Source organism: Leuresthes tenuis, unplaced genomic scaffold, assembly GCF_036924035.1.
Source record: "Leuresthes tenuis unplaced genomic scaffold, fLeuTen1.0.hap1 SCAF_24, whole genome shotgun sequence".
Lineage (NCBI taxonomy): Eukaryota > Metazoa > Chordata > Actinopteri > Atheriniformes > Atherinopsidae > Leuresthes > Leuresthes tenuis.
In genome coordinates this window covers 8143490-8214376 of record NW_027325378.1, presented here as the reverse complement: position 1 = coordinate 8214376, position 70887 = coordinate 8143490, and the positions used below count along the sequence as shown (strand labels likewise).

General features: G+C 38.3%; 1 protein-coding gene across 1 annotated transcript; it reads right to left on the bottom strand.

Annotated features, from left to right (window-relative positions):
- Positions 1-24022: 24022 nt before the first annotated feature.
- LOC140285017 (CD276 antigen-like) lies at positions 24023-70601 on the bottom strand. The gene is made up of 7 exons (XM_072379072.1): positions 70477-70601; positions 43154-43459; positions 42655-42921; positions 34792-35109; positions 34349-34615; positions 24301-24591; positions 24023-24153 (listed from the first exon to the last, which is right to left on the bottom strand). The coding sequence occupies exons 1-7, from the start codon at positions 70541-70543 to the stop codon at positions 24023-24025; spliced, it is 1647 nt and encodes a 548-aa protein (XP_072235173.1). The 5' UTR covers positions 70544-70601.
- Between the last annotated feature and the right edge of the window lie 286 nt (positions 70602-70887).

Below are 70887 nucleotides of genomic sequence, written 5' to 3'. Positions count from 1 at the left end.
AGGACTGAACAGAGGTTTACTATGGCAACCTCATTAATGTGTAAATATGTGACGGCAGAGTATGCAGCCAAGCTCTCTGACTTGTTCTACTCAGCCACAGGCATCAGACTCAGATATGTTATTAGATTATCTAAAGACCCGGCAATTCAATCAGTTTCCCGGCACATTTGCAATGTAATGCAATGCAGATGTGCACACCGCCCCCTACCGAACAAGATGGGTAGCTCGGTCAGCAGGGAGCTGAAGAAGAGCTGACTTCACTCTGCTGCGCTGCTCAGATTGATTTTTTTGTTTTTGAATCATGGCCAGTACTTTGCGGGCAGACCATGAAAACGAATAAGCAAAAATGCGCAGTCTTGAAGAAGAAAATGCAAATACATATTGAATGATCGATTACTAGTTTTATTTATGAGTCCAATAATGCAGCCACATTCTTAAAATGAAAAAGCATTTCTGCAAATGCATTTTAATTTAAATTATGGTCACGATTCGCTTCCATATAACCGCAGTCTCTAACTGTAGTTGCTTTACTACCTACATCGTCTCTTGTTGAATACAGTCTTGTCTGATTGAGATTCCCTTTCGGTTTACAGCAGTGTAAACAAAAACTGGACTTTTTTCTAAGGCTTTGTTTCAGCTAAGTTCCGTTATCTAACAGCCGCTCCTTTGTATCGCTTATTTCCTTCTCATCATAAACCGCTTGTAGTGCGGACGCAGAGATCCCAAACAAGGGAATGCATTAAAAAAAAACTAACTCTAATCTAAATTCTAGTCTTTGATCTTTATGGTATTTAGTCTCGTAGCCTGGAAAAAGCCAAATTCACGGGCACAATCCAGTCTAAGACAAACAACGGAAGTGATAGTTTTCCACGTTTTTTTTTTTTTTACCGGAGTTTTAAGTTAAGAGGAAAAAAGACACGTATAAAGTATGATTTTATTTAAGAATTAAATATAATACATCTGTGAAACAGTCCTGTGATTGATTGGCAACACGTTGTATCCCATGGCTGTCAGAATGGGCTCCAGCCCCCAAGACCCCATTTTTGCATCAACTGAACATATGACAGACATTTTTTTACATGTCACACTTTAAAACACTGTGTTCGTCATTTGCTGAACAATCTGCTTTAAATTAATCGGACAAATGGACCTTTACTCTAAGATTAAGTATTTCTTCATATTTCACAGTCACACACAGGATTTCACAATATCCTTGAAACCTTCATTTATTCAGAGCCATGTGACCTTGGACCTCTTCTTTGGACTTCTCAGAACTTTGCTAAAGAAAACTGTGAATTAATTAATTTCTTCTCAGCATTCAAAGCATGTTGTTGTGTAGAAAGTCTTTGGTGTCTTTCTGCATGTGAAGTCTTCTTGTCCTTCATTTATCTTCTCATATTATGACTGAACAGCTCAGGGAATAATTAACAGAGAGGATGTTTGCTTTAGAGAGCTTCACAGGAGCAAACATTTGGATCTACTCTGCTGCACATCAGTCCATCCAAGTGCCATTATTTTCTTATTCTAGTCTTTCTGACAGGAAAGCTGTTTGTGTGGATCACATTTAATGCCACGATGTGATCTCTGTCCTTCTTTGACTGAAGCAAACTGCTGTTGGTCAAAACATTCCTGCAAACAAAATGGAAATAAATTTAACTCAAATTAAACTAACAAACAAAGTTCACTTAATTCTCACTCACAGCTTAATATAAACTATGGCGTTTTTCATATAGTTGTCAAACTGCATATAATGCAGTTTAAAGGAAACGTACACAGGAGTGATGCACACACTGTGAAATAGACTTAAGTTATGACACAGGTCACACCATCCCTCCAGTAGTTTAACTTTTGATCTGAAGACAAACATTCTGGGTGTTTCAGTAGGGACGAATTGACTAAAAACATAAAGACAGGGTTATTGTGCTGTAAATGTAATACTATGATAGTTTAAAGGAGTGTGTAGTCTGGGGAGAGATCCTTAAACATGTGCAGGAAATATAAGAATATTTATACAGAATATCTGGTTGGTTATAATCTACAGTTTATGTTGCAATATTCAAGAAAGGTTTCTTGTTTGTAAATGATATAAATGATGAAAATCTACAGATGATAAAGCAAGATGAAGGATGATGGTGAGGAGAGGTTGAGGTAAAAACAAGTTTTATCTTGGGAAGAAAAACTGCAAATCCTAAAATGTATTCTTCATATTTAATGTTGATTTATTTTGTTTTTCCTATTTTAGAGTGGAGAGGAAGGGTTGATTTTATGGTCATTTTGTGTCTCTTTGATGCTTTATGTTTGATTGATTGATAAAAAAATATATATGCTCACAGCCTCTGATACAAGTCTGAATCTCTCATCCCTGACTTATATCTTCATGTTTTAATATTCTTTATGACATACTAAGCTGGAAGTCCAAACACAAAACACGTATTATTATCTTAACAATCTCAGAACTTAAAGCCAAATTAATTTAATCTAAAAATAAATATCTTTAAAAAATGGACTGAATGTTCCTGCCAATATCTTCCTTTAACATGTTAACTTCTGCTCTGTAGTTCATAAAGCACAGCAAAGCTTTATAATACTAAAGATTTACTTACAGGACATTTGGGTTTCACAGTTTCTTGCCTCTGAGTAGACTCTCTCCCGTCGACCTGAGAAATGACCCAAAGCACAAAAGCATCAGTACAAACAGCTGACACAAGCTTCATTTAATGTGAAGACAGAAGTGTTTTTACATTTTTTCTTTTTGTAGATGAAAATATAGATGGCTGCTACTGCTGCTGCTGCTCCAACACAAACACCCACAGAGACTTCAATGCCTTCTGAAGAGAAAATAAGTCAGTAAACTTAAGTATCCATGGTTACAACATGGTGATATTTTAATGTTTGGATTGCACACACAATCTGTAACTTAAAGAATAGAATAATAGTTCCTAATTTCATGTTATCTTACCTTTATCTTTCTTTATTCCAAGGAAGATGTTTGTTAAATATGTCTCCTCAGAGTTACTGAGCTCACATGTGTATTTTCCCTGCTGAAGTGAAGTTAAGTCCTGTAGTGTGAGGCTGCCTGACTCTGAAACATTCTTCACACGCTGCCTCCACTCCTCTGACACTGTGGAGGTAACATCAGGACCAGCTTTGGTCAGGATGATCTGAGTGTGGTTGAACCTCCAGATGAGACTCATTATTGAGGTGTTTGAGACAGAACAGGAGATTGTTGTGTATCCACTGGAACTGCTAATCAAACCTGAATTATTATAGCACAAGAGACAAAAATATTTACATTTTTGTAAGATTTCTTTGTGAGAAAAACCTTTCTAGATTTATTTGATGAACATTCTTCTGGGTTTGTTGTTTTTCATGTTCAGCTTCCTGTCAAATGATGAAATCATCTCATGATTTATGAATTGTTAGTTTGAGATTTAACCGATTTAAATAGATTATTATTAGCCAGAAAATTTGTCATTAAGATGATATCCAGTCTTAAAAAATTATAAACTGTTATTGTGTCAGCACATCCAGGGATTTATTTATTTTTTTTTTAAAAAAGGAGTCCTGTTTTAGGGGTGGAAAACTTACTGAAATGCCTCCATGAAGTTCTCTTCTTGTTTCTGTGATTGCTGACGGTGCAGCTGTAGGTCAGATCAGTGTCACTGTCTGAAAGTATCAGAGAGCTGCTGATGTTGTAAAGCTGCTGTTCAGTCTGTTGGACTGTGGTTGTGTTCTGAAGCTTCATGTTGGATGGAGGGCTGGTGGACCAGGTGAGCTCAGGTTCAGGGTAGATCCAGTTAGAGCTGCAGGTGATCCTGTTTCCTACCTGATCAATGCCGACTTTTTTAACTGGAGCTGCAAAATAAGAAGAGTTTATAATCTGAGTTAAACATATTTTCATCTGTCAGTTAAACAGCTTTTTGCCACATTTAGATACAGATAACACACATAAAGGAGAATAAACAAGTCCCACTCCAGAAGTTAATGTCTTAAAACTAATCTGTGTTCCTGGAAATGAAGTTTGAAGTTGAAGAGAAAGACCTCTCATGACCTGAACACTGTGTGGTGCATCACTGTAACTTCTCCTGCTAAATGAGGACCTATGAGTAAGCTAATCTCAATACTCTGTCCGCCAGTTATATAATAAGCAAGCATTGCAAATAACTCACTGAGTATGACACTTATTGGCTTTTCACATCAGCTTATACTAAGCTCATCTTCAGCATGATGCTTGTGGCTCTACCTGAGCAAAGTGTGGCAGATATTCATCTGGAAAACACCAGCAGGCATATGGTAAGTTTATTTTCCAAAAATGCTGCTTGGAAGTGGCTGAAAAGCTCAGGTGTAAATCAGAGTTGCCAGAGGGTGATGCAGCTGAATTTGTGAAAGTAACAGATTCTTTTAAGGGGACAAATGAGCTCAGGACCGACTACTTAAGATAAAGTCAGAGATGATGATGAGTGTGTCCATTACTTTGGAATGCAAGGCTGTCAATAAAAATGTCAAATCCCTGGTCACACAATTTTTTTCAGCTGCCATTTGAAGAGGGTTAAACCAGATCTTTTAAAAAAGCTAAACAGAAGCTCCCAAGTCCTCGCTGAGCGCCTCGCTATTGAAATGAGAGGGTCGCCTCGCTGCTGCTGGAAGTCGCAGGAGGAAAGATTCAAACTGTAGTTCATGCATATGGACAAAGCTGCTGAAACCAGCACACTGTTCAGACTGCAGTGAAAGAGCAGATCTCATTCAAACTTAGATAAGGCAAACAAATAAAAGATGCAGGATTGCAATAAATATACTGTTGTTTGATCAAATTCCCTCACACTGATGAGACGTGAACTGGTTCCTCTCTGATCATTCATATTTCTACCTGAATAAATGGTTGGAACTGTCAGGCTTCATAATGAACTAGGTGGCAACACTCAGTTGGTTTTTTAATTAATTTGCACAGCTGATCTCTGTCCTCAAAATAAAGACTGCAGACCTGTGACCTTTCTGGTGTTTTCATGAGATAAAGCAATGTTTCCAACAAATCTGAATCTACCTCTGTCACAATCTGAATCTACTTCTGTCACAGTTTAACTTCTTTGGCAACAAGAACAAAACTCACAAAGTAACTTCTTCCCTTTTCGTTGACTTCTCATTTCATAGGTTTCCTCATCACATGCAAATTAGCTGCACAACTCTGACCAGTTATCAGTACTGGTTCCTACAGTGTTTTACATGGAGACTGTTGATTATGTCTATTTTAATCCTGATACATCTAATAACATAAAGGAAAAAACTCATGGACATGTTAACATTGTTAAAACTGGGATTTCAGCAAAGGGGGCTTCATAATAAGATGACCTGCTCATCACACAGTTTGAGTTTCTCATACCATTCACTTTAACTTTGATAAAAGAGTCTTTGTTTCCTCTGACTGTGCTGCAGTGACATTTGTATCTGGCTTCATCCTGAACTTCCACTCCTGTCAGCTGCAGTGAGGCGTTTCCTCTGGAGATCTGATCCTTGAACAGTGACGTCCTGCCTTTGAAGCGCTGGCTCTGGTGTCCCGGTTGGTCCTGGTTGTGGTAGAATGAGTGGGCATGAGGGTATTCCACTGTCATCTGAATCCAGTGGATGACAACATTCGCACCACCCTGACAGCTGCATGGTAAGACACAACTCTCACTGAAAACACACGACACCTCAGTATCTGAAACAAAAAGACACCCAGGAGAGATGGCAGAAATCTTTACTTTTTCAGTGCTGACCCAGCAGTTTATTCCCCTACGATGTACAAATAACATCATGACACATTCAAACACACCTCACAGCAGCATCAGCCTCTGGTATTAACTAGCAGCCTGTTAAAAACGACCACTGCCTCCTCTCTAAGTTCCACCATGTAACAGGATAGTCTGAATCTCCCAAAAGCCTCAGAAAAATCTACAAAATATTTTAACTAACACTTGTTATACAAGTGGGACACAATTAGAAACCATTTAATCCACTCCACTTAAATCCGTTATCTAAACTCGCGATCCCATATTTATTATCCCCCTTTTTTTTAAATAAGAGACCCTGGAAATAAAGTTACTGCCAGGAACCGTGGGGACTTAGGACACAGATGCAGGGTCTCTTGGGTTCAGAAGGTTTATTGTAATAAACACAGAGCAATGCAGGGCGATCTCCCGGCAGCGCAAAAGAAAGTGCTATGAAAACCTAAGCGCCCTCAGGAACTAAGGCAGAGGAGGAGCGCAGCTATGACATTTACAAACACGCTGGGAGGAAAACAGAAATGCTATGAACAATAAAACAAACAAAGTCACGCTCTCCTAATGAAGCGGATATGAACACAGGTCGCACTCTTAAAACAGAGGCACTATGAAACTTCAACGAAAACTCGAAACTCTCTTTTAACGGAGGCAACTATGAAATGTTACAAAAAAAAAAAAAAAAACCGGAGGAAAAACAAAGCTATGAAACTTACCGTAGAGAATAAATAAACTAAGGCTATGGACGAGAATAATTTACAAACAAAATAGCACTGCAGGAGAATCGCTCACTGCAGGCTCGTGGAATCTGTGGCACATGGAAGACGACAAAGGGCTGGTAATGATGCTCGAACGGAGACAACATACTGGCACAAGACAAGGGAAACGCAGACTATTTGAACACATGAGGGCGCACGGGGAACAGGTGGAAACACTTGGGAATCAGGGAAGACAATGAGACGCTTGACACGGGAGGAAGGGCAAGGTACCTGAAACGAGAGGAGAAGATTTTTCAAAGTAAAACAGGAAATGACGAGACAAGACATGAAACAGAACGTAAATCGTGACAGTTACCCTGGAAAAGGAGACAACAGATGTAAGGAACTTGCACAATATCACACATATATATTCAGATATAAGTCTTTCAATGACTCAGTTACAGAGATAGTTTATAAAGTACTTCTAATCGGCGGAACCAAACCGGCGTTATAATGTGTGCTACTTTCACAGGACATCCAGCATGGCTTATCAATTTCCTGACGCAATCAACCACAACCACACTGTTCTTGAGTCATTACTTTTGCAAGTTCTCACAATGTTGAGTTGCATCTTTTGGGTGACACAAGACATATGTAGTTATAAGCAATGAAGAGCTTGACTTCCCCCAGCTCATCACAGTCTGTCAGTGTACACAGACCATAGAAGAAAAACCCAAATCACTAACTGTAAAACTTTAAGGATGGCATGGTGTGATCATTTACTGTCATAAAACTCAGTGATCTAACGAAAGAAGTGTGAAACAGCACAACCCTGACACCTGCGCAAAGAATAACACTTTAAAGCAACTAAGAACACACGCAAACACAAACATGGTGTCACAATGCATGCTGGGAAGGCTCTGTGCAGCTACTCCCCCAACATGCTGCTTTATTAATAAATGTAAAGTGCTTTTTATGAGAGTTATAAAGACCTTTATTACACTAAACCATGTTTAACCTGATGATTTGAAGTTTAAAATGCAGCAAAAGTCTAAACAAAAAGCTTCTTTTACACGTTCAGTAAAAAGTTTGGACACCTTAAGTACCTGCTGATACTTTAAACATTAAATAAAATGAATAAATAATAACTGCAAAACCTTATGGAACCAAAACCATAAAGAAAGCACATATGTGATCCACTTCTTCCCTGTTGGTTTTCGTATTGGTTCAGTGAGCTCTTTGAAATTGAAAAATGGGTTTACAAAGTCTGATGAACAGCTCCTCCACATCACACCGAAAAGCTCTTTAAAAAGAGAACTAGAACAGCCCCTGCTCTACATCACAACCACAAGTTTTCCCACAAAGCTGCAGTAACAGATCAAATGGTCCTGATATGATAGTTGTTATTTCATATCTCTTTAGGTTTAATTTTCTCTTTTTAACATCCTATAAAACAAATAATTTTTACAGCCAACACCAACTTATCTTTAAAGAGAGACACCATTTTTATGAAACAGGGAAAATGTTTCTTTATAAACAGAATACATTTGAAGTTAGTAGAAGGATCATAGAGTCAAATATTAAAATGATCTTGTTATATTCAACAGTTTCTCTTTCTGAGGAAAGACTGAGTAAATATTTGCTTAGTGATGTGGCTGCAGCTGTTGGTCCAAACTCACCTGCTCTGACACGAATGATCATCCAGGGAAAACTGATCAAAAATACAGTATTGCAGATCCCGGTCATCCTCCTGTGACATTTCATGTGATGGTTCTGGGAAGAAGAAACAGGACAGCTACTGGTACCGCTGTTTGAAAGCAGCGAAGTGTTGCAGATGGTGAAAGAGGCGTGGTAAAAAGAGGAAGTTAGATCTTCAGATGAGCAAACAATATGCTATTCACTGGGGCGGATACAGATATCCAAATAATATGTATAACTGTGTTTAACTGTAAAGTCAAGATTCGATATAATCAAGAAATTAAATATGACTCTTTTTATTAAAATGTTCAGGGTTTGTTGGTTTCAGTATGTTCGTGGGTTTTAATGTTATAGTTTGTCGTTTGCCTTTTAGTGTTTGGTTTCCCATTAAATTTAGTTGTCATCTGGTTATGATTGCTGTGGTTTTTGTCCAGTGCTCTGGTTCAGGTATTCTTAGTTCCTTGGTTTAGTTTCTGTTCTGTGTTTCGGTTCAGCACCTGTTTGATTTCAGTTTTTTCTTTATTCTTCGCGTGTTCGGTTTTGGTCTCCAGAACTCTTTCTGGATTCTGTTGTAAGAGTTTGTGCTCTTTTTGTGTGACGTTTAGTTTCTAGCTTTTGTTTCCCAGGTCCTCAGTTCTGTATCTTCATACACTGACCAAAAATATAAACTCACTTTTGTTTTTGCTCCCATTTTTCATCAGCTGAACTCAAAGATCTGAAGCATTACAAAAAAACATAAAACATAACATACGCCTGCCCATACCATAACCCCACCGCCACCATGGCCCACTCGATCCACAACATTGAGATCAGGAAACCGCTCACCCACACACACACCGTCTGCCATCTGCCCTGACTAGTGAAAACCGGGATTCATCCGTGAAAAGAAGACCTCTCCAAACGCCATCAACTGTGAGCATTTGTCCACTCAAGTTGCTTACACTGACGAACTGCAGTCAGGTCAAGACCCCGAGCATATGACGAGCAGATGAGCTTCCCTGAGATGGTTTCTAAAAGTTAGTGCAGATATTCTTTGGTTCTGCAAACCGATTGTTTCAGCAGCTGTCCGGGTGACTGGTCTCAGACGAGCTTGGAGGTGAACATACTGGATGTGGAGGTCCTGGTCTGGTGTGGTTACATGTAGGGTTGCCACCTTTCAGAAATTAAAATAAGCTCCTCCGGGCCATGACCACTGCTGCAGGTAGTTTTATTTTCTGCAAGTGTTTTTAGTAAAGGGGTAAGAAAGCAATTTGTCATACTTAAATCTTGAAATCAAGTGAAGTCAGGTCATCCAAACAGTTAAACCGCACTAATGAAATAATTTATATAATGATCACTGAACACTGCATTCTTAAAAATATGACACATAAGACTGTACAAACATTTTTAATCAAGGAAATCTAGCCTATGTATGTTAAAAAAATAAACCTTTTCTCTCAACAATATTTATTTATTATCTGTTAATCCGTTAGTGTGGTTTGTTCTTTAAATGGCCATATATAATATTCATATTGGCTAATACTGTATATTAATAATCAATTTGACTTTAAAAATTCAACATCCTAAACAATGAATCAAACCACAACAGTCTTCTGCAGTAGGCTATGCTCATGCATGTACTGACATCTTCTGTAAAAGTACAACCAGATCAGAAATTTAATGAGTCTTAACATCATGTCCCATACCTAACAGTCTGGTTAGGAAGAACTGTGACACGGGCGCTTATGTCTTCTATGATCTGACTTGTCTGCAGTGTTGCTTCCTGATGCATGCTGTCTTCTGCCAGGCAGCCCACCGCGCGCCACTGAAAACACGCACCTGCATATTTTCCTTGTGATGGGCTCCACTCCCCCCACTCATTTCTGTACTTCTGTAAGCGTTTTCGCTTAAGGGGAAACGCTGTTGAGTCGGGTGTAGCGGACATTTTTAAGAGGCGCGGGTGTTGTTAGTAGCTCTGGTGACAGCATCACCCGCAGATAGCCAGGAACAGAGGACCGGAAGTCCTGCGCAAATCCCGGCCATACATAAAGATCCTGCCACGACAATTTGGCTGGCCTTAGTTTTCCCCGTATTGGTTCAATACTCAACGCGACATTTAATTGCCAAATAAAAGACGATTCCGTATTTTACGGGACTGGTGGCGACTCTAGTTACACGTGGTCTGCAGTTGTGAGGCTGGTTGGATGTACTGCCAAATTCTCTGAAACGCCTTTTAGAGACGGCTTTCGGTAGAGAAATGAACATTCACTGCACGCGCAACAGCTCTGGTGAACATTCCTGCAGCCAGCATGATATTTGCGCGCTCCCTCTAAACTTGCGATATCTGTGGCATTGTGCTGTGTGATAAAACTGCACATTTCAGTTTGGCCTTTTATTGCGGCCAGCCTTAGGCACACCTGTGCAATGATCATGCTGTCTAATCAGCGTCTTGATATGCCTTACCTGTTAGGTGGGATACATTATTTCGGCAAAGGAAAAGTTGAGACAGATTCGGGAACAATATTTGATAGCAATAGATCTATTACTATGTCGAAAATGTTTTAGATTTTTTATTTAATCTCTTGAAAAATGGGAGCAAAAACAAAAGTGTTGCATTTATATTTTTATATTTATATTCATGCTCATGTATTTATTATATGAATGAATAGTATTTAATTTCTAGTTACTTTCAGTCTGTCACGGCCCAGTTGAAGACAGATGCAGGGTCGTTTTCAAAGTAAGAGTGTTTATTAGCAATAAACAAGTCGAGGATCTCCAGACAGAGCAAAGCAAGGGGCTGTGAAATTCCTGAAGCACTCTCCTCAATAACTATATATGAGGATAGTGTAGCTATGAAAATGATCAAAAACAAACTCTCTCCGCTCCAGGAAGAAAACAGAACAGGCTATACACGATTACAAAATAAACTCCCACGCTCTCCTACTGAGGCGGACCTAAAGTTCTCTTATTGTTGTCATCGCCTCTTGATGTCCTCAGTTGTCTTTGTCTCCATGCACATTTGTTTCCTGTTAATCACTCACCAGTTTGTTGTTGTCACCCCCATAGTTATCCTTGCTTGATTCTTCCTCATGCTTACTTATTTTGTTTGTTTGGAGTGAGGAGCGAGGAGTTTTTTAGTTACTGGATTTCCTGCTCTGCAGCATCTGTAGTTTGGTTTAAAGATAAAACATTTTCTTTCAGTTCAACGTCCATCTAAGATTAAGAAAATGATAGTACAATTCTGAAGATGTTCATCTCTAAGTCAACAAAATAAACAACATTTTCTTTCTCCACAATAGAACCCCAGACCATCAAAATACATCTGCTGGTGGTTTAACATATTTTGTTTATATTTTAATGTATTTTGTATTTGCATGAGAAGTTTCCTCTGTCATTGGTACAATTTCTGAAAAACATGAATCCCCCCCCAATGAAAATACTCTAAATTGAACAATGTATTTTCAGACTTCACATTCTTCACATTTTAGATTCACATCTCAGAAGATATGATTGAAATGGTGGAAAAAATAATGTTTGACAAATATATTTCTGACTCCACATTCCATCTCTGGTCTCCTCCACTACAATGCAAATGAATGTGTAGTTTCTTACACAGGGGCTGATGACATCAGCAGGCTTTAAAAAAACGCGCCCCCCCCCCCCCCCCCCCTCCCCCCACTCAATCTTTCTCTCAGCTCTGGAAAGTGGGGGCAGGGTTGCCAACCGTCCCTTGAAAAACAGAATCGACCCCTATGTAGAAACAAAAACATCCGTCCCATATTGAGCTGAAAAGGGACACACTTTGTTCCGTATTACTGTGAGTGTCAAAAAATAGTCAGTAAAATACAAGTACTTTTTGAAAGATATGGCGAGCCTCTATGAAGTTGTGATTTATGGTGGCATACAGGCCAAAAAAAAAAAATCACTTTTGTGCCCCCCCCAATCCTGACAACGGATCTACACCCCTGATCTAAACAATTCCTGGTAGAATGTGCGAATGCTAAGCGCTTTAAAGAGGAATAAAGTGAGAGTCTTCTTGGCAGCTTTCTGTGGGGGAAAAATGTTCTTGGCTGAACTGACCTCCAGATTAATTTAAAACAGCTTTTAGCTTTTGTTCAAATTGTTTAAGCTTTTATCTAAAAAAAAAAAGACTATAAAGTTTGTTCTGTTATGACATTTTCAGATAAATAAATTACATATTCATGCATGAGTATGTTACTTTTGGGTTTATATTAGTCTTTTCAGTGAACCAAATTTCAAACATAGTCATCTAATAAAGTCACAGGCCCAGAGCTGAGTCTACATCTGACTGAATCAGAGGGATGTTGGAGGCTCGTTGGTTGGAGTCAGACGGGACATCATCAGTCGGTGTTTCATGAGTATCCTGAACATCTCTGCTTCTGTTGCAAAATGTACAAAAACTTACAATAAAATCCAAATAAAGAGTTCAATTCCATACTAGTTATTTTTTCACAGTAAAATTATTCACTGAGTCAAACAGAAGTTATTAACTTAAGTGTGTTTAATGTTTTCATATAATGTGAACTCAGACGGATCTTCACACCTGATCTCTCTTTATTTGAGGTGGATGAAGGAGTGCAGATTAATTAGAAAACAACAAGACTGACTTACTCTGTTTCATCTCTGGCTGACATTCTGTTTTCTGGTTGATCTGTGAAAAGTTCAGATGACAACATCATTAACACAAAGAACATTCACAGAATTTATTTAAAGATTGATGCAGATGGTCATTTTACCTTCAATCTTTTTACGGCACTTCACCAGGATGAATATTACTACAGCCAAAATGGCTCCAATCATTGAGGCTATGATGACTGCAACATTGTGACTCCCTGGATGCTTCATGAAGGTTTCTTCATCTTTTTCTACATCAATAAGATCACAGTTATTACAGATAACTGATATCTTCTTGCAAACACTTCCTGAGGTTCTAACTTGTTATTTTACCTGGACTCATCCTCAGAAAGATGTCAGCTATCATCGTCTCCTCAGAGTTACTGAGCTCACATGTGTATTTTCCCTGCTGAAGTGAAGTTAAGTCCTGTAGTGTGAGGCTGCCTGACTCTGAAACATTCTTCACATGCTGGCTCCACTCCTCTGACACTGTGGAGGTAACATCAGGACCAGCTTTGGTCAGGATGATCTGATTATGGTTGAATATCCAGATGAGGCTTGTTAGAGAAGTGTTTGAGGCAGAGCAGGGGATTGTTGTTTCAGAGGAGCTGCCAATAACTGAAGCTGAAATAACACAGAATCAGACACACACACACAGAGTTACAGTGAAGTTTACAATTACAGCTCCTGAGAAACTAAAAGTACCCTCGATATTGGAAATTATAAATGATCAGCAGCTAAAGGCCACCTGTGTTACTTTTATTTAATGTATACAGATGTTCCAAAAGGTAGCAGTATTCTGGTCTCACTCTGATCCACAGTCAAAGACTATTAATAAATCTTAATATTTTTAGAAATGGACACAGTCTTAGTGAGCACAAAGACAGCAGCCTTTCACAGATGTTCTTGGTCAGTGAATGTACAGCTTGAATATTCAATCACTGACATTCTCCCATGCAGTGAAACTCACAATGTATTTAATCTCTTTCCTGCTCTTATAATAATTCTTTCACTCAAACTGCCGTTGCAGCTCTGTTGGTGTCTTGCTGAAAAGTAAGTGAGTACAAGCAGATGCCAGCATGAAATGTCCCTGAGTCTCAGGCTCAGTGAGTGAGAGTTCTCTGCACTGATTATTATCTTACTACCATTTGGTCTTGACAGAATGAATGTATCACTGCTAGTTTTACAGAATTGAACTACTGGTGGGCGAAGGATACATCAGCAAATTCAGAAATCTCCATTCACTGAATGAAGAAGAAGATTGGGAGTCATAACCCAAATTATGTTTGAGGACAACGGATACATTTTTTAGGAGATGAATAACTGCTAATTAATTCTAGTCATCTTGTAAGTTACCTTAAAGTCTACTTTAGTCTACCTTGATGTATTCTTAAGTTGTAAGTCGCTTTTGATAAAATGGTCGTCAAAATTAATGAAATGTCATGCACCATATATGCTCTAATCAGTAAAATGTCTGGTGTTTGGGAAGCTGACCTTCAGAGTTGTTAGAGAAGCGTTTCCACTGCTGTACTTCATGTTCCTCGTCAGTCCGTTGAGCAACTTCTTATTGTGATAAATAGTTTTATTCTTAAACTTAACATCTTCCTAAGTGGCATTTACTATTTATTCTTTGTTATATGCATTAACTTATAGTGGCCTAAGATGTGAAACAAATCAGGAGGAAGACAAAATAACTAATGCTAAAGTTTTGGCAATGAAACTAAGATAGAATATCACTGTGACCTTTATGTGACATGTCACAGTTTGTGAATCTGTGTACTTTTATTCACTGCAAAGTGCTGAGAGAGTGTACTGACATGAACTTGTTTTACTGGTTTAGATGCAAATGATACTGACCCAACTTCCTGAAAGTAGCTCTCCTGCTGTTTGTTCTGGTGCTGACGGTGCAGCTGTAGATCAGATCAGAATCACTGTCTGAAAGTATCAGAGAGCTGCTGATGTTGTAAAGCTGCTGTTCAGTCTGCTGGACTGTGGCTGTGTTCTGAAGCTTCATGTTGGATGGAGGGCTGGTGGACCAGGTGAGCTCAGGTTCAGGGTAGATCCAGTTAGAGCTGCAGGTGATCCTGTTTCCTACCTGATCAATGTTGACTTTACAAACAGGAGCTGAAAAAAAGTATGTAGTTAAAGTTACTTTCAAATAGATGAAGGATGAGTACCTGCTCTCATGTGCATTAAAATGTAGTTTACTGAAGATAAAAGTTTATCTTCTTCAAGTAAGGCAAAGCCATAGCCTCCCTTAACCAGTTTTCCAATCAAAACCATCAAACCAGTAATTTATTCATACACTTAAATACCGTCCATTATAGCTTCCTATACTATAAAAGGAAAACATGACTTACATGAGACTTAACACATCAGAGCAAATTTAATTCGTAAGCATTTAATTTAACAAGCAAAAAAATTATCATCCAAAGAGCTTTCAACCTGAAGTTGCATGTTTGAAACCCAGATATAACAACAGTTTATTTTATTTCTACAACATGTTCAGTTAATAACATGACAGCACTTTTCTAAAACACTTTTGCCACATCCTGGCTGGGTTTAGATAATAACGTTACTTGATCATGGTTAGAAAACAATTGCGGTTATAGTTAAAATACATTTATCGTACAACACCACCATCACTTTAATGGACAGCAATTTGCTGGTTGCCTCAATGATGCGTCAGCACAAAAACACACCATGACAAGACTTTCTCACTGCCTACTGCTTCATGATTGCTGGTGATAAGTCCCCACCTCCGCTGTGTCATCAAGTCTCACAATAAGATTGTCCTTGCAGTGAGATCTGCTGTGAGACATGTAGAGTGTGTACAGCAGTGAGCTTAGTACGCAGCCTTGGGGAATGCCAGTGTTGAGGATGACGGGTTTGAATGTCGTGTTATTGATTGGTCAACTCAGTCTGTGGTCAACTGGAAAAAGCTCAGGATCCAAAAGAGATGGAAATGATCTAAATACTGACTGAGAAGCTGCTCACTCGTCAAAAAACCTAGTTGTGCATCATATTGTCACGATTTACGTTCTGTTTCATGTCTTGTCTCGTCATTTTCCTTTTATTTTTATTTTGACAAATCACAAAAATCACTTTCCCATCTCGTTTCAGGTATCTTGCCCTTCCTCCTGCCAAGTGTCCCTCATATGTTCAAATAGTCTGCGTTTCATAGCCATCTCCGATTAGCGGAGCTTTGCATTCTGTTAAAATTTTGATGTTTCATAGTTCCTCCTCTAGTGGAGTGTTTTCGTTTTTTGAAAGATCTTGTGTGCCACCGTTAAAGGTGCGTTTTACGTTTACAGTTAAAGTTTCATAGTGCCTCGGTTTTTTAGAGAGCGTCCTTTGTTTAAATCTGCCTCATTAGGAGAGCGTGACTTTGTTTTGATATCTTTCATAGCTTTTCTGTTTTCCTCCCAGCGTGGAGAGATTTCTGTTTGTTAACTTTCATAGCTGTACTCATCCTCAGACGTAGTATTGTGCTTAGGATGTTCACAGCCCTGTTCATTTCCTCTGTGAGGAGATCCTCATCCTGCCTTGCCTTGCTGTGCTTTGTTTATTTGATAAACATCTTTGCATCTGAACCGACCCTGCGCTTGTGTCCTGAGGCCGTGACACATACAAAGATTATTTTTCGTTAAAAAAGACCTTTTAAAGTGTCAGGTGCATCAGTTACAGTACAGTTCTAAATTAATGTGATTTGCATATTATCAACTCTTATTTTGGCTGTTTCCTGTGTGTTTCTCATACCGTCCACTTTGAGGTTGATAGATAATTCCTGGTTTGTACGGATAGTGCTGATGTAACACTTGTATCTGCCCTGGTCCTGAATCTTCACCCCTGTGAGCCTCAGTGAGCCATTTCCTCTGGAGATTTGATCCTTGAACAGTGATGTTCTGCCTCTGAACCGATGATCCTGGTATGCAAGCCGGTCCTGGTTGTGATAGAATGAGTGGACATGAAGTTGTCCTGCTATCTGAAACCAGTGGATGACAACGTCTGTATTGCTCTGGAAGCTGCATGGTAAGACGCAGCTCTCTATGAAAACACAGGACACATCGGTATCTGAAAGATAGAGATATTTAACAAAAAAAAAAGTATGTCAAGCATGGCTGCCCTTGGCTTCCAAATTCCACAGGGCCAGACACAAAGAGATAAGATAACATACCTGAAACTATTAGGTTTGGTTTTAATGTATTACATTATTGTTACAGCCCATCAATATTGTATATTATATTGTGCTGTTTCCCAGGTCCAGCTGCTCATTTCCCTGCTTTGATCCGTTCCAGCTCAAGCATGGCTCATAAGTGGACAATTAAAGGACCCAGGACCTGGCTGTTATCAACACCTTATCTTTGTGTCGGCCATAGCCTTTTGTTATATTCATCTTGGTTGCAGCTGTTTACATAGTAATCCCTCAGTGATTGTGACCTTTTTCTAGTAAGTTGTAGGTTTGTATATCTTATTTTTTTCTTCATAGTTTAGTGAGTTATGCATTTTAATATATAGTTAGTGATGTGCCTCTCTGTAAAGGTAAACTGCCAAGTCTCCATATGTTCCCTGACTTGAATTATGTTTCTGTCATACTGTTACACACTGCCTGTTCACCACTTTAACAAAGCAAATAGGTAAGAGCCTCCCATTGAATAATGACTGCATGGATGATTACGTTTCAGCTGGCAAAAAGTTATTTAACTCTAACTGATGCAGTGAGTAGCTTCTCATCTCTGAAACAACCATGTCAGAAGACACATCCTGCGGTCGTGAAAAAGATGTTAATCTGTTTCAGAGGGGTCAAATTATTAGAAAGCACCAAGCAAAGAAATGATCGACGATCACTTAAACGTTTGGTGATCATAAAAATAAAAAATGGAAGGGGAAGGGAACTCAAGGGATTGGGACTAAACGGCTGTGTAGCCTTAAGAAAACCACTTATCAGTGAGGCTATTTAGAAAAAGAAGGCTTCAATTTGCTTTTTCACACCTGGATTGGCCACCACAGAGTCCAGACCTGATTACACCATTGACAATATTTGGGATTGCTGGAGATCCAGCGGTCCAACTCTCCCATCATCAAGATGGAAACAAATGTTGCGACATTGCAGAAGCTTATCGAAACGATGCCACAGCGAATGTGTGCCATGATCAAAGCTAGAGAAGGTCCAACGAAATATTACAGTGTGACTTTTGTTTGGACGGGCAGTGTACATTACATTAAAACTTTTATACCCCCTTCTTTATTAATCTTTGTAAGAATGTACATCATAATCTCACTGCATGTAATAAAATGGATCAAATCAGGTTGATATGAAGGCCAAAAACGATTAAAGCAAGTTTCACTTGCAAATAATCATTTTAAGGTTATAACAGAGAAACGGAGCACAAAGATGAAGCCGAGTTAAAATCTGAAACAGATAGAAGACTTCGGAAGAATTTTGCACAGCTAAACATAAAGAAAACCTGACAAACAGCATTAAACACAGCTGCAGTTCATATTGCTCTTTTGGAAAATAAAAATCTAACAATGAAAGTTTTAGAGTTGAAAATCTTATAACTTGAAGGAAATATTTGTTGGCATCAAGACAGCAGCTGTGGTAGTTAACTCTGTACTCACCTCCTCTGGAAATAATCTGCATCCACAGAAGCAGCAGAATCCCAAAAAGCCAGATGCATACGTCCCTGATCATATTCCTGCTACATTTCATGTGACAGTGAAGCACAGGACTGAAAAAGCAAGCAAACAAAAAAAAACTGTAAAGTCAACATAAATGTTCTCAGCATGTTTATTTTCAAACTAAGGAAACAGGTTTTTCCTGCTCTGCAATCAATTAAATTAAAAACAATTAAAAACCCTCAGTGTCTGATAGATCAAGTTACAATCATGTCAGTGAGAGACCTGCATCAAGAGAGTTATTCAGATTTAAAAAGAATAAAAACAAGTAAGAGATCTACATCATATGAAAACATTTAACATGATAAAGAACATTAACAAAAACAAATAAATAAATCTGTAAAATGTCTTTTAGACCCAGATTCTCTAAGTTGGGTGAGTGTATGTTCATGAATCATAAAAGCACCAGAACAAGGGTCCCAATAGTCCAGTTTACTACAACTTTTATCCCCAAAGAGTTATTCCTTCAACACATTCACAGAGATTAGATGTTAGATTTAAAACAAGTTTAAACTGAGTGATATTTGATATGCAACCAGCAGCTGAGATAGGAACTCTGTACTCACCTCCTCATGAAATGTTCAGCATCCACAGAGAGAAAAGGATCACAAAGAACCCTGTACAGTCAACCATGATCATATTTCACGTGACAGTTAAGAACTGAACAGATAAAAACAATCAACGGTTGTAACCTGTACATGACCGTTGCAGAAACCAGTTGGTCGAGCCCCACCTGCTGAACTGTTTTTTTTTTTATTTTATTCCTTCTAAAGATCATATGAGGAAGATAACACCTAAAGACAGACATTTTGTTTTGCACCAAACAGGACCTGGTTTCTTTTGCTTTTTTACTTCTGATGCATGCGAGCTGTATGAGACGGTGTGCACAGTATTAAAGAATATTCTCTACAAAAAGACTCCTGCTTCCATTGATTCCAGCCTCATCTATGCAGTTTCTGATACTTACCAGCTGTGTGAAGGAGTTCAGGAAAACAGGATCTCAAGATAGGAAACATATGTAGTCCAACATAAAACATTTTGAGAATAACACACTCCTCATTAGTGCGTCCAGGCGAGGCTCACCAGACACGTATATCTTATCTTCTGACTGTGTGCTTGTGGACGGGGCGTGCAGCATCATCAGGGTCACCAAATAGAGGAAGGTTTTACCCTACTTAAGGGGAAAAGCACCCACAGTTAGACAGATATTGCATTGGACCTTTGGGCTTTGAAGATTTCTCCAGATTTGATGCATCATTCTGTAATTCTGATACGGACCTGGTTGGCAAATAAAAGGTTTCTGTGTTCGACCAAGTCTGTGTCAGCAGAATTCTTCCTACACATCAGTTGTTTGAAGGCGACCATCCCTCATATGCCTCATCTACTTTGACTCTTGGGCCTGATGACGACAGAACAGCTGCCCAGGAAACCCTCCTTACGAACCCATATCCAGAAAAATATTCTGACATCCAATAAACACTTAAATCTGTGATTCTCTCAGTTCGTTTGAACCTTTATTTAACAGAAACAAGTACATGTTTCAGTGTATCCACTGACCAACTTTCTTGTATTTAGAAGATGTGAACAAATCTAGAATTTGAAAACAGTTGGGTCAGAGCAGCCCAGTCTCACTAGAAACTGTGAAAGAAGAATAATTGTCCATGTGTCCAAAACATCGTACTTTTACAGCCCAGGCTTATAAACTGAGTCCTGGCAGTGTTTTGGTGGGTGGTTCTATGATTTTTAATCCAAACTCATGTATTTTTGATAATCTAAACCCAACCATGAACATTAATTCTGAGCCTTGGACTTGTGAGGGGGCTTGTTTAGCCACAAGGAGGAAAGTCATATCTGTCACTCTGCTGGTTGGGATGTTTGACAGGATTGTTTTACAGCAATCCAAGAGTGAACCCGAAGGTCCAGTTGAATAATCTCATTCTGCTGAGGAAGCTTCTTAACGGAATGAAATGAACTGAAAGCATCTGAGCAGCAGCCAAGTTCAGACCTGTTTGAATCCTCTAAATACGGCAGAAACGAGTTTCAGTGCTTCCTTTAGCATACGAAACACTGGAGCATCCTTTAAGACATGATGGAGAGAATTCAGGCCCACAATTCTTTGCTGCTGTAACTTCCAAAGCAATGCTTGATTGTATTTGTGTGGGTAAATATGAGAACAGGAGGGTGAGTGTGAGCCGCCTGCGACAACACTTAATTTCCCCTTTGAGTTGTTTTGTTTTCACAATGCCAACAATGGCAATAAAGTAATATTTAATGTTACAGTCTGCAGTTTAATGTGATATAACCTCTATTAAACAGCATGATAAGAATGAATTAGACAAAGTTTCTAAAACATATTTTGTAGAATAATTATTGAACATCTGTAGTTTCAGTGCTCATCTCATGGTTAGTCCTGATGAACTTTTCCTGTCATCTTTCCTTAATTTAAAGGAAAAGAGCAGAGGAAAAGTTTATATGAGCGAATGTTTTGACTATTCAACAGTACCTGAGAGGAGAAAAGTTCCCTGAGTGCACAGAAAAATACATTTTTACACACAACGGAATCTTTTTCAACACAACAACAGGCTTTTTGGATGTGAGGATTTCAGGAAAAGCAACATAAAGTCAGTGAGATAACAAATAATCCTGCTATCAAATAAAATGAACCTGATAAAAAATAACAACACACCCCATTACCTGTACAATCTCATCTTTTGTTAAAGACTCATGAAGCACAAAGCGAATGATGGCAACCGAGGGTAAAACAAATGTTATTCTATCAAGATTTAACAAGATTTCCAAAGATTTATCAAGAATAAAACATTTTTTTTCAAAAGAGTGACACTGTTTTACAGAGTTTCATGTTTCTTCAAGAAAAAGATATGATTAAGATTCGAGAACTATAGTTCAGTCGTCTACAGTCCAGAGATGTGACTGAAGCGCCACCTGCTGGAAAGAGACTGGAAGTGCAGAATCTGTTACCAATAGTTCTTTCATTTCTCAGAGAAACTCGATTAAAATTTTTAAAAGAAAAAGTTACAAGAATAAAACTAGAAGCAAGTCGACAGATGTTTTTAACTTATTGATTTTTTTCCAATAAAAGGGTGAAAAGTTTGTCTCACTGCAGAACAAATACAGAATATAAACATGTTTTTAAGTGTTTTACATATGAGCCAAAACTACATTTAAAGAAATGTGTTCAGTGTTAGACTTAATGAAACATGAAACTTTCCTCTGGACTCTGCTTGAAAAATTAAAAGCACAAAAGTTCTTTTGATTTTTTCAGAATTTTTGCTCATAAATCTTACTGAGTTAACAGAATATCAAGAAGTAGAAGCAACATTCCTTAGCTGATATGAAAGAACTCCTGCTGTTATGTCTTATTGTATAAAGACTCTGTTACAACAGTTTTTAACACTTTAAGACTGAAAGAATACAAAGTAATCTCTACTTAACAAACTACATATAAACATTAATCTGAATACTTTGTTCATGAACAACATGATTCAATATGTTCAGCGGGCTACACAGGCTGAATTCGACATAAAAGTAGAAAATATAGAAGAAAAATATGAAATATCTATAAATATTAAGTATATAAAATTATGAATAAGAATAAGAAGCTATATAAGACATTCTGTGTGTCTTTACTTGGATCTAAAACTGTTCATATATGTTCAGGAGCTTTGGCTTTTAAATGGTAAGTAGTGCAGTTGAGTGCAAACATTTGCAGACTTTAATAACCTTAAAGTAATCAAACTGAGTAGAACTGAAGTGTGTGAAGGGGATAATAAAGATCATCTATTAATAAGGTATTGTATAATAAAGAGTTTCTAAAGGCAACATCGTATTCTTAGTAGTAGAGAAGTCATTGGACAAGAATAGCAGCAAACACAACAGAACTAACAGTGTCACTGTGTCGTTTAAAGACACACAGCAAGCAGCAGGAAACAGGATATAACGTGTCATAAAAAAACTGCCTCAGGGTCATGGCACTATTATTGAAAGTAAAAACAAAGTTAATTTTATGGGCTGATAACATTCAAAGTGGGTGTGCTGATTAACCCACTTGTGACTGAGCTCAGAAGCTTCGGTAACAGACTGAAATCCATTAAATTTTGTTAGCTTTTCTTCAGTTTCAAGACAAAATGTGAGATGTAATTAATCTGACATTTTTGAAAAAGTTTGATCTTAATGCTCTTTTGGATGATTCTTGCACAGGTTAGTTCTAGTTATGGTGGGGAGAAGCAACAGAAGAAGAAGAGGCAACTGCTTTTGTGGTGTGTGCTTCAACGACCTGTTTCCTTTAACAAATCTCTTTTTCCTCCTTTTCTCTTTAAGTGGTTCAGAGCCTTACAGTCTTTGTCTTTCATCGTCTTTCCAAAGAAGAGGTGTCAGTGATGGTCCCACTGGTTTATTGCACAACGCTGTTCTTCATTTGTAGTTTTTTTCCATTTAAATTACTCTGTAAACAAAGGAAAAAACATCTTATGTCAGTTTAACTAAACATGTTTCACGTCATGGATGTTGTTGTTGAATCTAGCCAACTTAATGGAAATCTGACTGAGATAACTGTTTAAGCTGAAAAATCAGTTATTTTTTTATGTTAAAGTATTGTGTTAATTAAAAATAAGTCGTTGCTGTAGCAACAAAGTTGTCCCCTCACAGGATTGTCTTGATGAAGTGTGCAGTTATATCAGTGATGTATCTGATTGGAAATAGAATTGTTTTACCCAAATATGAAGCAAATGTTTCACTTTCAAACAGATAACCACGAAGCAAAGATTATTTTTAAAACATGTAAAACCACAGAGTGAAAGAGTTGTAAAATAGATAAAAATAACAAGACAAGAAAAGCTTCCTGCAGGAGTCAAACTGGGCTCTCTGGGATGGATATCCACCACCCCTCCTAAACAGTGCTCATTGTTGGTGGGTAAAGGTGGTACATAAACCAGATTATGGTCTCCTGAAAATGTAAAACGGCTGCATGTTTTCATGGCTGGTTTGAAAATAATCACCAACACAAGAAGCTGGTGTTATTTTCACAATATATTAAGTCATCAGTGTTTTCATCAGTTTACTGTTGTCATTGAGTCAAGAAAATACATTTATAACAGTCATTTAACAAAGTCACAGACCTCTTCATCAGAGTCTTCATCTGACTGAATCAGAGGGATGTTGGAGGCTCGATGGTTGGAGTCAGACGGGACATCATCAGTCGGTGTTTCATGAGTATCCTGAACATCTCTGCTTCTGTTGCAAAATGTACAAAAACTTACAATAAAATCAGAGTTCAATTTCATACTAGTTGTTTTTTTTCCCCCACAGTAAAATTATTCACCGAGTCAAACAGAAGTTATTAACTTAAGTGTGTTTAATGTTTTCATATAATGTGAACTCAGACGGATCTTCACACCTGATCTCTCTTTATTTGAGGTGGATGAAGGAGTGCAGATTAATTAGAAAACAACAAGACTGACTTACTCTGTTTCATCTCTGGCTGACATTCTGTTTTCTGGTTGCTCTGTGAAAAGTTCAGATGACAACATCATTAACACAAACAACATTCACAGAATTGATTTAAAGATTGATGCAGACGGTGATTTTACCTTTGATCTTTTTACAGAGCTTCACCAGGATGAATATTGCTGCTACAATCAAAATGGCTACAACCATTGAGGCTATGATGACTGCAACATTGGCTGAATTTTCTGAATAAGAAGAATAGATAATTGAAGACTCCCTGGATGCTTCAAAATGGTTTCTTCATAATTTTCTACATCAATAAGATCACAGTTATTACAGATAACTGACAGTTTCTTGCAAACACTTCCTGAGGTTCTAACTTGTTATTTTACCTGAACTCATCCTCAGAGAGATGTCAGCTATCATCGTCTCCTCAGAGTTACTGAGCTCACATGTGTATTTTCCCTGCTGAAGTGAAGTTAAGTCCTGTAGTGTGAGGCTGCCTGACTCTGAAACATTCTTCACATGCTGCCTCCACTCCTCTGACACTGTGGAGGTAACATCAGGACCAGCTTTGTTCAGGATGATCTGATTGTGGTTGAATATCCAGATGAGGCTTGTTAGAGAAGTGTTTGAGGCAGAGCAGGGGATTGTTGTTTCAGAGGAGCTGCCAATAACTGAAGCTGAAATAACACAGAATCAAACATTCAGCTTTTTTGGATGCAGTGACAGAAACTAAAACTAACACAAAATTGAAAAATACATTGTAAATGAAGAGAGAAATAAAGCTAAAGAACAGAATAGATAACAGGTTGGCAAAAGAAACCACATAATGTAATCAGTAGATCTCTGGTGTTATTGAAGCTCTGTGATGGTCACTGTCAGGTCAGAGTGAATGTCCTCCAGAGAACCAGTTCAGCTCTTTTTCTTCACTTTGATGGTGATCTAGTTGTTTTATACACACTGTAACTGACTCTGCAGCTTTCTCCATTAAAATGATTTAATGAGTGAAGACACGGTAACCCACCACATAAATAAAGTGTCATCATGACTTTATGTCTTCTTAAAATACTTACTTTGTCTAAACCAAGTAGCTCTCCTGCTGTTTGTTCTGGTGCTGACGGTGCAGCTGTAGATCAGATCAGTATCACTGTCTGAAAGTATCAGAGAGCTGCTGATGTTGTAAAGCTGCTGTTCAGTCCGTTGGACTGTGGTTATGTTCTGGAGGCTCATGCTGGATGGAGGGCTGGTGGACCAGGTGAGCTCAGGTTCAGGGTAGATCCAGTTAGAGCTGCAGGTGATCCTGTTTCCTACCTGATCGATGTTGACTTTACAAACAGGAGCTGAAAAATAAGAAGAGTTTATAATCTGAGTTAAATATATTTTTGATCTGTCAGTTCAACAGCTTTTTGTCACATTGCGATACAGATAACACACATAAAGGAGAATAAACAAGTCCCACTCCAGAAGTTAATGTCTTAAAACTAATCTGTGTTCCTGGAAATGAAGTTTGAAGTTGAAGAGAAAGACCTCTCATGACCTGAACACTATGTGGTGCATCACTGTAACTTCTCCTGCTAAATGAGGACCTATGAGTAAGCTAATCTCACTACTCTGCCTGCCAGTTATATAAAGAGCAAGCATTGCAAATAACTCACTGAGCATGACACTTATTGGCTTTTCACATCAGCTTATACTAAGCTCATCTTCAGCATGATGCTTGTGGCTCTACCTGAGCAAAGTGTGGCAGATATTCATCTGGAAAACACCAGCAGGCATATGGTAAGTTTATTTTCCAAAAATGCTACTTGGAAGTGGCTGAAAAGCTCAGGTGTAAAATAGAGTAGCCAGAGGGTGATGCAGCTGAATTTGTGAAAGTAACAGATTCTTTTAAGGGGACAAATGAGCTCAGGACCGGATACTTAAGATAAAGTCAGAGAAACACCAGCAGGCATATGGTAAGTTTATTTTCCAAAAATGCTACTTGGAAGTGGCTGAAAAGCTCAGGTGTAAAATAGAGTAGCCAGAGGGTGATGCAGCTGAATTTGTGAAAGTAACAGATTCTTTTAAGGGGACAAATGAGCTCAGGACCGGATACTTAAGATAAAGTCAGAGAAACACCAGCAGGCATATGGTAAGTTTATTTTCTGCCTGCTCTTGTCAGCGATTCCTTTACTCAAGCAAATGGGGCAGCTTGCTTTCCCAAAAAGCCTCCTGATCTGAAAAGTAATCAGAGAATCAGTGACCACTGAGACAGGGGAGTCAGCGTCAGTCTCTGCAGCGATGCGCTCCGGTTGGTCGTGCAAAGCCCCGGGGCCTGAGTGCAGGGGTTATTAATGAGATCAGGCTAAAGAGATAACTCATTAGAAAAATATATGTAAAGGCTGATAGACATGCATGCTTACATGAAAGTTTTTTTTTTTTAAATTCACATTCATCATCTGTGTTTTGAAAAGGAATAAATGAAAAACTCATGGACATGTTAACATTGTTAAAAAATGGGATTTCAGCAAAGGGGGCTTCATAATAAGATGACCTGCTCATCACACAGTTTGTGTTTCTCATACCATTCACTTTAACTTTGATTAAGGAGTCTTTGTTTCCTCTGACTGTGTTGCAGTGACATTTGTATCTGGCTTCATCCTGAACTTCCACTCCTGTCAGCTGCAGTGAGGCGTTTCCTCTGGAGATCTGATCCTTGAACAGTGACGTCCTGCCTTTGAAGCGCTGGCTCTGGTGTCCCGGTTGGTCCTGGTTGTTGTAGAATGAGTGGGCATGAGGGTATTCCGCTGTCATCTGAATCCAGTGGATGACAACATTCGCACCCCCCTGACAGCTGCACGGTAAGACACAACTCTCACTGAAAACACAGGACACCTCAGTATCTGAAACAAAAAAACACCCAGGAGAGATGGCAGAAATCTTTACTTTTTCAGTGCTGACCCTACGATGTACAAATAACATCATGACACATTCAAACACACCTCACAGCAGCATCAGCCTCTGGTATTAACTAGCAGCCTGTTAAAAACGACCACTGCCTCCTCTCTAAGTTCCACCATGTAACAGGATAGTCTGAATCTCCCAAAAGCCTCAGAAAAATCTACAAAATATTTTAACTAACACTTGTTATACAAGTGGGACACAATTATAAACCATTTAATCCACTCCACTTAAATCCGTTATCTAAACTCGCGATCCCATATTTATTATCCCCCTTTTTCTAATAAGAGACCCTGGAAATAAAGTTACTGCCAGGAACCGTGGGGACTTAGGACACAGATGCAGGGTCTCTTGGGTTCAGAAGGTTTATTGTAATAAACACACAGAGCAATGCAGGGCGATCTCCCGGCAGCGCAAAAGAAAGTGCTATGAAAACCTAAGCGCCCTCAGGAACTAAGGCAGAGGAGGAGCGCAGCTATGGCATTTACAAACACGCTGGGAGGAAAACAGAAATGCTATGAACAATAAAACAAAAAGTCACGCTCTCCTAATGAAGCGGATATGAACACAGGTCGCACTCTTAAAACAGAGGCACTATGAAACTTCAACGGAAACTCGAAACTCTTTTTTTAACGGAGGCAACTATGAAATGTTACAAAAAAACGAAAAACCGGAGGAAAAACAAAGCTATGAAACTTACCGTAGAGAATAAATAAACTAAGGCTATGGACGAGAATAATTTACAAACAAAATAGCACTGCAGGAGAATCGCTCACTGTAGGCTCGTGGAATCTGTGGCACATGGAAGACGACAAAGGGCTGGTAATGATGCTCGAACGCAGGGGAAACGCAGACTATTTGAACACATGAGGGCGCACGGGGAACAGGTGGAAACACTTGGGAATCAGGGAAGACAATGAGACGCTTGACACGGGAGGAAGGGCAAGGTACCTGAAACGAGAGGAGAAGATTTTTCAAAGTATAAAAGGAAATGACGAGACAAGACATGAATCAGAACGTAAATCGTGACAGTTACCCTGGAAAAGGAGACAACAGATGTAAGGAACTTGCACAATATCACACATATATATTCAGATATAAGTCTTTCAATGACTCAGTTACAGAGATAGTTTATAAAGTACTTCTAATCGGTGGAACCAAACCGGCGTTATAATGTGTGCTACTTTCACAGGACATCCAGCATGGCGTATCAATTTCCTGACGCAATCAACCACAACCACACTGTTCTTGAGTCATTACTTTTGCAAGTTCTCACAATGTTGAGTTGCATCTTTTGGGTGACACAAGACATATGTAGTTATAAGCAATGAAGAGCTTGACTTCCCCCAGCTCATCACAGTCTGTCAGTGTACACAGACCATAGAAGAAAAGCCCAAATCACTAACTGTAAAACTTTAAGGATGGCATGGTGTGATCATTTACTGTCATAAAACTCAGTGATCTAACGAAAGAAGTGTGAAACAGCACAACCCTGACACCTGCGCAAAGAATAACACTTTAAAGCAACTAAGAACACACGCAAACACAAACATGGTGTCACAATGCATGCTGGGAAGGCTCTGTGCAGCTACTCCCCCAACATGCTGCTTTATTAATAAATGTAAAGTGCTTTTTATGAGAGTTATAAAGACCTTTATTACACTAAACCATGTTTAACCCGATGATTTGAAGTTTAAAATGCAGCAAAAGTCTAAACAAAAAGCTTCTTTTACACGTTCAGTAAAAAGTTTGGACACCTTAAGTACCTGCTGATACTTTAAACATTAAATAAAATTAATAACATTAAATAAAATGAATAAATAATAACTGCAAAACCTTATGGAACCAAAACCATAAAGAAAGCACATATGTGATCCACTTCTTCCCTGTTGGTTTTCGTATTGGTTCAGTGAGCTCTGTGAAATTGAAAAATGGGTTTACAAAGTCTGATGAACAGCTCCTCCACATCACACCGAAAAGCTCTTTAAAAAGAGAACTAGAACAACAGCCCCTGCTCTACATCACAACCACAAGTTTTCCCACAAAGCTGCAGTAACAGATCAAATGGTCCTGATATGATAGTTGTTATTTCATATCTCTTTAGGTTTAATTTTCTTTTTAACATCCTATAAAACAAATCATTTTTACAGCCAACACCAACTTATCTTTAAAGAGAGACACCATTTTTATGAAACAGGGAAAATGTTTCTTTATAAACAGAATACATTTGAAGTTAGTAGAAGGATCATAGAGTCAAATATTAAAATGATCTTGTTATATTCAACAGTTTCTCTTTCTGAGGAAAGACTGAGTAAATATTTGCTTAGTGATGTGGCCGCAGCTGTTGGTCCAAACTCACCTGCTCTGACACGAATGATCATCCAGGGAAAACTGATCAAAAATACAGTATTGCAGATCCCGGTCATCCTCCTGTGACATTTCATGTGATGGTTCTGGGAAGAAGAAACAGGACAGCTGCTGGTACCGCTGTTTGAAAGCAGCGAAGTGTTGCAGACGGTGAAAGAGGCGTGGTAAAAAGAGGAAGTTAGATCTTCAGATGAGCAAACAATATGCTATTCACTGGGGCAGATACAGATATCCAAATAATATGTATAACTGTGTTTAACTGTAAAGTAAAGATTCGATATAATTAAGAAATGAAATATGACTCATTTTATTAAAGCAGACTTTAGCTATTTTAAAATATTTTGCACTAGTTCAGTGCAGTAAATCTTTGGGAAAGCCAAAACTCTGAGTGTTTCCTTCTCAGTGAAGTTCTTCTTTATGTTGAATGTGAAGTTCAAGACGAAACAATCACAATTACTGTTTTAAATCCGTAAAATGTTCAGGGTTTGTTGGTTTCAGTATGTTCATGGGTTTAATGTTCTAGTTTATCGTTTGCCTTTTCGTGTTTGGTTTCCCATTAAATTTAGTTGTTATCTGGTTATGATTGCTGTGGTTTTTGTTCAGTGCTCCGGTTCAGGTATTCTTAGTTCCTTGGTTTAGTTTCTGTTCTGTGTTTCGGTTCAGCTCCTGTTTGATTTAAGTTTGATTTAAGTTTTTTCTTTTTTTCTTTATTCTTTGCGTGTTCGGTTTTGGTCTCCAGAACTCTTTTTAGATTCTGTTGTAAGAGTTTGTGCTCTGTATGTGTAACGTTTAATTTCCCAGGTCCTCAGTTCTGTGTCTTCATAGGTTTGTTTGTATTCATGTTCATGTATTTCATATATGATCTGTTTAGTTTCTAGTTACTTTCAGTCCTCGTCTTAGCTAAAGTTTATTCTATATTATTCTATATTTAGTCTTATTCTTGTCATCACCTCTTGATGTCCTCAGTTGTCTTTGTTTCCATGCACATTTGTTTCCTGTTAATTACTCACCAGTTTGTTGTTGTCACCCCCGTGGTTATCCTAGCCTGATTCTTCCTCATGCTTACTTATTTTGTTTGCTTGGATCATCAAGTTGTAAGATGACATCATGTTGTAAGATGTCATTCAGATTTATTTAGATTTCATTTGAGAAAAACAATGAGGAAACTTTTGTTCACGTTTGAAACTGTGAAGGTTGCATTGATTTAAAGGTGTGCTTTCAGTGTTACTAAACTACATTTTAAATGATCTTTTTAGATTATGAAAAGCTGATAATATGGTGCTGGAATATCAGTTTAGTCTGATTTTAGTTAATAAAATGATTCTTTAACTTTAGTGCATGGTGAGTCTTCCTTCTGTTGTGGCCATGTGAGTCAGGTCAAAACAGATGTTGTTCTGTTTGACACCACAATGTGTCTTAAAGCAGGTTCACCATTCAGAGCCAAAGCTTTGTTTAAAAAGGGGGTCTGAAAGCTAACAACTGTCCACTTATATTCTCAGCATCTGAAGAAACTAAAACATGAATAAGACACATTGGAGCGGTTAAACCTCCTCTTTTTAAATGATTGACTTTGTCCTCATGGTGATTCATATTTTTTGAATAACATAATTGTTATGTTATGTTAAATATTGAAGATATCATCAAAAAAACATAAAAATATTGAATATTGGTGACCAGAACTGACATAAGGCTCAGCTGCTTGTGTCGGGTCAGTCGTTGGACTTTCAGTCTGGTCCTGGACACATTCTGTTAAGACTCCTTAACAAATATGATCCTCATATGAATTTCCAGGGAGTGCAGTTACAGGCATCCACGAGACCCTCAAAACACGAAATTCTATTGGTAGTGTCTGCAAAATATTCCAACTTTTTGGGCATGTTCAGCCCCTCCAAAAAAGCAATTTCTGAAGGAGAAGCAGAAGAAAGTGCTCCAGATAATCCATGATAGTGAGTCAAAACACTACAGTGTGTCAAAGAAGGATGAGGGACACAAGCAAGAAATAACGAAAAAACAAAAAAAAGTGAAGGAATTCCCACTCTTATAAAAGCAATTTATAGATAACAGATAAAGCAATAAATCAGGAAAAAGGCTAATTAAAAAAAGTTCCTAATATTTGTTTGTTAGCATCGAGCACATTTATAACAAAATCAACAACATAATACATCAAATATAAACATAATTCAGCAAACATTTGGTAAACTTTGGGTAAAATAAAAAAAAAAAGTATGCCAATTATTTCAAAGTCAACCCTATTCAAAAGAATGTGTCATATCTCAGAAAACCTACATTTCTCCCTGCTCAGAGATCTTCTGAGGTTGATCTTGAATCACTCTTAAGCTCAGACTAATGTTCAAAAGATTTTAAGTTTTCTTCAAGGATTCTAAGAAACTTTACCATAAATGTATTATGAAAAAATAATTAATGTACAAAAATTTAAAGGCTTCAAACAAAACACTGTATTTTAGTGTATAAAAAAGAACAAATAATATGAATAAACATAAAACGGGTGAAGGTAAAAAAAAAACCTGACCAAGTCTAAAACATGACAGAGCCAGTTTTCATTTACTACAATGTATGAATGATATAACAGCGCCCCCTGCTGGATTAAACGGCTCAAAAGAAAACCAGCTTACCGTAAACAGATAAAAACTGAGAAAAAACTCTGGAGAAAAGATTTTCAGTCATGATGTCTAAAATAATCAAAGAACTGTGCTGATATGCACAGAAAACAGTCTCCTGTGTCTGATAAGTTTATTACCTACTTATCTAAAAAACTCAAGCTGCCTTTGTTTCACTCCATCTCAGTTTATACAGAAGAGTAGAAAAAACACTCCATGCTTACTGAGCTGGAGTCTACTGGAAAACTAAATCAGTGCAAAAGCATTTTGTGGAGTAGAAATTTGTATTTCAGAGCCTACGAGCCACAATATAAAATCTTAAAATAATACAGGATAGACGTGTTTTAGTCTGTTTCAGTCTTAAAATAAATAAAACAGAAGTTCTTCTCAGACAGATCACTGTGGTTCAAAGTTCTGCTCATCTGTAACATAAAACACATTAATGCATCAGAATACTGCTGCTTTGTTATCAGTTGTTCTTATTAAATGAATTCCCAGTGTAAACCTGTAATCTGATCACAGGAGTCTTCATCAGAATATGAGGCAGGACGGTGAAGGAGAGTCCTCAGTCGAAGTCCAACAAAACCTCATTTATCAGAAGTCGGTTTGACCTTTAAGTTCCAACCATCTGTTAACATATATAAATATTTCACATCATGATGAAAACTGATCCTTAAAAATTCTTGAGAGCATTAAAGTCAGATTTAAAGATTTACTCACGTTTGGGCTCCATCTGTGTCTGACCTGCTGCTGTTGACTTTTTGTTTACCTGAAAAATGTCCAGATGACATCATCCACACAAACAATCGATACAGATTGATTTTTGACTGTATGATCTAACATTATTCAATATGCACAGCAGCTCTCCAGAAGCCTTTATGGTTTCATGACTTAATACCATCAAAATGTTTATCTTTGTGTATTTGGCTTACACACTCTCACTCTTAACTTACACAGGTAGGCAGGTAGGGTAAGGGGCTCTTGCCAAAGGACCCCTACAGGAGGTAGTACTTTTCATGCAGGGGATTTCAACCCAGGTCACCCACATGAAAGGTGAAAATTTTACCACTACTATTCAGTTTCATTAGTTCTGATTTTCTGTTTTGGAATATTTAAATCTGTCTCTGTTTAGTGTTGGTGAAGAAGCCCAGAGTCCCAGTCTGGCCCAAACAGGGACTTTGATGTTCCAACATCATCTGTGAGCTCATCAGATTCTTGTTCAGGTGTTTGTGATTCATCCCGAATCTACTAAATGGTGAAAGTTGTTGGCTGTGAACTCCGTCCTATTAAAAAAATTCAATCTGTGCCGCTTAATTTAGGTTGTAACAAAGCTCTAATGTTGGATATGAACAAGCATTTTTAATTTTTTATGTTTAAAGTCTATCATGGATCTACTTTATTTCTCCATATGTAAAACAAAATTAGAGGTGGAGTCATTTCATCTTTCACCTTTTGCTTTTTTATAAATAATTTCCAGTTAACACCATCAACACAAACAACATAGACAATGAAAACTTTTCATTGAAAAGTTAAGTTGGATCATTATTTTACCTTTTCTCTTTTTCCAGATGATCAACAGACCGACTGCTACAGCTACAGCTACAGCTGCTACAACTACTCCAATGATGATGCCTCCATCACTGACTGAATTCTCTGAAATGTCAGAAATGTCAGAAAACTGAAGTTTTTCTGGATGCTTCATGTTTTAATGACTATAAAATCACACTGATTTTACAGATAAATGACAGATTCCTCCAGTTCTTATATATAAAAACAGTTTTTTATGGTTCTAACTTGTTATTTTACCTGGACTCATCCTCAGAGAGATGTCAGCTATCATCGTCTCCTCGGAGTTACTGAGCTCACATGTGTATTTTCCCTGCTGAAGTGAAGTTAAGTCCTGTAGTGTGAGGCTGCCTGACTCTGAAACATCCTTCACATGCTGCCTCCACTCCTCTGACACTGTGTAGGTAACATCAGGACCAGCTTTGTTCAGGATGATCTGAGTGTGGTTGAACCTCCAGATGAGGCTTGTTAGAGAAGTGTTTGACTCAGAGCAGGGGATTGTTGTTTCAGAGGAGCTGCCAATAACTGAAGCAGAAATAACACAGAATCAAACATATTCAGCTTTTTATCAACAAATTCTGACTTAAGATCTCTTCTTTAATCTTTTCATGATATAAAAGTCCCTGAAATGACAGTTCCAGCATCTTCTACCCATCTATCCATCTCTCCATCCATTTTCTATCCCAGCCTGATACCTGCTGTAGTTAATGTAACACGTAGGTCTTTGGACTGTAGGAGGAAACTAGAGGACACCCACATACTGTAGTCTCTGAGAGAGACTTCTGAACTCTTCAGTCTGACTCATCAGAGACAGAAATGGTCTGAATGTCTTCTGAACTTCATCTAATCTCTGTGAGACTTTATCTGAAGATGATTAATGTATCTCTGCCTTAAGTCATTATCAATAATGCATCCTGCAGTAAATCAGATCAGTAAAAATACTCACAGATTTGTCTCCAAGTAGCTCTCCTGCAGCTTGTTCTGGTGCTGACGGTGCAGCTGTAGATCAGATCAGTGTCACTGTCTGAAAGTATCAGAGAGCTGCTGATGTTGTAAAGCTGCTGTTCAGTCTGCTGGACTGTGGTTGTGTTCTGGAGGTTCATGTTGGATGGAGGGCTGGTGGACCAGGTGAGCTCAGGTTCAGGGTAGATCCAGTTAGAGCTGCAGGTGATCCTGTTTCCTACCTGATCGATGCTGACTTTCCTGACTGGAGCTGCACAAAATAACAAAAAAGCTGCTCCATGACAAATGGACAAATTCCAGTTTGATGATGATCTCATTTCTATTTTTTCAAAAAGCTGGCAAGTTTTGCTTCAAGTTGCAGTGCACCTTCAAATAAAAAAAATTTGTCTTAATATGTGTTGGTGTTTTACTGAGTGTTTCTCATACCGTCCACTTTCAGGTTGATAAATGTGTCTTTGTTTCCTCTGATGGTGCTGATGAAGCACTCATATCTGCCCTGGTCCTGAATCTTCACCCCTGTCAGCTGCAGTGAGGCATTTCCTCTGGAGATCTGATCCTGGAACAGTGAAGTTCTGCCTCTGAAACACTGGTCCTGAAGTCCCAGCTGGTCTCTGTTTTGGTAGAAAGAGTGAACACGAGAGTGTCCCGCTGTCAGCTGAATCCAGTGGATAACTGTATCATCTCCACCCTGGAAACTACACGGTAAGATGCAGATCTCCATGACAACACAGGACAGCTCAGTATCTGAAACAGAAGGTGAAACCTTTGTTAGTGGAGACCTGCATCAAAAACTAACCTTGTTGTTGTGCAGTTGATTAAAGAAAAGAAGAGAATAACATGAAATGTTCTCTTCACATTTCTGCATCATGCTGACTGTCCTAAAACCCACAGAAACCACTGACTGTGACGGCTGCCAATGCAAGTGTTGCCCCAGATCTGCCGGTCTTTAGATGTGACAGAGTTTCCTCTATCATCCCTCTGGTTCTAGTTTTTATGCTTCTGTTTTTCACTCAGGAAAATAACTATTCTCATTGGCACCAGATTATATTTCATAAAATGTGGGAAAACTCAAAAGTATATAGTTGGGAATAAGGCAGGTCACAGAGAAAAAAAGATTTAATATAAAACTTATATTACATCTACTATATATTACTATATAAGACTTATTCCTCTGAAGGTTGTTTCTGCTGACTTGGAACTAACATTTAATCAAAGTCATCATTGAAATAAAAAAATATTTATTTTTTATACAAATTAAATGAGTGTGCAGTGTATCAAATTTGCAAAATTGTATCAGCTGATGTCTGCATATTCACATTATTTCCCTCATACATCTTACATTTAAAAATGTGATAAGTCATTAAATAACTAAAAACCTTTTGTTCAGTATTTTAGAGCCTGAATGTTATAAAATGAACTCCGACACTTACAAAAAGCCCTCTGACTGTGTTAAATCTGACAGAACAGACATGTATATTATATAAACATAGTTTAATAAAGATCTGTATTACATACATTTAATGAAATACACAATCAGAAATTAATCAGATCTACTGCTGCTGTAAAGATGTGGCAGTGATATTGATCAGCTCGTTACTTAAACATTTACATTGTCAGCTGCTGATATTATTTTTCTCTTTTTGTCATCTTTCCTTCCTGCTTCGGCTGCAGCTGGACTGTGATTGGTCAACTGATACCAGCGCCAAAACTTTTAAATAAAGGCGCGCATATCAGTCAGCTGTTTAGAAAGAGCTCTGTTTTTAGGGTTAGTTAAGCTAGATCACCAAATGATGACCTGGATATATTGATTTATACTGTGGTCATTAGAAAATTAGAGGGAAGCATGAAACATTTTGATAAAAGCTGAAGAAAAGTCTTCAAATAAGAGTTTTGGTTCAGGCTCATCTGCTCCTGACCTGGAAATCTTGTGCAGACACAGTCACGGTTATAACAAGTTAAAGTGAATCAGTGTCTTAACAAACATCTGTTGCACTAAAAAACAGAACCATTATATAAAGACTAGAACAACTTAATATGTCATCATGACAAAAGCTTGTTCCTATGAGGGGAAAGTTTGAAAGAAGCAAAAACATTGTGGCAGCAGCTGCAGTAATGAACATGAGACTCACCTGCTGAGGAGACTTTTATCAAGTAGAGAAACATCATGATCACCAAAAACATGGCAGGATATTCTTAACATTGTCCATATTCCTGTAATGTTTGATGTGAAGGTGCAGCACAGGTCTGAACAGACCGTTTTTGCTTCCTCTCAAAGGTAGAGGCAGTTATAATGGTCTGAGACATGCTTGACTTCCATTTGAAAGGGGCGGGAAGAACTCTACCTGCTGCTGATCAAAGATAAAGTTTAGGGAAAACATTTATTTTTTAACTCTTTAATTAAACTGTATTTCCCCATCTAAAAGATGCATTAAAAATAATGAAAATAATTGAATCAACTCTGCATAAAATCTTCAGCTGTGTGACAGTTTATGGACTTCACACAGAAATACAGTTTAAAGGTGTTTGTATTCTGCATGTTTTTCATGGATTTTAATACAATGATGTGATCATTCTGATCCATTTTCCATTAAGTTTTCTGTAATAGCAAAAGACTTAAAGAATTTCTGAAAATTAAAGCTGATGAAAAAAAATTCCTGAGAGAAGAAAAACTCCACATGTACAAACATGTCGATTACACGAGTTTCCACCCGAGACAAGATGATCTTATCTTAGATGTCATTAATCATTCTGTCTCTAAACAGTAAATCCCATCTAATACACACATTTTAACAAATAATAATCTAACTCAGTAAATCTACGTGAAACAATCAGCTGTGCTTGTTAAAGTTTTAATAAAAAACTTATGGACTTTAGCTTTGTTGTTGCTATTGTAGATTTAAGCAGTTCATGGATCTCATGAACAGAACAATTAACCAACACACAGTCTGTTTCACTCTCTCTGTTGGCAAAGTAAAGTTTTCATCATAACTGAAGTTACAATATTTCCCTCTTTTTTTAAATTAATCAAAAATGATGAAATTATGTCAATCATTACATTTTTAAGTGAAAATGTTTCAGTAAGTCTTTGGCCAACAAACAACATCTTGGGTGTATAATGTCTTTAAGTAGGACTCAGTTTCCATTTGCTAATAGTTTCTCTGGTGTTTGTGTATTATCATGATGGTCTGTTCAGTTTCAGTCATAAAACACCACAACATGTTTTACTTTTGCATGATTTCTGTTTATTTTTGGATTGATGCACAAGTTTGTGTTGTTTACATGGATAATGAACAATATTTGGATATAAAACTGAACCTCTTTACATGTGTGTGAGTAGAAATGTAACGACTTTAAAGCAGCAGTGCAGTTTAGCACCAACATTAGCAGGATTACAGTGTAAAATATTTCATTTGCAAGACCCATCATAGCAGATATGACACAACAGGGGTGTCCATTTCTGTCTTCTTATAATCCAGCCTTGTGGAACACAGAACTTTGAAGACAAGAAATAATGAATAAAATATATTCACAGAAGCTAAAACTGTGGCTAAACACTGTATAATTCACAACAACAACAATATGATTTAACACCTTATTAGCAGATAAGAAAGTAATGACAGAGCAGCTCCTCTTTTTGTAACAATCATTGAAGTCTTTTCTAAAACCAGTATTGCATTTAAAACACTTAAAAATCACATCAAGTGTTTTACCAACACATTTGTTCATGTTTACAAGATATAAGGTTTGTAATAAGTTTAATAAACTGTCTCACCTACACTTCATATCCACCGGATTTTGCACAAAAGCTGTAGAAACAGGTCATCCTGTATGATCCTGATGTGTGGGGCTTTCCTTCATAGCTGCACAATAAAATAATAATAGATATATGAATAAATAGTGCATGTCCCAGACCCAAAATGCAGTTTATAAGATGGTGAAGAGATGTTTCTTGTGAAACAGAATAAATTTGGGTGCAGCATACAATGAATCTAGAATCAGTGTTTCAGTAATTCAGTCACATTACAAAATGAGAAGTACCAGGTGTCATGACCCGTTGAGTTCTTTTGTTTTGAATAATGTTTTGTCTCGTCACTTCCTGTTTTATTTTGAAATATTAACCTTCCCTCTCGTTTCAGGTATCTTGCCTTTCCTCTTGTGTCAGGCGTCTGATTTCCACCTGTTCCCCATGTTCCCTCATGTGTAAATATAGTCTGTGTCTCCCTCTGTCCTGTGCCAGTGTGTTGTAACAATCCTTGTGTGAGTTCTTCATCCTAGCCTTACCAAGTAATCCATAGCCTTGAATTCCATGTCTGTGAATTTGTGCGTTCCCTCCAACAGAGTGATTTTGTTAAGTTTTGAACTCTAGTCATAGTCTAGTCTCGTTTAGTTTCATAGCCTGTTTTGGTTTCCTCCGTTTAGGAGTGATCTTTTGTTCTCATTAAAGTTTCATAGCACCTCCATTAAAGGAGCGTTTGCGCTGTGGTTAATTGTAAAGTTTCATAGTTTTTGTTTCGTGTAATGTTTCAATAGAGCGTCCTTTGTTTGATAATCACTTTAGAAGAGTGCATTGAGTTTATTTGTAATGTTTTATTGCTCTTTCTGTTTTACTCCTGGAGTGGAGTGAGTTTGGTTTTGATAAAGTGTTATAGTCACACTGGCCTCAGCCTAGTTATTAAGGTTAGTGTATCAGGATTTCACAGCCTCTTGATTTCTCTGTCCTGGAGACCCATAAGTGGTTTATTATAAAAAAACTGGCTTATTCTGAAAAGATCCTGCATCTGTGTCCTGTCGGTTTCTGACACCAGGAGGAAGGGTTGGTCACAAAGAACCGAATCACAGAACTGAAGTTGTTCTTCAGCAGCTCTCTGTGGATCAATCTTCTGCTCAGCTGAGCTGATACCCACAATTATTCCCACATCCACCTTAATTCAGATTTATATCTAAATTATATTTCATACAACAGGAAGAACTAAAAGTTTTTGCATTTTAAAATACTGAAATGTAAAATGTTAATGTGTAAGTCACAGCACCAACATTACCATGTAACTTTTTTGTTTCCAGTCATTATTGATTGAATTCAACTAATTTCCAATCCAGTCATTCAGTACAGCCACAGGACAGCATCAGAGTCTTCCTCAGAACATGTGAAGGTTCCCCATGAATCTGTGAACAACATGTACAAAACACACACACAAAAAGACCGGAAATACAAAATTAAGAAATACAAGGTGAGAGTTCAACTTGATTTATTAGCTAAAGAGCATGCCTTCATAAGATAATCAGGAAAACAACATTTAAATGTCCCACAAGGAAACGAATCAGTTTATGACATCAGTTTTCTCCTTGAACATGTAAACATATAAACTGTAACTCATACAGAGCAGCAGAGCATTTTAATACAAAACATTTACTTACGTTTGTGTCTCATCCGTTTGACCTTGAGCTGTTTTGTTGATCTGAGAAAAGTTTGAGGTCAGACATGGACATCAAAGCAAACAACAACCAGAATGAATGTAAAAGTCAAGTTGTATCTTTTTTACAATTTTTTTTTACTTTTTCTGTTTTTCCAAAACATCACCAGGCCGACTGCTGCTGCTGTGATCAAAATGGCTGAAATCACCCCAAAGATGATGCCTAAAACATTTGCTGAATTCTCTGAAACGTTAGAAGAATCAGATGATTGAAGGTTTCTTGGATGCTTCATGTTTTAATATCTGTATAATCATGCTGACATACAGATAACTGTTAATTCTTATGGTTCTAACTTGTTATTTTACCTGGACTCATCCTCAGAGAGATGTCAGCTATCGTCGTCTCCTCAGAGTTACTGAGCTCACATGTGTATTTTCCCTCCTGAAGTGAAGTTAAGTCCTGTAGTGTGAGGCTGCCTGACTCTGAAACATTCTTCACATGCTGCTTCCACTCCTCTGACACTGTGGGGGTAACATCAGGACCAGTTTTGTTCAGGATGATCTGACTGTGGTTGAACCTCCAGATGAGGCTTGTTAGAGAAGTGTTTGAGGCAGAGCAGGGGATTGTTGTTTCAGAGGAGCTGCCAATAACTGAAGCAGAAATAACACAGAATCAAACATATTCAGCTTTTTATCAACATATTCTAGACTTAAGATCTCTTCTTTAATCTTTTCATGATATAAAAGTCCCTGAAATGACAGTTCCAGCATCTTCTACCCATCTGTCCATCCCTCCATCCATGTTCTATCCCAGCCTGATACCTGCTGTAGTTAATGTAACACGTAGGTCTTTGGACTGTAGGAGGAAACTAGAGGACACCCACATACTGTAGTCTCTGGGAGAGACTTCTGAACTTTTCAGTCTGACTCATCAGAGACAGAAATGGTCTGAATGTCTTCTGAACTTCATCTAATCTCTGTGAGACTTTATCTGAAGATGATTAATGTATCTCTGCCTTAAGTCATTATTAATAATGCATCCTGCAGTCAATCAGATCAGTAAAAATACTCACAGATTTGTCTCCAAGTAGCTCTCCTGCTGCTCGTTCTGGTGCTGACGGTGCAGCTGTAGATCAGATCAGTGTCCCTGTCTGAAAGTATCAGAGAGCTGCTGATGTTGTAAAGCTGCTGTTCAGGCTGCTGGACTGTGGTTGGGTTCTGGAGGCTCATGTTGGATGGAGGGCTGGTGGACCAGGTGAGCTCAGGTTCAGGGTAGATCCAGTTAGAGCTGCAGGTGATCCTGTTTCCTACCTGATCAATGCTGACTTTTTTGACTGGAGCTGCACAAAACAAAATAACAAAAAAGCTGCTCATTGATTTATGATTCCAGTTTGATGATGATCTCATTTCTAAAGAAAATAAATACTCAAGCCAGCAGATTTTAAATGTGAAGTTACATAAGTTACACAATATCCTGTTTCCAATTACTGGGACACTATGTAACATGTAAACATGTCCATGGGCATCAATGAACAGAATACAATAGTTTTCAATTAATTCAAACAGCTTATTCTGTATAAAAAAAATATTTTAAAGGGAACTTGTCTGGCCCTGTGATGGACTGGCGACCTGTCCAGGGTGTACCCCGCCTTTCGCCCGATGACTGCTGGGATAGGCTCCAGCCCCCCCGCTACCCGACTGACGGATTGACGGTATAGAAAATGGATGGATGGATGGATGGATGGAACTTGTCTGTGTTTAAAAGTTGGGACAGGGCTTACACATCTGGACTGCAGCAGACTGCAGAGTTTAACACCAAAAATCTTATGATTTTTCCGGGTTCATAGTTTACACCCAACGAATGTTTTGGAAATATCCTTAAACATACAGTATGTGCAGAAGTCAGAGATGTTTACTGTCTCACTGAGCAGCTGCGTCTTGTTGCTGTGCAGATGTGCAGGGTACAAAGAGCACCAACACCATCCTGTTGCATGTTTAGACATGATTCGGTTCTCTGTTTCACTGACAGAAGCTGACATATCAGTTCTTGCAAGTTCTCTTCAAGTTAAATACCTGAGATCCTGTTTCCTACCTGATCAATTCTGACTTTACTTACTGAAGTGTCAGTTTTAACAAAGTTTTTCCAAATAAAGTGTTAGAAAAAGTTTTTTTACATTTGTCTTAATGTATTTGTTGGTGTTTTACTGAGTGTTTCTCATACCGTCCACTTTCAGGTTGATAAATGTGTCTTTGTTTCCTCTGATGGTGCTGATGAAGCACTCATATCTGCCCTGGTCCTGAATCTTCAACCCTGTCAGCTGCAGTGAGGCATTTCCTCTGGAGATCTGATCCTGGAACAGTGAAGTTCTGCCTCTGAAACACTGGTCCTGAAGTCCCAGCTGGTCTCTGTTTTGGTAGAAAGAGTGAACACGAGAGTGTCCCGCTGTCAGCTGAATCCAGTGGATAACTGTATCATCTCCACCATGGAAACTACATGGTAAGATGCAGATCTCCATGACAACACAGGACAGCTCAGTATCTGAAACAGAAGGTGAAACCTTTGTTAGTGGAGACCTGCATCAAAAACTAACCTTGTTGTTGTGCAGTTGATTAAAGAAAAGAAGAGAATAACATGAAATGTTCTCTTCACATTTCTGCATCATGCTGACTGTCCTAAAACCCACAGAAACCACTGACTGATTAAATACATTAATGATGATATTTAAAAGAATAGATTAATGAAAAATAATCAAAATTAATATGTTTTAGGAACAGTTAACATCCGAATGGGGAAGATCAGGAAGTTTTATCTGTTATACGCAGCATGACATACCACAATAATAAAGTTTAATCACGACACCACGTCTCAAATACTTACCTAGTTTATTCACAGTAGCTGTCCTTTTATTTCTGTGATTGCTGACGGTGCAGCTGTAGATCAGATCAGTGTCACTGTCTGAAAGTATCAGAGAGCTGCTGATGTTGTAAAGCTGCTGTTCAGTCTGCTGGACTGTGGTTGTGTTCTGGAGGCTCATGTTGGATGGAGGGCTGGTGGACCAGGTGAGCTCAGGTTCAGGGTAGATCCAGTTAGAGCTGCAGGTGATCCTGTTTCCTATCTGATCGATGTTGACTTCACTGACTGGAGCTGCAATATATGAATTCAGTTTGTGACTCTGATAACTGAGCTTTAAATAGATCACAAAATATTTGATCATTTTAACTGCCAGTGGGTTTAAAATCGTGTATGTCCCATGTGCACTGGTTAATATTTATATTATGTTTGAAGAAAAACTGTAAAACAGAGAAAAAATCTTATTACTATTATATTTATCCTGTTTTCTTGCTTTTTAAAAAAAATTAAAGTGTGATTCTCATACCGTCCACTTTCAGGTTAATAATTGAATCACTGATTCCACTGATGGCTCTGATGAGACATTTGTATCTGCCCTGGTCCTGAATCTTCACCCCTGTCAGCTGCAGTGAGGCATTTCCTCTGGAGATCTGATCCTGGAACAGTGACGTTCTGCCTCTGAAGTGCTGGGAAACCTGATTTTGGTAGTTTTCGTGTGAGTGGACAATAAGTCCTGATGTCATCTGAATCCATTGGATGATGACCTCAGAACCACCCTGAAAGCTGCACGGTAAAACACAGCTTCTCAAGACAACACAGGACACCTCAGTGTCTGAAACATTAGATAAAGAGAAATTAACTTTCAACTGATGATTAACAACAACATCTTAATCCAACAGAACTATTTTCAAAGGTCTTGGGACACTTTTATTAAAGATATTAACAGAAAGAGTCCTCTTATATCATAGTTTTCCTTTAAGATTTATTCAGTTAGTTAGAATGGCAGACAAAAGCTTATTTAAGGTGATGGAATCAGATTTTAAATGAATGAAAACAAGGACCAGTGTATCACACATTTGTTTAAAATAATATGAAGGATCCTCTGTCTTTAGACATTCAAAGGATATACCAAGCACCCAAAGGTGGTGCTGCAGCTGCTGGATGGAGGGAGACAGACTAACCAGGGACCTGCTTATAGAGGCCCAGCCCACAAGCTACAGGTGCCTGTTATATGGCTAATTGAGCTGAAGCTGAGAACAGAAAATACCACAATAAAGCAGGATGTAACACTTCCCCCACAAATATGGAACCTATCAGGTGGTACCACTCATGAATTCTTTGCAATTCATCTTCAACAACATTTTCTTGACCTCTCATTCAGTGTCTGTGTTATATGATGGCCCGATGCATTAACTTCTGGATGCTGTTATGCATGCGATGGAAATCAGTGCAAACAGCAACAGGTTGTAAAGAAGTGACATTGAAGAACCTTTCCAAGTCAGACGCTATCAAACGATTGGTTCATATTACTCTGAATTCTGGTGGAAATTTTAATAAGGCACAGAGTCAGTTATTTTCTGAGGAGATAAGATGCTTTTAATAATATCTTGCAAGGGAGAACAACACAGTACGAAGTACAGAGCTGCTCAGACTCTGAGGCAAAAACAATTCAGTTATAATGCAAATTGTTGCGTCACTGCTCCTTGGCTATAATTGAGCGTTCTTATCTACTTTCCCTTTCTAGTTACAGCCAAGTACACTGTCCCAGCTCCAAGTACCATCTTCCCTTCTGTCCTTAAAATGCAGCTTTATCATATAGAATTTATAAATTTATCTATAAATCATATAAATTATTTGGTCGACTCACAGATCCTGCCATTGTGATGGGCTCATAAGGGACTATCACCTGTGTGGAGTTGGGAGTTCTTTTTAGCCATTTTAATGTGTGAGTGGGAATTGGATTCACAGAGTAACTGTGTTGGGCTAAAGCATAAATACCATCAAGAATGAGGGACGCACCAGCGGTAATCCATTTGCTGGTTACGTCTTTTTTGTTTGTAGTTACTCTCATGCTTCTTTTGTCCCTGCATTGAATCCTGTGTTTAGATCTGGTCATTATCTGCGGTCTGTTGGTCTCTTTTTTTCCATCTTGTTTGTTTTCTCTGTTTAGTTCATGGTTTTCTGGCTCTTCTACATTTTGGCTTCTGTTTTCTAAGAAATCCCCTGTGTCTGAAAAATCTGCTTATTATCACTGCATAAATGTCAAGGACAGAGAGGCCATCATATAGCAAAAACTCACAAGGAGGAGAGGTGAGACAAAGAGAGCTGTCTATCAAAAAGGCATGTTATCTTCACTCTGATCATTATCTTCTCACTGGCCAAATAAGTCGATGACTGCATACTCATGATATATCCCAGGTCTCAGCACATGGAATATAGTAGAAGATTGCATGTGTGTGTGTGATACCAAATAAAAGGTAAAGGGAGGCAATCACTTGCTGGAGAACTATTGTGAATCTGCAGAGAGAAGGTTTGTGTGTTGTTCTCCCCTTGCAAGTAAAATACTGAGGCCTTTGAGTGATTTCTTGGTTTCAAGCCGTTGTCTGTGAGGGAATTTTCTAACACTCTGTCAAAGTGAAGCTGCTGTTCAGTCTGCTGGACTGTGGTGGTGTTCTGAATTCAGGGTAGATCCAGTTAGTCCAGTTACTTTGTTTGCCAAGAAAAAGCAGCCGTTTACAGAGCGTGGGATCAAAGTGCTGATCACAGAGGCTTATTTGGCTCATTTAAATATCACACTGACAGTCAATGCTTGTTTACTGTAACAGTGTATTTACTGGTCTGCATGAAAGATGGATCAGGCAGCTGATTCAGAACAGTTCTCTCTAAGACCAGAAAAGTGGATGATATCACTTCACTCCTGAGGTGTCCACGCTGGCTTCCTGTCTGACAAAAAAATAGAAGAGGTTTGCTTTCTGACTCCAGAGTTGGAACTAAACACGGAGAATTTTAATGGACCATATATGTGTAACAAACTCACCAAGTGACTGCAGGTCAGCATAAATTCTACTTTTAAATCAAACCTGAAGACTTTCAATTTCACCTCTGCACTTACTTATATCGATTCAATTCAACTGAGCAACTTTGCATATAGTAGCGAGCACATGATGCCCTCAGGAGGAAAGAGAAAAACAGGATGTGTTGGTATCTTGCAGGAGGTCATCTGCAGGTTATACACAGTAACACTCAATACAATGCATATAAGAATTATTTTTCCATTACAGAGTCCACTATGGAATGCCTGGTAACCCCATAGTCATGGCAAAGCTGGTCTAGAAAGGAACCCATGCAGCATCAACATCAGGAGAACCCAAGTGACTCCTGCACAGGTTTATGAAAAGCAAACAGCAGGGGGCGCACACCCCCATCCCACTCAGGACCACACATGAGACTTCCAGGACGCTGGCAGCAGAATGTTCACAAAGACACTGAATACAAAGCCAGTTCCCCGAGCTGTTTGCATAACCTTTGATAACCCAAAAGTAGAGTAAAACTTCAGCGATTCTAGTCTCCGAGTCTACAGTAAGCCTCAAATGGTTCCTCCTCAACAGGAGTCGAAAGTAGAGGTGAAGGAGTCCATTTGTTTAGTTTTCCTTCTAAGTAGCATACATGACAAGTACAAAAATACTCAACATCTGATGGGTCATTTTCAAATTGTGTCTTTGTTACCCCTCATACATTGTTAAAATATGAAGAAAATGCTTGATTGTTGTAATTGTTTGTACAGGAAAATGCCTTTTTGTGACAGTTTAAAGGTGAATCAAAAGACAATTTTAATTCTGGGGTGCTCTGTTTTGACAAAGAGCTTGTTACATTCGGTTCCTTGTTCCAGACATACGACTGTCCACAGGAACCTGTTTCTGTCTCTACACCTGTTTTAATCTGCATCCTGTTTGCAAGAAACTCCAGAAGTAAAATCAGAGGCTGATCGGGCCATTTCAAATGTCATTTAAAAAGCCTTTCAATCAAAATATGGAGCTGCATAGAAATATTTGTAAATAGGAGTCTCACTTAAAACTCACCCTCTCTTGAGCTGGAAATCTGATCCATGTACAGTCATGAGTACAACAATATGAAGTGATTTCGTGTTGTAACAACCAGCTGTTGTATAAAAACTAGAACAACCTAACATTTACATGTAATAATGACTTAAACATCTTGCTATGAGGGGAAAGAAGCAAGCAAAGCTGTGTGATCATGTGGCAGCAGCTGCAGTAATGAACATGAGACTCACCTGCTGTGGAGACTTTTATCAAGCACAGAAACATCATGATCACCAAAAACATTGCTGCATATCCTGTTCATATTCCTGTGTTGTTTTGTGTGAAGGTGCTGCACAAGTGTGAAAAGACTTGTCTGATTCCTATAAATGATGAGGGCAGTTATTATGGTCTGAGGCATGCTACAACACGCCCAACACAAATTTGAGAGCAACAATTATTACTGCAGCTGAGAAAGGTATGTATGTAGAAACTGAGCTGTCCTGACTGGAACTGTAGAAAACAAAAGCAGTACATGTTGCAAGTCAGCTTTATAACCTCAGGAGTACAGAGTTTAAATTAATACCCAATGACCTGTTTCCAAACAGTTAACTTGGGGACATGTTAACCTGTGCAGGAACATGTTAGAATAATAGTTGGGACAAATCTGACGAGTGTGAACTGCATCAGAAAAAAAATAATGATCAAACTAACTTTTTATTTTCTTTTTTTTTACGTTTGCAGTATGATTCTATGTTTTAAATGTCAGGGTTTGTGAAACTTGTCTTGGTTTTTCTGTTTTCTTGTTTCTGTTCTCGAGTCGTGGGTTTGAATCAGAATTTATTCTGTTGGTCTTGTCTTGAGTCGTCTTTTTTGTTTGTAGTTAATCTCATGGTTTCTTGTGATTTATTTGTCCTTGAGTTCAGTCTTTTCTCTGTAATAATTTCTTAGTCTTTTGTTCTGTGTTCTTCGTTGAGCTTTATTTTATCAGTCCTGTGTTCAGATCTTGTCATTACTCCTAGAATCCTGTTTCCCAGGTTTGGTTCTTAGTTCCACTTCTGGTCTCTAACTCAATCAACTGCAGCTGCAGCCACTTCCTCTTTAGCTACCCTCAGTATATCTACTCCTCTGTTAAACTCACTCTTTGTCAGATCCTTGCTGTTGCTATCCTGAAAGTCGTTATCTGCAGTCTGTTAGTCTCTTTTATTCCATCTTGTTTGTTTTCTTGGTTTAGTTCATGGTTTTCTGGCTCTGCTGAGTTTTTGGCTTTTGCTGTCAAATATCCATTTTCCTACAGCCTGCTGATCCCTCTTCTCCACCACCAAACCGTAACGGTGAAGCTGCTGTTCAGTCTGCTGGATTGTGGTTGTGTTCTGGAGTTTCTTCTTAGATTTAGGGCTGGTGGACCAGGTGAGCTCAGGTTCAGGGTAGATCCAGTTAGCCCATCCTCTGGTGCCTGGGATATTCCCCGGTGCCCCCTCCCCGGGCTCTGGGTCTATTTGATGCTCACTGTGTGCAATTTAGTGGCTTAAATTGGGATTGTATCTTATTACTCTGAGTAAGATGTGATACAAATCAGGAGGGAAACAAAATAACTAATCTTTGGTAAAGAAACTAAGATAAAATATCACTGACCTTTTTGTGACATGTCACTGTATGTGAATCTGTGTACTTTTATTCACTGACAAATTTTAAAAAGTGCTGAAATGAACTTGATTTACTGGTTTAGATGCAAATTATACTGACCCAGCTCACTGAAAGTAGCTCTCCTGCTGTTTATCCGAGTGCTGACGGTGCATCCTTTAAGACATGATGGAAAGAATTCAGGCCCACAATTCTTTGCTGCTGTAACTTCCAAAGCAATGCTTGATTGTATTTGTGTGGGTAAATATGAGAACAGGAGGGTGAGTGTGAGCTGCCTGCGACAACACTTCATTTCCCCTTTGAGTTGTTTTCTTTTCACAATGCCAACAATGGCAATAAAGTAATATTTAATGTTACAGTCTGCCGTTTAATGTGATATAACCTCTATTAAACAGCATGATAAGAATGAATTAGACAAAGTCTCGAAAGCACATTTTGTAGAATAATTATTGAACATCTGTAGTTTCAGTGCTCATCTCATGGTTAGTCCTGATGAACTTTTCCTGACATCTTTCCTTAATTTAAAGGAAAAGAGCAGAGGAAAAGTTTATATGAGGGAATGTTTCGACTATTCAACAGTACCTGAGAGGAGAAAAGTTCCCTGAGTGCACAGAAAAATACATTTTTACACACAACTGAATCTTTTTAAACACAACAACGGGCTTTTTGGATGTGAGGATTTCAGGAAAAGCAACATAAAGTCAGTGAGATAACAAATAATCCTGCTATCAAATAAAATGAACCTGATAAAAGATAACAACACACCCCATTACCTGTACAATCTCATCTTTTGTTAAAGACTCATGAAGCACAAAGCGAATGATGGCAACCGAGGGTAAAACAAATGTTATTCTATCAAGATGTAACAAGATTTCCAAAGATTTATCAAGAATAAAACATTTTTTTCAAAAGAGTGACACTGTTTGACAGAGTTTCATGTTTCTTCAAGAAAAAGATATGATTAAGAAACGAGAACTATTAGTTCAGTCGTCTACAGTCCAGAGATGTGACTGAAGCGCCACCTGCTGGAAAGAGACTGTAAGTGCAGAATCTTTTACCAATAGTTCTTTCATTTTTCAGAGAAACTCGATTAAAATTTTTAAAAGAAAAAGTTACAAGAATAAAAACAGAAGCAAGTCGACAGATGTTTTTACATTTTTAATGAATGTTTCTTTATATAAACATGTTTTTAAGTGTTTTAAGCCAAAACTACATTTAAAGAAACTTTGATTCGTAACTTTGATTATTTCAGATCTGCATCTTTTAACCACATCTTTGTGTCAGTAAACAAAAGATAAATATAAAATACAGAGTCTTTAATTCAATTATTGATTGATTATTAGGACTTAATGAAATGAGTTAGGACTAAATACTAATCTAGTTGTAATCCAGGTGTTTCATCATTATGATGCTCTGTTCAGTGTTAGACTTCATGAAACATAAAACTTTCCTCTGGACTCTGTTTGAAATTTTCAAAGTACAAAATGAGGGTTCTAACATTTTGAAAAAGTTCTATCTTTATGCTCTTTTGGATGATTCTTACTAGGGGTGCACTGATGACAGTTTTCTGGCCGTTCACCGATCACCAATCTTTAAAAAGCCTGACCTGCCGATTCCGATTTTCGCTGATACCAATATTTTTTTATTTTTATAACTGACACTGTCAGGTGTTATAAGGTCAGTCTGACAGCATACACCTTCAGTGTCCAAATCTTTTTTTTAAAAAAACATTGAACAATACCCGTGAAACAATACGAACTTGTTGTAACTGCACACGAGGTAGACAGTCAGCTCTATCTCACGGCAGAGAAAAAGGGACAGTGGCTGATTTTAAGACCTTTGCGGAGGTAGATAAAATCGGTTTCACATGCAAGTATCGGCCGATCGCCCAAAATTAAGGAAATCGGCCAGCTGATCGATCGGTGCACCCCCAATTCTTACACTGGTTAGTTCTAGTTATGGTGGGGAGAAGCAGAAGAAGAGGCAACTGCTTCTGTGGTGTCTGCTTCAACAACCTGTTTCCTTTAACAGATCTCTTCATAGATTAATAATTTTCTTTTAAAGTGGTCCAGAGCTTCACAGTCCTAGTCCTTCATCATATTTCCAAAGAAGAGGTGTCAGTGATGGTCCCACTGGTTTATTGCACAACGCTGTTCTTCATTTGTAGTTTTTTTCCATTTAAATTACTCTGTAAACAAAGGAAAAAACATCTTATGTCAGTTTAACTAAACATGTTTCATGTCATGGATGTTGTTGTTGAATCTAGCCAACTTAATGGAAATCTGACTGAGATAACTGTTTAAGCTGAAAAATCAGTTAGTTTTTTATGTTAAAGTATTGTGTTAATTAAAAATAAGTCGTTGCTGTAGCAACAAAGTTGTCCCCTCACAGGATTGTCTTGATGAAATGTGCAGTTATATCAGTGATGTATCTGATTGGAAATAGAATTGTTTTACCCAAATATGAAGCAAATGTTTCACTTTCAAACAGATAACCATGAAACAAAGATTATTTTTAAAACATGTAAAACCACCGAGTGAAAGAGTTGTAAAATAGATAAAAACAACAAGACAAGAAAAGCTTCCTGCAGGAGTCAAGCTGGGCTCTCTGGGATGGATATCCACCACCCCTCCTAAACAGTGCTCATTGTTGGTGGGTAAAGGTGGTACATAAACCAGATTATGGTCTCCTGAAAATGTAAAACGGCTGCATGTTTTCATGGCTGGTTTGAAAATAATCACCAACACAAGAAGCTGGTGTTATTTTCACAATATATCAATGTTTTCATCAGTTTACTGTTGTCATTGAGTCAAGAAAATACATTTATAACAGTCATTTAACAAAGTCACAGACCTCTTCATCAGAGTCTTCATCTGACTGAATCAGAGGGATGTTGGAGGCTCGATGGTTGGAGTCAGACGGGACATCATCAGTCGGTGCTTCATGAGTATCCTGAACATCTCTGCTTCTGTTGCAAAATGTACAAAAACTTACAATAAAATCCAAATAAAGAGTTCAATTCCATACTAGTTATTTTTTCACAGTAAAATTATTCATTGAGTCAAACAGAAGTTATTAACTTAAGTGTGTTTAATGTTTTCTTATAATGTGAACTCAGACGGATCTTCACACCTGATCTCTTTTTATTTGAGGTGGATGAAGGAGTGCAGATTAATTAGAAAACAACAAGACTGACTTACTCTGTTTCATTTCTGGCTGACATTCTGTTTTCTGGTTGATCTGTAAAAAGTTCAGATGACAACATCATTAACACAAAGAACATTCACAGAATTTATTTAAAGATTGATGCAGACGGTGATTTTACCTTTGATCTTTTTACAGAGCTTCACCAGGATGAATATTGCTGCTACAATCAAAATGGCTACAACCATTGAGGCTATGATGACTGCAACATTGGCTGAATTTTCTGAATAAGAAGAATAGATAATTGAAGACTCCCTGGATGCTTCATGAAGGTTTCTTCATCTTTTTTTACATCAATAAGATCACAGTTATTACAGATAACTGACAGTTTCTTGCAAACACTTCCTGAGGTTCTAACTTGTTATTTTACCTGGACTCATCCTCAGAGAGATGTCAGCTATCATCGTCTCCTCAGAGTTACTGAGCTCACATGTGTATTTTCCCTGCTGAAGTGAAGTTAAGTCCTGTAGTGTGAGGCTGCCTGACTCTGAAACATCCTTCACATGCTGCCTCCACTCCTCTGACACTGTGGAGGTAACATCAGGACCAGCTTTGTTCAGGATGATCTGATTGTGGTTGAATATCCAGATGAGGCTTGTTAGAGAAGTGTTTGAGGCAGAGCAGGGGATTGTTGTTTCAGAGGAGCTGCCAATAACTGAAGCAGAAATAACACAGAATCAAACATATTCAGCTTTTTATCAACAGATTCTGAATTAGGATCTCTTCTTTCATCTTTTCATGATATAAAAGTCCCTGAAATGACAGTTCCAGCATCTTCTACCCATCTATCCATCTCTCCATCCATGTTCTATCCCAGCCTGATACCTGCTGTAGTTAATGTAACTCGTAGGTCTTTGGACTGTAGGAGGAAACTAGAGGACACCCACATACTGTAGTCTCTGAGAGAGACTTCTGAACTTTTCAGTCTGACTCATCAGAGACAGAAATGGTCTGAATGTCTCCTGAACTTCATCTAATCTCTGTGAGACTTTATCTGAAGATGATTAATGTATCTCTGCCTTAAGTCATTATCAATAATGTATCCTGCAGTCAATCAGATCAGTAAAAATACTCACAGATTTGTCTCCAAGTAGCTCTCCTGCTGTTTGTTCTGGTGCTGACGGTGCAGCTGTAGATCAGATCAGTGTCACTGTCTGAAAGTATCAGAGAGCTGCTGATGTTGTAAAGCTGCTGTTCAGTCTGTTGGACTGTAGTTGGGTTCTGGAGGCTCATGTTGGATGGAGGGCTGGTGGACCAGGTGAGCTCAGGTTCAGGGTAGATCCAGTTAGAGCTGCAGGTGATCCTGTTTCCTACCTGATCGATGCTGACTTTCCTGACTGGAGCTGCACAAAATAACAAAAAAGCTGCTCATTGATTTAGGATTCAAGTTTGATGATGATCTAATTTCCATTTTAAAAGAAGCTGACATTTCAGTTCTGACAAAGTTTTCTCTTCAAGTTGCAGTGCACCTTCAAATAAAGTGTAACAGAAATGTATTTGTTGATGTTTTACTGAGTGTTTCTCATACCGTCCACTTTCAGGTTGATAAATGTGTCTTTGTTTCCTCTGATGGTGCTGATGAAGCACTCATATCTGCCCTGGTCCTGAATCTTCACCCCTGTCAGCTGCAGTGAGGCATTTCCTCTGGAGATCTGATCCTGGAACAGTGAAGTTCTGCCTCTGAAACGTTGGTCCTGAAGTCGCAGCTGGTCTCTGTTTTGGTAGAAAGAGTGAACACGAGAGTGTCCCGCTGTCAGCTGAATCCAGTGGATAACTGTATCATCTCCACCATGGAAACTACACGGTAAGATGCAGATCTCCATGACAACACAGGACAGCTCTGTATCTGAAACAGAAGGTGAAACCTGTTAGTGGAGACCTGCATCAAAAACTAACCTTTTTGTTGTGCAGTTGATTAAAGAAAAGAAGAGAATAACATGAAATGTTCTCTTCACATTTCTGCATCATGCTGACTGTCCTAAAACCCACAGAAACCACTGACTGTGACGGCTGCCAATGCAAGTGTTGCCCCAGATCTGCCGGTCTTTAGATGTGACAGTTTCCTCTATCATCCTTCTGTTTCTAGTTTTTATGCTTCTGTTTTTCACTCAAGAAAATAACTATTCTCATTGGCACCAGATTATATTTCATAAAATGTGGGAATAAGGCAGGTCACAGAGAAAAAAAGATTAAATATATAACTTATATTACATCTACTATATATTACTATATAAGACTTATTCCTCTGAAGGTGGTTTCTGCTGACTTGGAACTAACATTTAATCAAAGTCATCATTGAAATAAAAAAATATTTATTTTTTATACATATTAAATGAGTGTGCAGTGTATTGCTGACAATGTGAATGTGTATCAAATTTGCTAAATTTGATACACATTCACATTGTCAGCTGCTGATATTATTTTTCTCTTTTTGTCATCTTTCCTTCCTGCTTCGGCTGCAGCTGGACTGTGATTGGTCAACCTGCATCATGTTAGCAAGAAACTCCAGAAGTAAAATCAGAGGCTGATCGGGCCATTTCAAATGTCATTTAAAAAGCCTTTCAATCAAAATATGGAGCTGCATAGAAATATTTGTAAATAAGAGTCTCACTTAAAACTCACCCTCTCTTGAGCTGGAAATCTGATCCATGTACAGTCATGAGTACAACAATATGAAGTGATTTCGTGTTGTAACAACCAGCTGTTGTATAAAAACTAGAACAACCTAACATTTACATGTAATAATGACGTAAACATCTTGCTATGAGGGGAAAGAAGCAAGCAAAGCTGTGTGATCATGTGGCAGCAGCTGCAGTAATGAACATGAGACTCACCTGCTGTGGAGACTTTTATCAAGCACAGAAACATCATGATCACCAAAAACATTGCTGCATATCCTGTTCATATTCCTGTGTTGTTTTGTGTGAAGGTGCTGCACAAGTGTGAAAAGACTTGTCTGATTCCTATAAATGATTAGGGCAGTTATTGTGGTCTGAGGCATGCTACAACACGCCCAACACAAATTTGAGAGCAACTATTATTACTGCAGCTGAGAAAGGTATGTATGTAGAAACTGAGCTGTCCTGACTGGAACTGTAGAAAACAAAAGCAGTACATGTTGCAAAGCCCTCTGACTGTGTTAAATCTGACAGAACAGACATGTATATTATATAAACATAGTTTATAATCTAGTTTAGTTTGTATAGATGGAATATAGTTTATAATCTGTATTACATACATTTAATGAAATACACAATCAGAAATTAATCAGATCTACTGCTGCTGTAAAGATGTGGCAGTGATATTGATCAGCTCGTTAATTAAACATTCACATTGTCAGCTGCTGATATTATTTTTCTCTTTTTGTCGTCTTTCCTTCCTGCTTCGGCTGCAGCTGGACTGTGATTAGTCAACTGATACCAGCGCCAAAATTTCTAAATAAAGGCGCGCATATCAGTCAGCTGTTTAGAGAGAGCTCTGTTTTTAGGGTTAGTTAAGCTAGATCACCTAATGATGACGTGAATATATTGATATATACTGTGGTCATTAGAAAATGAGAGGGAAGCATGAAATATTTTGATAAAAGCTGAAGAAAAGTCTTCAAATAAGAGTTTTGGTTCAGGCTCATCTGCTCCTGACCTGGAAATCTTGTGCAGACACAGTCACGGTTATAACAAGTTAAAGTGAATCAGTGTCTTAACAAACATCTGTTGCACTAAAAAACAGAACCAATAAAGATTAGAACAACTTAACATGATGTCATGACAAAAGCTTGTTCCTGTGAGGGGAAAGTTTGAAAGAAGCAAAAACATCTGCGGCAGCAGCTGCAGTAATGAACATGAGACTCACCTGCTGAGGAGACTTTTATCAAGTAGAGAAACATCATGATCACCAAAAACATGGCAGGATATTCTTGATCCTGTTCATATTCCTGTAATGTTTGATGTGAAGTTGCAGCACAGGTCTGAACAGACCGTTTTTGCTTCCTCTCAAAGGTAGAGGCAGTTATAATGGTCTGAGACATGCTTGACTTCCATTTGAAAGGGGCGGGAAGAACTCTACCTGCTGCTGATCAAAGATAAAGTTTAGGGAAAACATTTATTTTTTAACTCTTTAAACCGTATTTCCCCATCTAAAAGATGCATTAAAATAATGAAAATGATTGAATCAACTCTGCATAAAATCTTCAGCTGTGTGACAGTTTATGGACTTCACACAGAAATACAGTTTAAAGGTGTTTGTATTCTGCATGTTTTTCATGGATTTTAATACAATGATGTGATTCTGATCCATTTTCCATGACGTAAACATCTTGCTATGAGGGGAAAGAAGCAAGCAAAGCTGTGTGATCATGTGGCAGCAGCTGCAGTAATGAACATGAGACTCACCTGTGGAGACTTTTATCAAGCACAGAAACATCATGATCACCAAAAACATTGTTGTATATCCTGTTCATATTCCTGTGTTGTTTTGTGTGAAGGTGCTGCACAAGTGTGAAAAGACTTGTCTGATTCCTATAAATGATGAGGGCAGTTATTGTGGTCTGAGGCATGCTACAACACGCCCAACACAAATTTGAGAGCAACAATTATTACTGCAGCTGAGAAAGGTATGTATGTAGAAACTGAGCTGTCCTGACTGGAACTGTAGAAAACAAAAGCAGTACATGTTGCAAGTCAGCTTTATAACCTCAGGAGTACAGAGTTTAAATTAATACCCAATGACCTGTTTCCAAACAGTTAACTTGGGGACATGTTAACCTGTGCAGGAACATGTTAGAATAATAGTTGGGACAAATCTGACGAGTGTGAACTGCATCAGAAAAAAAATAATGATCAAACTAACTTTTTATTTTCTTTTTTTTTACGTTTGCAGTATGATTCTATGTTTTAAATGTCAGGGTTTGTGAAACTTGTCTTGGTTTTTCTGTTTTCTTGTTTCTGTTCTCGAGTCGTGGGTTTGAATCAGAATTTATTCTGTTGGTCTTGTCTTGAGTCGTCTTTTTTGTTTGTAGTTAATCTCATGGTTTCTTGTGATTTATTTGTCCTTGAGTTCAGTCTTTTCTCTGTAATCATTTCTTAGTCTTTTGTTCTGTGTTCTTCGTTGAGCTTTATTTTATCAGTCCTGTGTTCAGATCTTGTCATTACTCCTAGAATCCTGTTTCCCAGGTTTGGTTCTTAGTTCCACTTCTGGTCTCCAACTCAATCAACTGCAGCTGCAGCCACTTCCTCTTTAGCTACCCTCAGTATATCTACTCCTCTGTTAAACTCACTCTTTGTCAGATCCTTGCTTTTGCTATCCTGAAAGTCATTATCTGTGGTCTGTTCGTCTATTTTTGTTCCATCTGGTTTGTTTTTCTTTTCTTGGTTTAGTTCATGGTTTTCTGGCTCTTCTACGTTTTTGGCTTCTGTTTTCTAAGAAAATCGCTGTCAGATTTCCATTTTCCTACAGCTTGCTGATCCACTTCTCCACCACTACACCGTAACAGTGAAGCTGCTGTTCAGTCTGCTGGACTGTGGTTGTGTTCTGGAGTTTCATGTTTGATGGAGGGCTGGTGGACCAGGTGAGCTCATGCTCAAGGTAGATCCAGTTAGCCCGTCCTCTGGCACCAGGGGTACGCCAGTACTTATTAATAAACTACCTATAAGTATTTCTATTCAATTTGAAGAGCATAATGCTGAGCTATCAGCGTTTTAAAGGGAGACAGCTGAAAACATTTGCCAGGTCTATGATGATATTCTGTATAAATACAATATTCAGAACAAGGTGTCATTCATTCTAACTGACAATGCATCCAATATAATGAAGGCATTCATTCTGTTTCCACCAGTTCGTGTTACCAGTGAGAGTGACGATGAAGAGGATGACACCTGTGATCTAGAAGTGGTCAATGTAGAAGAGGAGATTATGTACTTTCCACCAGAGAGACTATCTTGCTTTGCTCATAGTCTCCAACTGGTAGTGTGTGATGTCTTTGGTGATACTAGCTCCATAAAAAGCCTCCTAGGCACGGTCCAGAAACTTGTCGCTTTTTGCCATAAATCCAACCATGCTACGGAGGTTCTGGAGGGAATGCACAAACTTCAACCTGCTAATGTCACCCGCTGGAATAGCCAGTTAAAGAAGCTGAGGTCAGTCCTTAAAGTTCCAAATAATATCCTTACTGAGCTCCACTGCCCAATACACAATCAGTGTATGAACTAAAAATCATTCAGGAACTTTGTGAGGTTCTGGAATCCTTTGAGGAAGACGCGGACCGCTGTCAGGCAGATAAAGTTGTCACATTAAGCTTGGTTATTCGTTGTGTTAGAGGACTGAGACATGCTATCAAAGATGACTGGAAACAAGAAGTTTGTGTCTACCTTACAAACCTTACTTGAGAGACGACTAGTAAAATTCAAGGATATGGAATGCTATCAGGTGGCAGCAAACGCTTGATCCAAGATCTAAACTAGACTGGTGTCATGGTGAAGAACCGATCATAATCAAAAATCTTCACGCTGCAAAAGTTGAATCTGTATGTCCAAACATCAGTGCCACCTCTGACATTAGTACTCAAACAAGGCAACGCCTCAGATACTTTTCCGACACGGAGACTCAAACAACTGCTGTCCTAATTGACACAGCTTCACATGAGCTGCCAGTTTACTTAAGCACACCATGTTTGGCTAAACAATTCCTTTATTGTTCTGGAAAGAAAACCAAACATAGGTATACTTGTATGCAAATATATGGCCATACCTGCTTCCTCTGCACCCGTTGAGAGGATATTTAGTGTTGCAGGCAAGATATTCAGACCAGAACGATGCTGCCTCAATGACAAAACATTTGGGGAACTGTTGCTACACCTTTACTCTGTACATAACTTTAATAAATGAGAATTGCATTTACCAAAACATTGATTTCATTGATTCATTTGATTACTTGGAAGTTAAGATATTGCTAATTATTCAATATTAAGGGAATGTATGCTTAATGTTAGTGTCTCTACTTTCATTTGGAAGAAAAATGTATCACATTCTCACTGATATGTGAGAAGAAGGAATTTTTCTGAATTGCAATTAATTAAATTCCACTTCCTATAATTTCAATGCAAATTCAATTCAACAATGTTGTTCCGGTCTATGGTTTCCTCCCGCACAAACATTATGGCAGTTTAACTGAGGTGTCTTTCCCCTGCAGATGTGCGTGTGTGTGCGTGTCGGGGGTGTGGCTGTCATTCCTTAAACTGATCACCAGTCTTCACTGTGTCTGCTTTGCAGTAACATTGGGCCTATTCCTGCTTCTGCTGCAGTCAGTAACTGTCTTTTCTGATGTTTCCCAGTTTGTGTTTCTAGAGCCATCTTGTAAAGCTGGGTTTTTACCTGGATTACTACTTGCCCACTTTTTGGGAGGACTCACCTGCTCTGACTGCATCCCGGATCATTCTTAAAAAGTATCAAGAATCTTTAATCTGCATTTTCAGTCTGCTTTTTGGGAGCCTTATATCGAACTGTTCCCTGTGTTCTTCCAAGACAAATGAAGACATGTCGCAACGAGTCTTGAAGAACAAAAAGAAAGTTCACAAGAATTTGAGAAGGTTTAAGAATCTCTTGATGTTTCTATGCATGCTGACTTTCTCCAAAGGAGGTAAGTTTAAAGTTTAATACTGCAGCTGCTGCCACCATGTCAATCTTAGCATGTCATATCAAATCCCTTTACTGTCACAAAACTTTCTCTGTATGTCACTAAACCAAAGCATTTTCATGCGAACAGTTATTGCAATGATTTTTAAAATGAATAACTAGAAAAATACACATTTACATATGACTTATTTGGCACATTTAAGGGTAATTTTCACCCAAGAAAAAAGGAGGGAGAGAGCTGGTAGCAAGGTGAAGCTAGTAGACTTTAGATTCCCCGACAGAAGTACAAACAATGCAAAAGTTCTGTACAAAGGGGTGCTAGTACAGATGAAGTGAATTCCAGTATTTACAATGTGAAACTGTGGAAAAACTACAAGAAACATTTTGTGATGTTCAGTGATGCAAGAAGAGCCGAAGGTTCCACAGAACACAAATGTGTGTGTGAGCTGCTGGTGATATGCTGGGTAACTATTACTGTGAGCCTTAGTCAGGCAAACCTTGGTGTACCCTTGTGATCTGTGCGTTTTTTGGATTTAAATTTTTTTTTTTTTATTGTGTGCCTGTGTCTATCAGCCTGACTGCTAGACTATGATCCATTTATAGCGAATCATCACAGAACTTTCCAACCTTTTTGACTAATATCTCAACTCTTCAAAAGTCTATTTGACATAGAATTTGTTTAAAAACAATTTTTGGGGTGAAAATTTTCATTTTGATTAACTAAAGCTACCAAGATTACAAAAAACACATTCTAAGTTTGATAAATGATACACTTTTTTTTTTATTTATAGATGATCTTTACCTGTTTTTTTTCAGACACTGAGGTGTCCTGTGTTGTCATGGAGAGATTTATCTTACCGTGCAGCTTCATGGGCAGTTTTGCTGGCTTAATCGAATGGATTCATTTGCCATCAGAAGTTGCTCACTATTATCACAATAAAGACCAGGATGAAGTCCAGAGCCAGAATTACAGAGGCAGGACATCACTGTTCAAGAAGCAGATTTCTAATGGAAATGCCTCCCTGCAGCTTACAGCAGTGAAGATTCAGGACCAGGGAAGATATCTTTGTTACACCGAAACAATCATTGGATGGAAGAAGTCATATATCCTCTTAAAAGTAGATGGTATGTGAATCAATACGTGAAACACAGTGAAATAACAATAGTTGTAGTACTTTTCATTAATTCATTTTCCCCTATTAAATCATTCCTACATTTGTTTTCAGCATCACATACAGCAGCAATTTTATATGAGTGCAGGTCAGCTGCATATTTAACCTAATGATGATTTTATGATTCCATGAACAACCAAACGCACCAACTCACTCTCATTCTTCCTTTTCACTCTCATTCTTTCACCACATTGAACTCTCAACTTAGCATCTTTCAATTTCTTTATGTTCACTATTTTTCAGTTCCAGTCAGGAAAGTCAGCATCGATCAGGTAGGAAACAGGATCACCTGCAGCTCTAACTGGATCTACCCTGAACCTGAGCTCACCTGGTCCACCAGCCCTCCATCCAACATGAGCCTCCAGAACCCAACCACAGTCCAACAGACTGAACAGCAGCTTTACAACATCAGCAGCTCTCTGATACTTTCAGACAGTGATACTGATCTGATCTACAGCTGCACCGTCAGCACTCCAACAAGCAGCAGGAGAGCTACTTCCAAGATAACGAGTGAGCAGCGGTAGATAGAAACCACAAGTTTAAATAGCATTCTTATTTCATGCAATTTTGAGTTTCATTCAACAGTTCTTTAGACTAAAACACACATCATACATGTCCACAAGGTAAACGTCTCAAGTGAGGGTCACAGGGGGACTGGAGTCTATCCCAGCAGTCATCGGGCGAGAGGTGGGGTACACCCTGGACACGTCGCCAGTCTATCACAGGGCCACACAAAACCATGCACACTCATTCCTAAAATTGCTAAAATGTATGTGCATGTTTTTGGGCAGTGGGAGGACGCTAGAGTACCTGAAGAGAACCCACGCACACAGGGAGAACATGCAAACTCCACAGCTGGGTTTTGAACCAGGAACCCTCTTGCTTTGAGGTGATGATGCTAATCACCGCACCACTGGCCAGGCCTGAATAGAAACAAAATCTATTAAAAACAAAAAAAGAAGTGGAAAAAAAGCTGACTAACTTTGCTGTGTAACAGAGTGGATCATTCACATATACACACAGTGACCGCCGAAGGAATCTATGATCTCAAAAATCTTTCTAATCCTTTGACCAAGTATTTATAGAATTAACACCTAAACCTAACCATGAGCAGGATGGCTGTGTGGTTATGTACAGAGATTGTATGTTCCCCACGTGTCTGGGTAGGCCTGCTTCTTTCTAATGTTCAAGAACATGCATGTTAGGTTGATTAGTAATTCTAAAATTAAAATAGATTTAGATGTGAGTGGGCATGTTTTTTTTTTTTTTAATTTGTCTGTGTGATGGACTGTCAATCTATCTAGTGGGAATGTTCACCCTGTCAGAGCAGCGTGGTGTAGAGGGAGGACCCGGATGCAGAGTTCAAACGTAAAAACTTGATTTATCTAAACAAAGGCAAGAACAAAAAGCGCGGCAGAGCTGGATACTAGAAATCTTAAACTGTGAAAAAACAAAACAAAACAAGACTTGACTATGGCTGTGGAAAATGAAGGCAAAAATCTGACCTGATCAAACCTGAGACCCGTGAACCTGATGCATTAAGTGAGGTGAGGATTTTGCCCTCAGCTGAGGGAAACCTGGAAACTAAATACTGTGGGGAGGTGACTGGTGATGGGGTGCAGCTGTGAAACAAAGACAGGTGACTTGAATGAACTTAATGTGACAGGGAAAAAACATGACAAGAAATAAACCTAAAACCTGAAAAGAAGACATGACAAAAACAAAACTCAAAACATGGCATGACACCCCCATTCTTACCAGATGAGCGCTGGGATAGACTCCAAGTTGTGAGACCTGGATGCTGAAAATACTGAAAACCTTAAATTATTCCCTATCCAGGAAGTCACATATTATATGTCCCGGAGTATGTTTCACCTTTTCTGTTAAATACAAAAGTTTCAGTGAGTTGAACTATCAAGATTAGTCAGCAACTGTCCCTGACGACTGACTGTTAGAGGTGATCCGGGGTCAACTCTGATTCAGTTATTTTCAGTGTGCAAAAAAATATCGCAGCTGAAGTCTTGAAAATGTTATTTGTCAAATTCATTCATTCGTAATTATCAGAAACTGAAACAAAAACCAAGTGCGTCTCCTCAAACATTGTTCTGAGATCTCATCTGGAGGTTCAATCACAGTCAGATCATCCTGACCAAAAAGTTAGAACCTCAGTGAATACAATGACATGAAATTAATTATACTTTATTCATCCTGAAGGGAAATTATATTGTTGCAATATATGCTGCTGCCCCAACTCCACCATAGGACTTATTGAAAAAGTCTTGGTCAAGACACTGAACGACCTAACCTTCCTCAACAGGTACAGGCTGTTGTGTCGTTTCTTGAAGCAAGCCTTGGTGTATTTCCAGTTTAGCCTGCTGTCCAGATAAACTCCAAAGTGTTCGTCAACCACCTCCACCTCTTCTCCTTGGATTGAGACAGTGTTTGGTTTACTCCTGGTCCTCCTAAAATCCACAATAATCTCTTTTATTTTGTTCATGTTGAGGATTAAAACCATACCACAAAGTGACTGACCAGTTCCCTGTACTCTACCTCTTGTCCATCACTAATAAAGCCAACATCTGCAGAATCATCTGAGTATTTCTGTAGATAACAGCACTTTGAGTTATAATGAGGAGTACATTGAGAGTACAGACCCCTGTGGAGCTCCAAACCGCCTTCTCAGACACATGACCCCTCAGTCTGAAAAACAGTGGTCTGCTTGTGAGGTGGTTAGAAATTCAAGTGGAGGCATCCACCCGTATTCACCTCGAGAAGTGTTTTCAAGAGTCTCTCAGTTATCTGATGTATTGTTTTACCTGAAAAAAACATTTAAAAAAAGTATGCTGAGACACTTTTTCCATTTCAGAAAATTCAGGCAACAAAGTGTGGAGTCCAAACCCCGATGAGACAAAGAGGGGACGAGATGGACTGATTGCAGCCTTTTTGCTCACAGCAGCAGCAGCAGCAGGAGTCACTGTTGGCCTGGTATTGAACAAAAGATCAGGTAAAAAACCATCTACTTTTAACAATGTTTCCTGTGTGTGTGTTAATGCCACCGTCGTCTTGACTAATCTGAAGTCGAACAACATCGAAAACCCTAATGCTAACACAAATTAAAGCTATAAACCGAAATAATCTTCGGGACCTTTACTTTGTTTTTTCACTCATTTTGAGATCATTGGATTTATAATGAATTAATTAATGTGATTGATTTCAACAATGACTTTGCTAAAAGATCATTTCAATGTGTCAGTCTGAATGGAGTGGAGCTCACTTAAATGAGAATAGCCAAAGAAGCAACAAAGACTGCTGTGACAACCTGAACTCACTCTTTAAAATGGTTTTGAATACAAACTTGCAGTATATTGGGATTAGAGATTTCAGTAAGGACAAAACAGTTCTGGAAAAAGCGAAAAGGTAAAATAATGATCCGACTTTTCAATGTGTGTGTTGTTTATCTTGATGATGTTAACTAGCTATTATTTGTAAAAAGGTGAAAATATCTGACTTCACCTCTAATTTAATTTTACATTAGGAGAAATAAAGTAGATCCATGACAGACCTTAAGTATAAAAAGTTAAAACATGTTTGTGTATATCCAACATTAGAGCTGGGTTACAACCCAAACAAAGCGGGACAGACCGATTTTTTTTTTTTTTCAGTTCACAACCAACAACTTTCACCATTTAGTAGATTCGGTATGATCACAAACACCTGAACATGAATCTGATGAGCTCACAGATGATGTTGGAACATAAAAGTCCTGTAAGTACTGACATATTTCTGAGGATAAGGGAAAGTAACGAGTTTGAACCTCTGAAATATCTGCCAGTCGTCAGTAAATCAATTAATGATTAAATTAATTAATAAATACAGATAATTGAAGGTTCCCAGAGAACATGTTCTTTCATAAAGTTAGAGCCATCACTGTTGCTGTGGTTGTAGCCTTACTGATCATAACAATAGTTCTCCTGATGAGGTGTTGTAGAAATGCAAGAAGTAAAATAACATCCTTTCTTGACTTTTAAAGACTTTTTTTGGTGATTTTGTCTTTTGGATTCAGATCAACAAGACAACAACCAAAGGTCAAACAATGAAGAAATATGTAATATTTATATCCATTTTTGACATATAATTTGTGTTTCGCTCTGTCCTTTTCTATCTCAATTCCTGAATCAATCAATGTTTTCCTCTCTGTTGAAATCTGATTAAAGTCCCAGTTGCAAAGTTGATCTCAGCTGAAGTATGTCAGGCTGACATTTAAACATTAACAAACTGACATGAAGATCAGAGAATCAGATTAATTAATTATGATTGCTGTGATTCATTCTCCTATGAAGAAGAAATAATAAGGAACAGAGCTTTGTCTTTGTATCTTGTAATGTGGAAATGTTCTGTTTTTGTTAACAGACGCATGAAGGTCCAAGGTGCTGATGAAGGACTGACTTCTACTTCCTGCCATGTCTCATCAGAGGACAACCAGGCATCCTCACTGTCCTCTGCGTTGCAGTTTCGTGAAGACGACAGTACAGTTTAATTGTAATATAATTGTAAATAAAAAAAGTGTTTATAAACTGTATATGAAGGTATCCTGCTGCTATAAGTTAATGTGATTACTTCAATCTTTCCATTGATAGACTGAACATCTTTGTTGCACAGTTTCTAAAGCTTAACTATTTAACATTTCAATATGTTAAATATTGAAATACCTGATCTTTTGTTTTCAAATAAGCTTTTGAAAACAATGATGTCCACATATGGGGACACTATGTCTGATAACCAAAAATGTGATGTTCATGTATGTGGATGCCACGTCGTAGGAGGTTATTTAATAGTTTAATAGTTAATTAAATAATTTTTGTCAGCAGATATAATGTACTGGTGTAGATTTAAAACACTGATTTTGTCAGCGTTTGTCTTGATGATCTTTCACCCATAAAAATTGTATTCATGGCTGGCCAAAATGATTCTCTGTCATTATTCACCTGCCATTTTTGAAAAGGATTTCACTTGAAACTGTCCTGTTTTCAGTCTGCTTTTGGGTCCTGAATTCAGAGGTACTGGCTTCAAAGAATAAAAAGGACATTAAAAATGACTTGAAAGAAGGAAAGTGACAGTTTACTGACAACTGTACAGTTCAACCAAGAAAATATCATAAATCACCTAAATATTGGGCTCTGGCTGCTTCTTGTTGTCAATCGCTGCTCATATAATGTAATGAATAAATTAAATAAATAAACAGCAACAAAACTAAAAACTATAACAGTAAGAACATAAACTTTATACAGACTCCTCCAATAAAAAAATCAGAAAGCAACAACTCGGCCAACAGCCTACCTTAATGATCAGTTTAGCTTCATTCCTATAACAGTGGGACAGTGATAAAAGAAAAGATTACTTTTTTACTTCCTTCAGTTTTGTTTAATCAAGACAACAGTCATCTCAGAAAGCTTGAAAGATACGGTCCAATTCAAGCAATAAAACCTACTTTTTTCAAATTATTCCAAAATAGACAAAGTCATCCGATGCCAGTTTTAAAAGAAGCTGCCTTAGTAAACAGGAAAACAACGGATTGCATTAAATCTTTTCTGTGATCCACTCCTTCCATCCTGAGCGCGTACAAAGCGACTGGAGAGAAAAAAACCTCCCTTTGAACAGAAAGAACCCTCCATCAGAACCAGAACCAGGAAGGGTGTCCATCTGCCTCGACCAGCTGGGTGCTGGAAGGACGGGAAAGAGGGGACAACAAGCACCATAACACCAGGCCTGGGATACCTTCTGAGAGAGAGAAACACAAGTTAATGATGACAATAATGTCATATGAGCATGTGGAGTAAAGAGAGCAGAGTTAGGAGAGGTGCATCATTGGAGGCTTACAGAAGTTTAACTATTGGATGTTTCAGGGTCACCTGAGCCATCCTTAACTATAAGCTTTATCAAAAAGGAAAATATTAAACATAGAGAGGGTGTCTGCTTCCCGGACATATACTGGCAGCTGGTTCCACAGAGAGGGGCCTGATAACTGAAGGCTCTGCCTCACTTTCTACTTTTAGAAACTCTGGGAACCACAAGGAGACCTGCAGTCTGAGAGCAAAGTGCTCTGTTGGGAAAATATCCAACTATGAGATCTTTAAGGTATGATGGAGCTCGGTCATTAAAAGCTTTATATGTGAGGAGAATTTAACAGGGAGCCTTTGAAGAGAAGCTAAAACTGGAAAAATATGATCTCTGCTGTTAGTTCTCATCAGAACTCTGACTGCAGCATTTTGGATTTTGTTCCTGATTTTGACTTGTAGTCTAACAACTGATTGGCTCCATCTTGCTTCGTGAATAATAATAGCTGAGTATAATCTGCACAGCACTGGATATTTATACTATTCTGTGTATTAATATTACCCAATGCAAGCATGTATAAAATGAAAGAATCGGTTCAAGCACAGAACCCTGCAGCTCGGTGAATAACTCTGGTGTGTGAGGAAGACTCGTTGTTTGCATGAATAGACTGAATCTATCAGGTAAATATTAATTAAAGCAATGGAATGTAGTATCTTAAATCCTTTAAGGTTTGTATTCCTTCAGTCCATGGTGGAGAGGTTAATTTGTCTGCAGTTCTGTTCTCATTTATTGTCCATATCATATTAATTAATCCACACTCACAATCATTTAAAGCTACCTCACCTCAGAAGTGTGCAGGAGTGTCTTTACAGGAGATTTTCTGTAACTGTTGTGGTTACGTTGTGGAGTTCTGTTGACCTAAAATACAAAAGCACAGCTTCAAAACATCATTTTAAAGAGTGAGTTCAGGTTGTCACAGCAGTCTTTGTTGCTTCTTTGGCTATTCTCATTTCAGTGAGCTCCACTCCATTCAGACTGACACATTGAAATGATCTTTTAGCAAAGTCATCGTTGAAATAAATCACATAAATGAATTAATTATGAATCCAATTATCTTTTTAAAAAATGAGTGAGGAAACAAAGTAAAGGTCCCAAAGATTATTTAGGTTTTTAGCTTTAATTTAATAATCGTCAAGACGACGGTGACATTAACACACACACAGGAAACATTGTTAAAAGTAGATGGTTTTTTACTTGATCTTTTGTTCAATACCAGGCCAACAGTGACTGCTGCTGCTGCTGCTGCTGTGAGCAAAAAGGCAATCAGTCCACCTCGTCCCCTCTTTGTCTCATCGGGGTTTGGACTCCACACTTTGTTGCCTGAATTTTCAGAAATGGAAAAAGTGTCTCAGCTTACTTTTTTAAAATGTTTTTTTTTCAGGTAAAACAATACATCAGATAACTGAGAGACTCTTGAAAACACTTCTCGAGGTGAATACGGGTGGATGCCTCCACTTGAATTTCTAACCACCTCACAAGCAGACCACTGTTTTTCAGACTGAGGGGTCATGTGTCTGAGAAGGCGGTTTGGAGCTCCACAGGGGTCTGTACTCTCAATGTACTCCTCATTATAACTCAAAGTGCTGTTATCTACAGAAATACTCAGATGACTCTGCAGATGTTGGCTTTATTAGTGATGGACAAGAGGTAGAGTACAGGGAACTGGTCAGTCACTTTGTGGTATGGTTTTAATCCTCAACATGAACAAAATAAAAGAGATTATTGTGGATTTTAGGAGGACCAGGAGTAAACCAAACACTGTCTCAATCCAAGGAGAAGAGGTGGAGGTGGTTGACGAACACTTTGGAGTTTATCTGGACAGCAGGCTAAACTGGAAATACACCAAGGCTGTGTTTGGCTGACACCTGCCATGTAGTTTTCTGATTACTCCACTGTTCTGTTGCTCATATCTGCATCTGACTGTAATCAACCATGCAGTTTATGCTCTCTGGTTTCTGGTGGTCTCAGCCAGATTGTCCATGTTCTTTGTGACTGTTCCACTTGTTTACTTCTTGTGTTATTCTCTGACCTTATCTTATTCTCAGTTTTTTTCATTGTGGTTTGCTCGTGTTAGAGTTGTTTGCGTCCAGATGTTTGACCCTAACTCTGGTTTTAGATTCTGCCAAACCCTCACTTGAGACGTTTGCCTTGTGGACGTGTAGGATGCTGTATGAATAACTAATAAATCAGACTAAAAATACAGAAAACTGTGTGTTTCAGTCTAAAGAACTCTTGAATGAAACTCAAAAGTTGCATGAAATAAAAATGCTATTTAAACTCATAGATTCTATCCACTACTGCTCACTCTTTTTCCTGAAAGTAGCTCTCCTGCTGTTTGTTCTGGTGCTGACGGTGCAGCTGTAGGTCAGATCAGTGTCACTGTCTGAAAGTATCAGAGAGCTGCTGATGTTGTAAAGCTGCTGTTCAGGCTGCTGGACTGTGGTTGTGTTCTGGAGGTTCATGTTGGATGGAGGGCTGGTGGACCAGGTGAGCTCAGGTTCAGGGTAGATCCAGTTAGAGCTGCAGGTGATCCTGTTTCCTACCTGATCGATGCTGACTTCACTGACTGGAGCTGCAAAGCAAACAAACAAAACTCATCAAGAACACCAAAGGAAACAGCAACATAGATTCAACACAGCTCGATAAAGACGTGTCTGTAAAACCATTTCTATCAAAGATATCCTACCTTCTACTTTCAAGGCAACAAATGATTCCTTGTGTCCATTTATGGTGCTGGTGTAGCACTGATATCTGCCTTCATCCTGAACCTTCACCCCTGTCAGCTGCAGTGAGCTGTTTCCTTTGGAGATCTCATCCTTGAACAGTGATGTTCTCTTTATGAAGAGCGGGCTCTGTGATCCCAGCTGGTCCTGATTGTTGTAGAATGAGTGGACATAAAGTTGTTCTTCTTTCATCTGGATCCAGTGGATGACGACGTCAGCACCGTTTAAGCTGCACGGCAAGACGCAGCTCTCATTGAAAACACAGACCACCTCAGTGTCTGAAACATGTAATAAAGACACATCATTACAGCTCAGTTCAGTATAACTGATCCAGTTTAGCTCGTATAAATCCTCTTATTTGACTATTTCACCTTCTGTCCAAACATGCTATTTTTTACAATGTTGTCTGTTATAAGAAAAAACATATTATGTTATATATCTGTACAATTTTATAAGCATGAGTTCAGGACATTTTTACCCAAATTTCACCTTGGAAAGCTGCAAACTACATCCTTATTTTGATCTATGAGACAGTAACTCCCTGCTTCTCCTTCTATTTTGCTCTCAGGATCAAACCATCAGTAAAAACTGTTGAAGTGTGGAAGGATGAAGCTGCAGCAGCTAAATGCATAAATGCATCTTATAAAAGTTCAGCATATAACAGCCTGTAAGATGAGAGACACAGCACAGAGAACATTAAAATGTTTTTTGTTTTTCACAAACAAGGAAATGTTGTCAGGACTTTAAATCCCAAAAGCCTGCTGGTGTGAAGCAGGCTTGATTGTCTGATGCTTTTCTGTGCCTTGTTTTCATGACGTGGGTGAGAGGGAATGTTTCCAGACAGGTCAAACAAGATTCCAGTTAAAGTGCTGACATTTTTTAATCTTGAGAAGAGATTTATTCTTCCTTTTTTTTCTCTCTTTTTTCTAATTAATATAATTTTCACTTCTTGTCTACACTATTTATTCCTGCCATCTTGCATATATTTCTGGTCATATCATTCTGTAAATATTCCACTTCAATTGTATAAATTTTTTTTCAAAGGCACGACTTTTTGTCTCTGCTAAGTTAACTTTTATTTAAAGTTCTGTGGCGCTGTTACACCAGGTCAAATTCCTCTGTACGTTGTGAATAAAGAGGTTCTGATTCTGAAGACGCTCTCACTATTGACTTGACTATTTGACATTAGCATTAAGCATAGCATTATCTGAGTGTCCATCAAAAGAATATAAATTCATGCTGTGCCTTCAAGTGTTTAAATGTTTATATTCCACATATGTAAAAACAGAATTTTTAGACAAACTTACGTCCGGTAAATCCTTGTTTGATTTATGATGCAGGCATAAAAACATTTTGAAATGAAAGCTCAGTTTTAAAAAAAAAAGTTTTAATGTATAAACTGTCAGAGAGAAGCTCAAATGAAATCCATTCATCTCTGAAAACAGTTTTGATTTTATCATTTTTGTTTAACACACATTTTCCTTGAAACATACTTTGCGTTGACACTGGAATAAGATGAAGCTGAATGTGCAGGAAATGTTTGACTCACCTCCGTTTGAAAGAATCAACAGAAAAGCCAGGACCACCGAAAACATGACACGCTTTATCTCAGTCATTGTTGCTTTGGGATGTTTTCTGCTTGCTGCTGATTTAATTTACAGTAAAAGACCAGAGAGTGAGCTGTGTGAAAACAAAGAATCTGATCCGACTGGTGTTGTTTAGTTTCACTTCATATGAAGGCTGCACCTACGAATCGTCCAAATATTCTAAATGTTTTTGTGTGGCAGTCAGCTTCTCTTCCCTCCACTAAACGGTGTCAAACACAAACACTAGAATATCAAACAGCATTAACTGTTTCTAATCTTCATCTGCTCTGACAGACTTTACATAACCTGCACTGAACTGCAGAGGAGAAATACTGTGAATGAGCCAGAATACTTGAGACAGAATAAAATTAACA

What these genes read in the sequence shown, in the direction of transcription:
- LOC140285017 (XM_072379072.1), bottom strand. Translation starts at nt 70,543, where the DNA reads ATGACTGAGATAAAGCGTGTCATGTTTTCGGTGGTCCTGGCTTTTCTG. An exon ending in GTTGATTCTTTCAAACGGAG is followed by an intron (nt 43,460 to 70,476) that starts GTGAGTCAAACA and finishes CTAATGTTTCAG; the next exon opens with ACACTGAGGTGTCCTGTGTT. An exon ending in AGCTACTTGGAGACAAATCT is followed by an intron (nt 24,592 to 34,348) that starts GTGAGTATTTTT and finishes GTGTTATTTCAG; the next exon opens with CTTCAGTTATTGGCAGCTCC.